The sequence below is a fragment of the Schistocerca gregaria genome, chromosome 11 (genome assembly GCF_023897955.1).
Source record: "Schistocerca gregaria isolate iqSchGreg1 chromosome 11, iqSchGreg1.2, whole genome shotgun sequence".
NCBI classification, from domain to species: Eukaryota; Metazoa; Arthropoda; class Insecta; order Orthoptera; family Acrididae; genus Schistocerca; species Schistocerca gregaria.
In genome coordinates, this window is record NC_064930.1 from 108,297,834 (window position 1) to 108,369,922 (window position 72,089).

The 72,089-nt window shown below is 41.5% G+C and overlaps 1 long non-coding RNA gene across 3 annotated transcripts; it reads right to left on the reverse strand.

Moving 5' to 3' along the window:
• Nucleotides 1-2,512: 2,512 nt before the first annotated feature.
• LOC126295372 (uncharacterized) lies at nt 2,513-57,629 on the reverse strand. Of its 3 annotated transcripts, XR_007552474.1 has the most exons (6): nt 57,116-57,629; nt 56,903-56,969; nt 54,010-54,078; nt 34,236-34,538; nt 33,029-33,087; nt 2,513-13,322 (listed from the first exon to the last, which is right to left on the reverse strand). It is a non-coding gene; the product is annotated as an uncharacterized LOC126295372 (long non-coding RNA). The 3 variants fall into 3 exon arrangements; XR_007552475.1 differs by lacking the exon at nt 33,029-33,087 and having other exon boundaries at nt 56,247-56,969; nt 57,116-57,569; XR_007552473.1 differs by lacking the exon at nt 2,513-13,322 and having other exon boundaries at nt 30,610-33,087; nt 56,247-56,969; nt 57,116-57,541.
• Nucleotides 57,630-72,089: the final 14,460 nt, after the last annotated feature.

The window sequence follows — 72,089 nt, forward strand, 5'->3', positions numbered from 1 at the left end:
ATACCCGAGATTACGAGGATGTGAAGTATAAAACTCATAGTGTGATGGACTCTTGTCTAAATCCACAGGACATAATTAGTATTCACTTTTCAATCACTGCCATTGTAGTCAACGTTAAGACAATTAACGAAGAAGCACGCACGAAGGTGGTTACCCTTCACGACATATACTTAGTTTTTTTTAAATAGACAAATACTTTTTGGACTCACTGTATATGATGTTGCGGTTCACTGTGATGTCAGTAGTGTTCGCATTGCCAAGGTGTATAAAAATATTTGCCTCCAGGCGGAGTCAAACATGTGACTCTTTCAATATGAATCTGATCTCTTACTGCTGAGCCTAACACTGCTTCCAAACCACACTGTCACAAGGACAATTGATGGTGCAGATGGTGATAGATCCGTATCAAAATTCCTTTTATTTCCTAAATGCTTGGCCAGCTGGAGTTTCCAATTGGGGCACTTTCTAGTCTCACCATGCCCTACATGTACCATAAATTCTGACAAATTCTGTGATGACGAGTGGGCGTCCTCTCCTTGTCAGTTAAAGTAATTAAATTCTCTACAACTTCTGTTGAAACCTTTGTGCAATTGTCTGGAAATCAGAAACAAATTGAACCAAGCATGAATTATTTTATGAAATTACTTCTTTGCTTCTCTGGATCTTCTGGTAAACTCCTACACGCACACATCTGGGACATGTTTTAATAGATTAAGCAGATCAATAACAACAAAATAAATGGAAATTGTACATTACTTTAACCTCGTACAGTTTTGCGATGGCTTCATCTTAGAGAATTTGCTAAATTTCAGACAAAATTTTATGTAAGCCATAACTCCGAAACTAAACATTTGTGGACCTATGTTAATATGAAACTTTCTCTTTAGCTTTACTTATAGAATATCATATAAATATACTTGAATATCTTCTTGAATCCCCCAATATTGTTTACAGCAAATTTCGTGTAGCTTTTTGCCAGATAATACCACATTTACATCTTTTGTGGATCTGGCAGTCAAAACTGCCTGTAACACAGATTTATTTCACCAACAACTTGTGCTTCTCTACTCTTTAGATTACACATCCTTCAAACATCAATTGTAAACAACTGTGCAGATTTTCAAGTAAATGTAACAGGCACAGCTTTGTATTGTAAATGCACCTGCACCCTGTTATAGCTGTTCCCGCTGGGGTACTTCCCCCTCATGTACTGTGCAACTACACTGATTTCTCATTACTCAAATAACAACAAAAGTGATAAAATATCAGTGATATAAATCACTGCCGTAATGGTTCGTCAGCTCTAAAGACTGTGTCTGAACAGCAGTCAGTCACAAAACTGGCCTTGGAGAGTAAGGTGACCTCATCTGCCAGCAATTGTAGTGCCAACGGTAAAATTTGGGGCTGCTGTTGAGTTATGGTGTGATCATGTTTTTCGTGGAGGGGGCTTGCATCCCTTGTTTTGCATGGTACTATCACAGCACAGGCTTACACTGATGCACCTTCTCGCTTCCCACAGTTGTAGAGCAATTCGGGGACGGCAATCACACCTTTCAACATGATCGAGCAGCTGTTTGTAATGCACAGCCTGTGGCAGAGTGGTTACACACAATAACATCTCTGTAGTGGACTGGCCTGCAGAGTCCTGACCGAGTCCTGTGGAACACCTTCGAGATATTTTGGAATGCTGACTACATGCCAGGCCTCACCCACTGACATCGATACCTCTCCGCATTGCAACACTCCGTGATAAATAGGCTGCCATTCCCCAAGAAACCTTACAGCATCTGACGGGACATATGCCTGCGAGAGTGGAATCTGTGATCAAGGCAAAGGGTGGACTAACACCGTATTGAATTCCAGCATTACCGATGCAGGGCACCACCAACTTCTATGTCATTTTCAACCAGGTCTCCGGATACTTTTGATCAAATAATGTGTGTATTTTTTACAAATAAAAGTAATTTTTCTCTAGCATATGTTGCCTGTACAACAGGCACACTTCCGTATTGTAAATTCATTTGCGCTCTGTTTTAACTGCTCAAGCTGGTGTACTTCTCTCATAAGTGCTATCCAACCTCTTGTTATTAATCAACTAAATACATAAAAAAATGATAAAATATCGCTACCACAACGGCTTGTCAGCCCCCAGGACTGTGTGTGAACAGCAGGCAGTAACAAAACTAACTGTGGAGAGCAAAGTGATCACATCTGCCCTCACTATCAGGCAAACGTGTCCAAACCTAACTGAGGCCCCCATTGCCTGCATAAAGCCTCACACCCACCAGGTGATGGACGTGCAGAGCTGGGTGGATGCAACACATAACGTACCTAAAGACTTGATTGAAGTAAGCCGTTTGCTGCCAGAGCACCACCAGGAAGCAGGTGAGCACAAGACAAGATATATGTAATTACCAGTTGTGTGTGTGTGTGTGTGTGTGTGTGTGTGTGTGTGAGAGAGAGAGAGAGAGAGAGAGAGAGAGAGAGAGAGAGAGAGAAACAGCATTGGGGACCAAGGGTGTGGAGGTAAGGCAGCTGCAAACTGACTTCAGTTGTGTGTTCACTAGTTTAAAAATCAGTTGTGTTAATATTCTGGCACGAATATAGGGTTGCCGCAGGGGTATGCAAAATAATGTTAATAGTGGTAGTACTGGGATGGTTACGTTTGACAGTCAACAATGCAGTTAAGGCATGTTTCGAGCTTGTTCAGAACGGACTACCATCATTGCAGGGCTGTTAACGTGTAGTGCACACTTCATATTCGCATTCAGAGCCTGAGGTCGACATGCAAAGAAAGACCTAAAAGAGTTACAAAGAGGGCAGATAGTCAGGGCCCAATTATCTGGAGCATCAGTAACCAAGACAGCCAATTTTTTAAACATTTCAAGAGCAACTGTTTCGACAGCCTACACAAAACACGGAAAGAAATCCTTGTGTAAATGGAATAGTGGGTGCAAATCGATACTAAATGACGGAGATCTTGGTACGCTAAGACGAATTGTGCCAAAACAACACAAAGCTACAGCAGCTAAACTGACTGCAAAGGTCAACAGCCATCTTCTGAGACCCAGTATCTACCAACACCATCCATCGCCAACTCCACAAAGCCAATATTGGTCGACAAACTGCTATACCGAAACCATTAGTAACGAAAACTGACGCATAGAACTGTAAAACATGGTGTCAGGAGCATAAATCCTGAACGGCTTATCAATGGAAACACGTCTTATAGTCCGAAGAGTCAAAGTTTTCATTATTCCCAACTTCATGCCAGGCTTACGTCTGGAGAGTGCCAAAAAGAAGACCTACAATCCTGGTTTCTTGATTCCTACTGTGAAGCTGCCACCAGGCGACGGACATGTAGAGCTGGGTGTATGTAACACATAACAAGTCCAAAGAAATTATTAAAGTGAGTCATTTACTCACTGAGCACCACCAGGAAGGAGATGAGCACTAGACAAGATGCTCATATGTGTTTACTAGTTTTGTGTGTGTGTGTGTGTGTGTGTGTGTGTGTATGTGTGTGAAACAGCATTGGTGACCATGGGTGTGGAGGTAAGGCAGCGCCAAACTGACTTCTGTTGTGTGTCCCTAGTTTAAAATCCAGTTCTGTTAATTCCAAACAGCATCAGGGTCCACTGCGCATACTGTGACAGTTAGGTGGGAGGTGAGAAAACTTGGTTTACATGGTCAAGCAGCTGCTCGTAAGCCACACATCACACCTGTAAATGCCAAAGTCTTCCTCGGTTGGTGTAAGGAGCATAAACATGGGATGATTGAACAGTGGAAAAACATTGTGTGGAGTGACAAATCACGGTACACAATGTGGCGATCCGATGGCAGGGTGTGGGTATGGCGAATGCCCTTCGCCTGCCAGCAATTGTAGTGCCAACAGTAAAATTTGGGGCTGCTCTCGAGTTATGGTGTGATCATGTTTTTCGTGGAGGGGGCTTGCATCCCTTGTTTTGCATGGTACTATCACAGCACAGGCTTACACTGATGCACCTTCTCGCTTCCCACAGTTGTAGAGCAATTCGGGGACGGCAATCACACCTTTCAACATGATCGAGCAGCTGTTTGTAATGCACAGCCTGTGGCAGAGCGGTTACACACAATAACATCTCTGTAACTGACTGGCTTGCAGAGTCCCTACCGAGTCCTGTGAAACACCTTCGGGATATTTTGGAACGCTGACTACACGCCAGGCCTCACCGACTGACATCGATACCTCTCCGCATTGCAACACTCCGTGATAAATAGGCTGCCATTCCCCAAGAAACCTTACAGCATCTGACGGGACATATGCCTGCGAGAGTGGAATCTGTGATCAAGGCAAAGGGTGGACTAACACCGTATTGAATTCCAGCATTACCGATGCAGGGCACCACCAACTTCTATGTCATTTTCATTTTGATCAAATAATGTGTGTATTTTTTATAAATAAAAGTAATTTTTCTCTAGCATATGTTGCCTGTACAACAGGCACACTTCCGTATTGTAAATTCATTTGCGCTCTGTTTTAACTGCTCAAGCTGGTGTACTTCTCTCATAAGTGCAATCCAACCTCTTGTTATTAATCAACTAAATACATAAAAAAAATGATAAAATATCGCTACCACAATGGCTTGTCAGCCCCCAGGACTGTGTGTGAACAGCAGGCAGTAACAAAACTAACTGTGGAGAGCAAAGTGATCACATCTGCCCTCACTATCAGGCAAACGTGTCCAAACCTAAGTGAGGACCCCATCGCCTGCATAAAGCCTCACACCCACCAGGTGATGGACGTGCAGAGCTGGGTGGATGCAACACATAACGTACCTAAAGACTTAATCGAAGTCAGCCGTTTGCTGTCAGAGCACCACCAGGAAGCAGGTGAGCACAAGACAAGATCTATGTAATTACCAGTTGTGTGTGTGTGTGTTTTTCAAGACTATAATGCTTGCCACTGAGTTTCCTTAGATGTGTGTGTGCAGTAAAATATACCATCAGTGGCAACCACTAGCTGATGTCTCACAATGCTTTCACTGAATTCTCTTAACAAGTTTATCAAACCTCTAAATGCAACTGTGTATCACCAATCATAAAATCGTTGAAGGGCTAAGTTATTCACACCAGTTTGTTACCTGTGCCTGCCGATAATGCAATGGCATCCGAGGACATGGAACCGATGATGCTCGCAGCCAGTGAAATGACCATGGCAGCCGCTGACAGGGTGCTCTCGTGTGCGTGTGCGTGTGCATGTGCGTGTGCGTGTGTGCATTGGTGACCACGGGTGTGGAGGTAAGGCAGCTGCAAACCGACTTCAGTTGTGTGTTCACTAGTTTAAAAATCAGTTGTGTTAATATTCTGGCACGAATATAGGGTTGCCGCAGGGGTATGCAAAATAATGTTAATAGTGGTAGTACTGGGATGGTTACGTTTGACAGTCAACAATGCAGTTAAGGCATGTTTCGAGCTTGTTCAGAACGGACTACCATCATTGCAGGGCTGTTAACGTGTAGTGCACACTTCATATTTGCATTCCGAGGCTGAGGTTGACATGCAAAGAAAGACCTATAAGAGTTATAAAGAGGGCAGATTGTGTGGACCCAATTAGCTGGAGCATCAGTAACCAAGACAGCCAATTTCTTAAATGTTTCAAGAGCAACTATTTCGTCAGCCCACACAAAACACGGAAAGAAATCATTGTGTAAATTTAATAGTGGGTGCAAATCGAATCTAAATGACATTTGAGAACTTTGAGGAGACGGCGTCAATGACAAAGAAGAAATGTGGGAGACCAAAAACTGTGCACACACCTGGAAACATCGAACATGTCACAGTTACCACTGAGGGAAGCCCTCGTCACTCAGCTTGCCGACACAGCGCTACACATGGGATTTTAAACAATTTGCACTTTCAACCCTACAAAATCCAAATGGTTCAGACCCTTAAAGAATCTATGTGAGCCAAAGCCAATTCCGCTTAGAATTTTTGGACACTATTAAACTAGACGAGGATATTGTAACCTGATTGTGGATAGTGACGAAGCTCAATTCCATTTCTCAGGTTATGTGAAAAGGAGAACTTTCGATTTTGGAGTGACATTAATCCTAGAGAACTGCACCAATAACCACTGCACACTGCAAAAGTTACTGTGTGGTGTGCCACATCTTCATACGCACACACGTCGGATTATTTTTTTTTACTCCACGACTTGCACACTACGAGGTTAACAACGAGACGGTTTCCGGCAGGACATAGCAACCTCCCAAATTGCTCGAGTATGCAGAAATATTGTCAATCTTTTGTTTCCAAATCGTGCAATCTCCCAAATGGGGGTATCGCACAGCCCTCTCATTCGCCGGACCTCACAGCACGTGGCTTTTTTTTGTGGGGTTACTTGAAAAGCAAAGTTTATCGAGATAATCCTCCGTGGATAATTGAAGCCCTGACAGGGCAGATCCGAAAGGAAGTCGCTCAAATGCCATTGGCAATGCTGCGCCATGTGACGAGTCACTTCACGGTGCAGGTGAACAAACGTGTGTGACGAAACGGACGCTATCTTACCGGAATTATCTTTAAAAAATAACCAATGTTTTACTATTGCAGAAAATACTTGACTTATTTTAATATTACGAAATAAGAAAGTAACGAAGTGTTTTTACTTAACTGCCTTTTAAAAATTGCTCCTTATTATGCCTCACCCTGTGTAACAGGCACAGCTTCATACTTTAAATGCATTTGCACTCGTTTTAGCTGCTCAAGCCAGTGTACTTCTCTCGCGAGACCTGTTTAATTTCTCATTATCAATCAATTGAATACAAACGAAAGTGATAAAATGCCAGTGACACAAATCACTACCACAATGGTTTTGTCAGCCTTCAGGGCCGTGTGTGAACAGCGGGCAGTCACAAAGCTGGCCACAACGAGTAAGGTGACCGCATCTGCCCTGACTGTTACGCACTCGTGTGCAAACCTCACTGTGGCCCCCCACACCTCCGTAAGGGGTCACATCCACCAGGTGGTGAACACGCAGAGCTAGGCCGACGGTATGCGTAATTAGTGTGGAGACGTGATCGAAGTCAGTAGGGTGCTCGCTGAGCCACCACCAGGAAGCAGGTGAGCACACGACAAGACACCCGTCTGTATTTATCAGTTAGCAACTAGTATTAGTACCTATGTGAAAATCGTAATAAACTTGTTGCTGCCACACAAAAGTATCATTCAACTTTCTTCAATAAATACGGGATATCTTCGAGAATGTATAATTGCTTCATCCATTTCTGAAGTGTTGCCCTGCTCAGTAAAGGCATTGTTTGCTTTTACAAATAAGCAAATGCTTTTGGAATAGAGATCTTAAGGTCAACGCATTGGCGAGGTCCTCTGAATTCTTCCACTTACTCCTTTTGTTTTCATCCGACAAGCATCGCATTTGCACCAGTGTAAAACATCTATACAAGGTATCCCTTACATTTCCTTGTAATTTGGTTCTCTCTTTCACAACAGATTACGTTTTTGCTTGCTTTAACCAAACGACACGTTGAAGAGCTTTTGTGACACTTTGTAAGCTCATTTTTGCAAACTTCTTGCTTTGTAGTACAGTGCACAATGTAATATATTGCTACTGTAGTGTTATCTCGAGGCTGTGAGAAAGGAGGACAGGCGTTCCTAGGTGCAGAAGCACTGACGGTGCTGAGGACAGACGAAACTACAAGGGATATTGTTACATTAAGTAAACAGTAAGGGGAGAGCCTTGCAAAAATGCAGACGCCCCCCAGACACGGTCCGAGAGCATTAGTTGCTCTTCTAGGAATTAACATGTAACTTCATTCGTCGTCTAGACACTGTAGTAGGTTGTCACCGTAGAACTTTGTAACCGACAGGCACATACTAGTGTATAAAGCCAGCTCGATACCAGCCCTGCAAATAGCAACATCAGTAGACCCACAGAGGATACAAAGAGAGCGAACATGTCAAAAACTGTTGACCTAGCAGTCCCTACTCCGAGAAGCCCGAGGGGTGCGGCTAAATAACGTATAACAATAATGTTGTAAGCCTTATTTGGCAGAGCAGTTACGTTTAGCTTTCAGCTGAACAATGTTGATACCAAATACGGACTTAGTGTAACTGCATTAACATCCCTGCCTTAGGAGCAGTAGAGGGGACCTAACTAAACCACGATTGGCAGGGGCCTGCAAGAGACCTACGGGATTGGCTGGGTGGCTTTAAGTGGCAAAAACAGTGCCCCACGCGACTCTTTAAAACCCCCAGGCAGAGTTGTCAGTCAGACGATTTGGGTGCCGAATCTGTGTCAGTCAACTCCAGTCTCGGTCCAGCTCGGTGTTAAGTCTGCTCTCTCTCTCTCTCTCTCTCTCTCTCTCTCTCTCTCTCTCTCTCTCTCTCTCTCTCTCTGAGTGCCTCGGTGAACAGTGTCACATTCATTATGTCTTGTTTTGCAACTAAGTTGTTGCCTGCAGATGCTGCTAGTGTTTGCTACTAACTGTGGTTAGCATCCATTCCTGGGACTTCTGCACTGCCTTCTGTTGTATCAGCGCTATTCATGCTTTTTCTAACTCGAACTAGCCTCCAGTGTATTAGTCCTGTCTGGAATAAACAAGTATTTCAAAACCCTGTTTGTCCACGAGTCTCCACAACGAGTTCCCTACCGAATCTCACCACCTGCATTCTAGTAAATGTCTGTACCAGTGTTGGCTCAGATGGAAGAAACAATCAAATGCCTTCACTGTGAATTGTCCTCCTGCCTTCTGCTCTGTACCACTCGGGAGTGCAGACTGACCAGTAACCCCTTTTGCCCTCTCCCACCTATGTCAGGACACGACGACAATAACTTCTGAGATTTCTAAGGAATAAATCTACTTTTTTTATTTCAACAATTATTTACTGAGCACAACAGAACTAAACTTATTTCTAATCATTAATCAAGTAAATAACAAAAGTGACAATTTCGATCAAATTTAAAAAGAAAAATTCGAGAAGTCGACAGGATTCGAACCCACAACATTAAGCATCTCGGGCAAGATCTCATGCACTGGGCTACCCAGTTCGGTGACTAACACAGTTACCACTGAAGGTCCAGAGCACTACAAAAATGTGCAGGTGTAACAGTTCAGTCACAAGTTGCACTACATTCTTTCACTGAAACAGTTAACGCATCTTGAGAATATGAAAAAAACAGCTATTACTACAAGAAATAAAGTCACAAAACCCAGGAGTAAAAGCTAATAAACCTGTGGAACGTTATTTATACCCTATACGAGATAGCAAGTCAGTGTCTTCGTGAATGAATTTATTTTAAGGTAATTTTTGAGTTGTAACTTTTTAGTGTTATTTATGTACTGACTTCTTATCTTTTTCGCTTTCATCCAGAACGAAGGTGTCCCAACAGGAAGACATTCGAAGCAATTGATCGGCGTCTTAGGGAGCACGGAACATTCCAGCCTATGACTCGCGACTGGGGAAGACCTAGAACGACGAGGACACCTGCAATGGACGAGGCAATTCTTCGTGCAGTTGACGATAACCCTAATGTCAGCGTCAGAGAAGTTGCTGCTGTACAAGGTAACGTTGACCACGTCACTGTATGGAGAGTGCTACGGGAGAACCAGTTGTTTCCGTACTGTGTACAGCGTGTGCAGGCACTATCAGCAGCTGATTGGCCTCCATGGGTACACTTCTGCGATCGGTTCATCCGACAATGTGTCAATCCTCATTTCAGTGCAAATGTTCTCTTTACGGGTGAGGCTTCATTCCGACGTGATCAAATTGAAAATTTTCACAATCGACATGTGTGGGCTGACGAGAATCCGCACCCAATTGAGCAATCACGTCATCCACACACATTTTCTGTGAACGTTTGGGCAAGTATTGTCCGTGAAGTCTCGACTGGGCCCCATGTTCTTCCACCTACGCTCAGTGGAGCACGTTATCATGATTTCATATGGGATACTCTACCTGTGCTGCTAGAACATGTGCCTTTACAAGTACGACACATGCGCTTCATCCACGATGGAGCTCCTGCAAATTTCAGTCTAAGTGTTCATACACTTCTCGACAACAGATTTGGTGCCCGACAGATTGGTAGAGGCGGACCAATTCCGTGGCCTCCACGTTATCCTGACCTCAACCCTGTTGACTTTCATTTATGGGGGCATTTGAAAGCTCTCGTCTACGCAAGCCCGGTACCAAATGTAGAGACTCTTTGTGCTTGTATTGAGGATGGCTGTCATACAGTACGCCATTCTCCAGGGCTGCAACAGCGCATCAGGGATTCCGTGCGATACAAGTATCCTCGCAACGGAGGACATTTTGAACATTTCCTGTAACAAAGTGTTTGAAGTCACGCTAGTACGTTCTGTTGCTGTGTGTTTCCATTCCACGATTAATGTGATTTGAAGAGAAGTAATAAAATGAGCTCTAACATGGAAAGTAAGCGCTTCTGGACACATGTCCAAATAACATATTTTCTTTCTTTGTGTGTGAGGAATGTTTCCTGAAAGTTTGGTCGTACCTTTTTGTAGCACCCTGTATGTTTACGGCTTATTCATAGTTTTGACTGGTGCAGTTCTTCACACATTAGAACACTCGCTGCCGACAACTCTGTACGCCCTCAGCAGAGAGTGGTGTATTCCCCAGTTGTCACATCTTATTCTTTCAAACTTTTACACTGGGAACAAGTTGTTACAACCGTCATACATTATTTCAACCTTCAAGCAATCCATACTTATGTGCAGTCATTAGTTCTGTTACACTGAGAGTGTTAACACGTCGTTATTTCAGTCTCGGCATCGAGACTCTGAACAGAGGATACACTGGGAGTGTAGAACGCAGATGGCACTCTTACTGTGGGCACAAATATGTGCTGCTCAGCACAGAAAGAGAAATGGAAACAGAAGTGTGTGTAGTATGTACCCAGACCACAGTACACCTCGTAACTAAAAGTAGCTTTTAGTCGTTCGGTCAGCTGGCACTGACAATAAGAGCTACAAACGGTGTCAACACGGCATAAGGAGAAGTTTAAGACGGGGAATAAGGAGCAACACCACAAACACTGTACGTAGTGTGCCGTACTATGACTCACTAAGGGTAATAATTTATTCACAATTTTTCATTTCTCATACTGTCATTCTGTATATGTCGACATGTCTAAAACAGCAGATGTAATCAAACGTAACACTGTTGCAATATCAGCCCCATATTCTCATCTCTCAGTACACATTCTCTGGCCAAAACAGCACGTCAGAACTGACAGGGGACCTAGCACCCGGCAGTCCCCACTTTCACAAACATCCCACGAGGTGCCGACACGAGCGGGTGGCATTGCATTAGTACTCGTGACCACGACGGAGGATATTCGAAGTCAACATCTCACACATATGAAGTATGTATGGGTGCGAAGTATCAGTCAGTATAATCCAGAGCTGACATTCCCTTCACCCTCCACAGTGCACGTCTGCTACAGTATAAAACTGAGTGCAACTTTTAAGGAACATCAAATGAAATATACCAGGCTCTGACGAGGACAATACGGTTCGCATTCAAACTGTGTATACGAGACATTCGGTAATGAGGTGCCGTAAGCACTCGTACACCCCAAACCCAGCTTACAAGAGGACAAACCGGCCACGTATCGACACGGCAGCATCGCCGGTTTCACACAATTTTAAGCTTTCCCTTCACATTTCCTTCTCCCTTTTGAACTGTGGCCCAGAGTACATATTATAATTTGGTGTCTTCCTTCCTCCAAGACTCCCAGGAATGAGGTGCGCTGTGTAAAACACTGCATTGGATCCTGGAGGCACAGGCATCAAATCTCAGTACAACCCATACACCAGCTGCAGTGTATACGCCCTGTGCAACTGTGCAACTACAATGCTCCTCCCGAGGACAGCTGACAAAACTTCTGTTTCAGATTACTGTTTAAGCAGCTTGGCTTATTAGTAACCACCACGTAACATGCATTACTCAATAAGCTATATATACAGCTGACACTAAAATAGAAAAACTTAAGTTTCTCGAAATAAAACCCTCTAGTTGCCAACGGAGGCAAGTACAGTTTTATACTTTGTTTCACGATCACGTCCTCCGCACCACCGTCTGACATCCACAAAAATGACAATTGCCAAATCTAACCGAGTTGTACGTCCAAAATTATCAACCTATTACTTACTACAGTTTTATTTCGAGAAACGGAGAATCGACACGAAACTTCGATCGATCTCTTCGGTGCACGTTGCAAAACGAGTAATCGGCAATAAGTCCCACTCGATAACAATTGACAGTCTCGCAACTTTTTCAAATGGTATCCTCTTTGTTAATACTTAACAGAATGCTCCCGCTACTCGACTACAAGCTTCTTTACACGAGACAGAGTAAACAGAAACTGAAATGCATATTGTACCAATATCAGCTACTATAAAATAAAATCTTTATTATTGCTATCAGAACAGGTTATGAAAAAAGATTGAGATGGAAGAAGATTTGCAATTGCAGAGTTTCTGTTAATAGGTACATACCATACAGTGCAAAATATATGCAAATAGAAACATCTCGTAGCAATGTGCAAATGCTTAAGAAATATACAGAAGTCGTGCGTGTAATTCCTTTTAATTACAGACACGTAGGTGTTCTGAAAAAAATAGCTGAGGCTGATACAATATGATTTTCTGCAGGTATGTACAAGTGGTAAAACATAACAGTAACAGCTCGCCAACTTCGTACCTTCCGGTGCCTCTGCCGGAGTCCGCTACACACACACCTGTGCAACTTCCGGCACGTGTGACAGACGAACAGCTCGCCGCAGATCTCCCGACCGCGCCGACTCGCCGGTGTGCAGGCACGCTCGCACACACAGGTGCACCTGTCCCAATAACTTACTGTGAATGCGGCAGGTGGGCAGCCGCTCCTCCGTGTGTACGCGGACGCGTTTTCGCAGGTAGTCGTGCAGCCGGACTGCCGCGTCACGGCGGTAGGGCCGATCCGCACGTCGCAGCTGTAGCTCTTCCTCCCGTGCGACCTTTCGTGCTCTTTCGAGTCGTAAGAGCGGGTGAAACATTTCCCACAATGGCCACAAGTGTGCAGTCAGGCTCGGTGCGCGTAGCAGTGTGCCGCCTCGAATAACCGGCTCGGCTGGAACCTCCGCCATGAGCGTCGCGGAACTGTCCGGAGGCTTCGGCACGGACCTTCCGGTAGCCGAATGCCGCATGCCGTCACGAGAGGACGAGACGCCGTGCAGGGATCTCCGTACCCTGACCTCCTTACCGACTTCACACACTGCAGCTTCAGTGGTGCTTAACGAGTCGTACAGAGAAAATTGTGGACATCTGAAATACAAACAAAGAGGAAATTTCAATAGACGCTACATCAAATTTGCTAGATACCTCTTATTCTACGCAAATAATTGTTGACCCAGTGCAGAATCAGATGTCATAAAATAAATTTCGCACACCGGCACTACAGAGCACAATTTACAAAAACCCTGATCTATACACCTGTAGCTAAGCTCGGATCCACACATTTGCATCTATCTCTACAAACTAATGAAGTGCATCGCAGTACTGTGTATAATTTGTTAATCATTTTTTCCTATCCCTTTTGTGCACGAAACATGGCAAGAATGACTCCTTAAATTCCTGTTTTGCACTGGAATTTTCTCTCATCTTCACAGTCCGTACAGAAGCACGTGTAGGGGTTTGTAGTGGATACCGAGGTTCCCGAGTGGAAATCGTTCGAGAAGTTTTGTTAGTAAACTTTCTCGGTATACTATAGTTTGTACGGATCTTCCATTGTCTCCCTGTTCAGATGTTTCCGCAGCTCTGTTATGCTCTCTCACGGATCAAACAAACTTGACCAATTGTGCCGGTATTCTTTTTACATGTAGTATCACCTCTCAGTCGTATTTGGTACAGGTTCCACACACTTTAGCAGCATTTCAATACAGGTCACGAGTGTTTCGCAGTCGGTCTCCTTCGTAGACCGACGTCACCCTCCCCGTATCCGACCGATAAAGTGAAGCCCGACACCGAGTCCAGCTTTCACACTCTACAGAGCACTCTCTTATAGGGGTCGAGCAACACACAATTTCTTTACAGGATCGGTATCTGTTGCTCGTATGCCACGTGTCAGAGGGTTCTGGGTGTCGGGAAGCACAGCTGCACAACTGACGGGCACAGGTACTTGCTAGTTCCCTGTTAATCCCTTTCCACACAGTGGTTTCAGACCGCAGAGGCCCAATGTCCAGTAGATACTATCAGATTAGAATGACAGATAATGTTCTCTGAGAAGTTGGAAGCCGTCGATTTGGTGTGACTACTTCTAAACGCACAGGCTATAAGCGTATTTTATACAACTGAGTGGAAGAAAAGTGTTTGGAGAAAATTGTGGATACAACTTCTGTGTGTTCAATGGCAGCTTGCTGTAAATGTGAAAAATTTGAGTTAATCCGGACGAGTACGAAAAACAGTACTGTAATATTCCAATACAGTATTTTTGGTGTGCTGCTTTACAAAGGCACACACAATGTGTAGGCGTAATGTCACAAAGTGACATGAAGCAAAACAAATACGAGCGGACTGCATACACGATACTCGAGCAATCCATTCTGGTGTGCTGTTCGATTATTTGGAATTACCACCGAGTCGAGTCAGACTGGGGGAAGACATCGAAGCAATTTAGAGGTACGCTACTGGATTTGCTACCGGTAGATTTGATCGACACACGAGTATTACAAAAATGGTTTGTGAAACAAAATGAGAATACCCGGTGGGAAGATTTTTTTTTTCCTTCACAAAACACTAATGAGAAAGTTTACCGAACCGCTGTTTGTAAGGAACTAAAGATCACTCCTACAGGACAACAGTAATCAGGGCTTGAAAGAAAGCATATACTCTTTCTTCCCTCACTACATTTGTGGACAGAACAGCAAAGGGCACGACTAGCGGTGACACACGGTACCCTCTGCCATGCACCATACGATGGCTTGCAGATTACGTATGCAGGTGTAGGACACTCACAAGCACACCCTATCCACTGCATGCACTCACTGTGTGCTAAGCCGAGCAGCTGGCTGTAGCCTTGAGGCCGTATATGAGTATTTTGCTTTCCTGCATCTGTGAGGTAAGATTGTCTCTCTTGCTGTCCCTCTACTGAAAATGGTTTTATGTACAATGGCTAACACTTTTGCATTTCAATTGGATTTTTGGGTTTGTGTTTGCTCTTGTCCATATATTATGTCTTCTTGTTCATATATTATGATCTTAAGCAAGACATCCAGGGGAAAAAACTCTTCTATGTGTGGGCTATTTCACAGTTTGCAGGCCTCCAAAAAGGATACTAATCAGTTAGAAAAGGTAGCACATTTGTCTTTTGAACTCGGGGCTTAGAAGCAACAAATTTTTATCAAGATTTTTGTGCTTTAATTTCAATTAACACCCTACTCCATCTTCATCATGCCATATCCCATTAGCGTCTGCACCCCCTTCCTTTTCAGCTCCCTCCCAGGAACCTTCTCTGACTAACTGTAGTATAATTTATAAAGTGCCCCATAATAAAATCGTGATAAGATTTCAAAGTGGTAAAAAGTTTAGCAACTTACTTTAAATATCCACAAATGTAAAACTGGGTACTTCACAAAACACTAAAATAGAGTATCCTATAAGTCCAATATTAATGACTCAACTGTAATGAGAAAACTTATACAAATACTTGGGTGTAAATCTGTAGGGATTCAAAGACGGTCAGTTGTAGATAAAGCAGGTGGTAGCCATCACTTTCTTTGCAGAATAAAGGGAAAAAACCATCAAAACAAACGACATTGGCTGCAAAAGACTTGTGCAGTGTAAACCAGACTACTGCTGAAGTATGCGAGATCTAAACCACGTAAGACTAATTGGGGACAATTGAAAGAAAAACAGCACTTGGTCACTATTTTTAACAAATTAACCTGGTTTCGCCACTGCTAGGAGTGTCTTCTTCAGAATTTAAAACAAAGAATGGGCTATATTTTATAACACGGTCACAGAATAATGACTAAAAACGTACGATAGGGTATAAGTACGGAATCATCGTAAAAGACTGACAGTACTTATATGTCATTCATAAAATAATAAATATTCCAGAAGGACATTAGTCACAAAGATATTTAAGATAAAGAAAACTGTGATGGCGAGCTACTAAGGGCTGTGTGCAGCAGGTTGCAAAACGGACTGAGGTGCCTGCGTAAACAAATGCGACCAGGTGCACACGGCACTGCAACGAGCGCGCCACCTGGTAGCCGTAAATACAATTAGGCTACTTCACATTGAAATATAGGCAGAAATGGTATAAATAAATAGTAATTGATACATAAAGGAAAGCAATGTTTGATAGTAGCATACGACGTAACATTTTGTCTACATCAAAGCTTATGACAGTAAGGTAAAACATGAAAACATCATTATGAAAATGTAGATAGGACTGAATGACAACTTGTAGAAAGCAATATTGACGTGAAATGCAGCCAAGAAACATCTGATAATTGAAAATATATGACTACCTTAGAAGGAAAAGAACAAGGAGACCCGAAGTCAGATATCGAGTAATGTCTTTATACTGCTGAAAAATTTTTGTTCCCTAGCTGTAGCTGTTCATTAAGGACGAGGCTACCTTTTCGAGCAAAATGCTTGCAAATCTCCAATTCTTCTAGAATATCTAGTCTACGCCCTTTCTTTTCGATGTGCAAAATGTTGCTATCGCAGATGGCTTTAGGTGGATGACCTGTAATTAGAAGATGGTTGGCAAGAGATGAATTTTGGGGGCTAGTGTCATTTTTCCTTAGCAAGTGTTCTTCACAGTTTTCTTTATCTTAAATATCTTTGCGGCCAATGCCCTTTTGGCATATTTATTATTTTATAAATGACATATAAGTACTGTCAGTCTTTTACGATGATTCCGTACTTACACCCTATCGTACGTTCCTAGTCATTATTCTGTGACCATGTTATAGAATATAGCCCATTCTTTGTTTTAAATTCTGAGGAAGACACACCTAGCAGTGTCAAAACCTGGTTAATTTGTTAAAAATAGTGACCGAGGGCTGTTTTTCTTTCAATTTTAACTATTCATGGTCTCTGAATGTGCAGCCATGTACAAAAAACTAATTGGGGATACCAAACGTGTACAACAAAGGGCACCACAAATGGCCGCACGACTTTCTGACCCGCGAAGATGCTGGAAGACAGACAGTAACGACCACACTAAAAATGTGCTTACTAAGTTTTAAGAACCTACTTTAAATAAGGAATATACAACCCATACATATTGTTTTCATATGGATTGTGAACCAAGATGGGACTAAGGACACAGAACCAACGCCCTAAACATGCTTGTAAGATCACACGTAGTTGTAGTTGCGATTTGCCATTGGCTGTGGTGGTTGTCTCAAACACAAATATTAGAGCAATAAAACTTACTCAGTTTTGCAATGAACATGTAGTATTAGTTGAAATACTATTACCAAACAGTAGTTTGTTTTTGGTTAAAAAGTATTATCACTATAGACATGACATTCGATTGTACCAACTGCAACTGGAAGCTATATTATGGGCCCTAGAAGGAAAGCAGGAGAGAGTGATTGGGCAAGACTCAATATCAAGAGATGGCAAAAAAAATTATAATAGGATCCTATCAACCATCAGATTCTCCTCCTGATATTACCTCAAAACTTTAGAGAAAACCTCAGTTTGCTAGGACGTAAGTTCCCTAATGATACTGCAATCATTGAAAGAGACTTTAACAATCCAACAGTCAGTTGGGATCATTACAGTTTTGTTAGTGGTAAGGGTGAAAACATCCTGTGACACACTGTTAAATGCCTTCTCTGCCAACTACATAGAACAGATATAGTTCAGAACCTCACTCATGATGGAAAATATTGGATCTAATGGCAACAAATAAATCTGACACCTCTGAGGATGTTCACACTGAAACTGGTATCAGTTGTGACAACAATGATCACCAAAGTACAAAGGACCACAAGCAGAAAGATATGTATGTTCAGTAAACTATATAAAAAGATTAATGTCATGTCTTCATGAGGAATCTGAAACATTCAGCACAGGGCAGGACCATGTAGAGGAACTCTGGCTCCTCCTACAGAATCAAAAATTATTGCATACAGGGTGTATACGTGGACAAGGAAAAAAAATTCCCGGATCTCTCGGTTAAAACTACACTTCTCCTGGGTGTAAACACACTTTTTCCGTGTTAAGTTATAGTATACTTTCCCCTTGGAACTGTAAAATTGATCAATCATTTGAATGGTTATGGTTTTATACAGCGGCTTAGAAATTCCTGTCACTTTAGAAAACGAAACTCATGTGGGGGCAGGGGGGGGGGGGAGGGGGGGGGGGGTAGGAACACCACAATTCGGAAAGTTCTTTGATGTGCAGCGACAAATAAGCTGCATATTTTCATACTACAAAAGTACAAATTCTAATTTCACCAAACACCTCATGTTACTTTCCGAAGAATTGAAATGGACATTGCGATGTGCTTTTGTAAGCAGTCATAGCTCATGTCACGTGATCTCGCAAGCCGATGACAATGGATATTAAAAAGATAGGACACGTGATGTAGTCAGCCAATAGCAGCATCACTGTTAATTAGGGCAAAAACAGGAACAGGAAAAGTTAATGGTTTAAATTAATATACATAGTGTTGCTGCAGGAAAAGCAAAGTTTTCATATAAAATATTTGTCGCGAAGATTAATAAGCTACAAGAGAAGCTAAGCTTTCACATATAGTGTTTATGTTTTTTGTGCGTTTGCACATGCGCATGTCCAGATTCCCAACGAAGTAGGCCTCGATCTGATATTAAGCTTTTCAGTGTGGTTTTTGGGATGTAAATTTTCTTGGAGTACCAGCACTGTATTGTCTCATGTTTGGTTCTTTATTATGGCATAATGCGATACGTGCTAGAAGATGAAAACGTGCACTTGAAATGGAGTGAACAGTTGAAACTAGCCAATATTGTGGAATTAAACACTTCCGTTTCAAACAAACTAGATGCCTCAGCAGAAAAGATAAATAAAAGCCAAATTTCTTTAGCAAAGCGACAAAAATAACTTCATTGCTCTGCAAGGTGATTAATGCTTGACTTTCAGAAAAGTAGAAATTATCTAAAACTCTGAAACAATAACACATTTTACCCTTCCATAATTATGTGAATGTATTTTAATTCACATGATAGCTCCCAGCCACAGAAATCACTTTTTTTTTCATTTGACGTGAGAGCAGTAAACGTAGAGGAAACAGCAAAATCACTTAACGTAAACACAGATCACATCCCCTTATGTCTGCAGGAAAGTTTATTTTTAGATGCAACGAGGATTCACCTGGCAGGGACATCACGTACACTATGCAAGCATTCAGAAATCAACTTATGATTCATTCAGAAATCAATTTAGAATGTGATAAAAAATGTTCAAAAAGCAATAGTGATGAGCTTCAAAATCATTTACTAATCGATAGACCAACGTGCGCCAGATGCTAGGCGCTTTGTGAATCAAGGTTCCCCCCCCCCCCCTCAACAATATGAATTTGCCCCCCCCCCCCCCCTCGCCGCCGAAATTGCCACCCGGTTCAGGTACTCTGGTTTGCTGCGTACATAACCGACAGCGACATTTCTGTAGCCAGAAGCGGGAAAAGGTACTGCTCAGACGCATCTCAACTACACATGCGCATGATTCCGCTCGTAACTGCTTAGAGGAATCAAATGTAAACAGTTGTGACGTCACGCTCATCGGAAGTATTTTCTTGTAACGAAGCATTGCATAGCCTGCCTAAAGCCATTCACTCATTTTGCTGTTGGCAGACGTTTGTGTGAGCACTGTGATATGAAGCATTTCCTTTGAAATTTAAGTTTTATGCTCTCGTTCATATTTTGTTGCTGCAGTATTGTTCTGCAGTAGCAGGATACAGTAATATCCTTTGTTAGAGTATCGGTTCTTACCAGTAAAAATAACAAAAAATTAACTGAAAAATAAAACAATCAAAAATTCCCAGAATTCTAAAAAAATTCCTGGGTTTTTCTCAGTTTTCTCCCAGATGAAAAAATTCCCAGGTCTTTCCCACATCTCCCGGTTGTCCCGGGTCGTATACATCCTGTGCATAAATGGTGTACAACAAAGTGTAGGGCTGAATGAAACATGTTTGGTTGTCAAGAGAGGAAGGCATGATGTCTTCAATGACTACAATAGCAGAATATTGCCAAATGATCTTCCACAAAACACAAGAAATTCTGGTTGTATGTAAAGGCTGTTGACGGTACCAAAGTTAGTGCCCAATCCCTAGCGAATGAGACGGGAAGTGAAACTGATGGTAGCAAAGCAAAATCTGAAATGCTAACTCCCATTTTCAAATGTTCCTTTAGAAAGGAAAATCCAGGATAATTGGCCCAATTTAATCCTCATACCACTGAAAGAATGATTGAAACAAGTATTAGTGTCAGTGGTGTCGAGCAACAGCTGAAGTCATTAAACTCTAACAAAGGTCCAGGGTCCGATGCAATCCGTATCGCCAGATTCTATATCGAATTTGTGGCTGAATTAGCTGCTGTTCTAACTAAAATCTATCGTACATCCCTCTAACAAGAAACTGTGCCAGTTGTTGGAAAAAGAGCACAATGTTACACCCATCTACAAGAAAGGTAGTAGAAGTGATCCACTAAACTGCCGACCAATATCCTTGACATCAATTTGCTGGGTAATCTTAGAACATATTCTGAGCTCAAACATAATAAGGTATCTCAAACACACTGACCACCTTCATGCCAACCAGCACAGATTCCAAAAACATCTATCAAGTGAAATCCGGGTCACACTTTTCTCACATGCCATACTGAAAGCTATGGAGGATGGTAGTCATGTTGATGCAATATTTCTCGATTTCCGAAAATCATTTGACTCAGTACTATACCTACACTTACTGTCAATAGTGCGATGGCGAGGGCATCGAGCGAAATTTGTGACTCGACAGAGTAGAGAGATTCATTTCATTATCTCTGATGGATAGACGTCAATATATGTAGAATTAATAACTTTGTTTGTTCCCCAGAAAGTTTGTCGTTATTTATTGTGCAAGTTGTATATTAATGACCTTGCAGACAATATTTATAATAACTTCACACTTTTTGTAGACGATCCAGGTATCTATAATGAATTACGGTCTGAAAGAAGCGGCATAAATATTCAGTTAGATCTTGACAAGATTTCAAAGTTGTAGAAAGACTGGCAACTTTCTTTAAATGTAAAATTCTGCACTTGACAAAATGAAAAAAAGCGTATCTAATGACTATAATATTAATGCTTACAGTTGGAATTGGCCAACTATTATAAATACCTGAGTGTAACACTTTGTAGGGATATGAAGTAGAATGATCACATATGCTCAGTCATAGATGAAGCAGGTAGCAGACTTCGGTTTATTGGTAGAATACTGGGGAAGTGTATTCGGTCTACAAAGGAGGTTGCTTACAAATCACTCATTCAATACAGTCTAGAATACTGCTCAAGTGTGTGGGACATGTTCCAAATAGCACTAGCAGGGGATATTGAGTGTATTAAGAAAAGATATCATAAGTGGTCACAGGTTTGTTTGTTCTCTGGGAGAATGTCACAGAGATACTAAAGAAACTCAACTGGCAGACTCTTCAAGACAAGACAAACTAACACAAGGAAGACTACTTACAAAGTTTTAAGAACCAGCTTCAAATGATTACTCTAGGAATATACGATAGAGTTTGCCAGAAAAATGTATACACTCTGTCAGGCTCTACTGAGATACCAATATTGTCTTCAATTTGAGTTACGAGTGTGTTTTAGTATGGTCTTTGGCTCAACAGATGTTAGTACTTTCATCTCGGTATTGAGGAAACGAGATGGCTGGACCACGCTTGACATTCGAGCAGCGAAAATGCATTGTTACTGTATTTACTCGAATCTAAGCTGCACTTTTTTCCCGTTTTTTGTAATCCAAAGAACCGTCTGTGGCTTAGAATCGAGTGCAAAGTAAGTGGAAGTTCTGAAAAATGTTGGTAGGTGCTGCCACAACTAACTTCTGTCGTCGAATATATGTAGCGCTACACATGCTTTGCAGGCTCAAAGATAAATACTGGAGCCAAAACCTCTGCGTCAGTAAAAAAAAGAGGAGAAGAAGAAGAAGAAGAAGAAGAAGAAGAAGGAAGAAAGAAAGAAAGAAAGAAAGAAAGAAGAAGAAGAAGAGGTGGAAGGCGAGTTTTTTTCTCCGCCCCGAGTTTCGACCACTGCATTTTCATACATTATCCAACAAAGTAAATACAAATTCCGTATTTTTCATCTTCGAATGTCGCAGCATTTCAATGTACTACGAAAATCCGACTGGCAAGACTGTTTGGGATGTTTGTCAGAACTCTAGGTTCTGAATTTTTTCCTACCTGTGAGAAGAGATGGTCGCTAATAGCAACTTTTATGTATTGTGAATCACATGCAGTATTCTCTTCACCATAAGAATAATACGAATATAAACATTTTGCCATGTATTCTTTCGTGTTTGCTGTCCGTGTTTGCTGCTATCTCATTTAAATCCAGTCTACCTAATAAACTACGAAACTAGAGGAAGACAACAAACGCGAAACAATATACATATCATGTCATGTTTATATTCGTATTACCCATATGCCTAGTAGTGGTACAGTCAGAAATGAAGCACGGTAACTGACTAGATTTTTAAATCTAAGGTGACTAATTTGTGTGCAGAATGTAATGTACTAAAGAGGTGTCTGCAAACATTTTCAAACGGAGAAAAATTTTCGCCAAACTCTCGTTCAGAACATCTTTTATCATACTCAGTCTATTATTTGGTTCTTGTTGATCATTATCAAAGAAAGCAGCAGTGTAAGTAACGACAAATAGCAGTCTCTTGCCATAGTTTCGCTAATGAGACGATTCCTCTTTTTTCAATTGTAAGTGCGGTAGCGTGCACAAAAGCAAGCCATGCCGCGAGCAGCAACAAGCAGTAAGCACTCATTATCTGAATGCGACAAACAATGCATGACACAGTACAGTAATGGATTTTCAGATTAGAGTGACGAAAGCACCTATAACAAAGAGAACGGCACTTATCAGATAAAAAAAAAAGCAATCAATTCAAACCAGATGAAGCAAGTGAAAAAGGGAGGGTACCCGAATAAATACGGACGGAGCGCTTCACGTAAAGCAATGGCTACCTGGTAAAGCTGAACTGCTAAGCTTACGACTCTAACCAAACTACTATAGCTGTATTGTCATTCGTTTGACCTAAATTGTGTCTCATATTTGAATGGATCAACTTTATTTTGATTTGGAGGTGCGGCCTAAAACCTTTCTCTCCCCTTGAATTTCGAGTCTCATATTTGAAGCGCGGCTTAGATTTGAGGAATTTTTTTTTTTTCTCAATTTTGAGCCTCATTTTTCATGTGCGGCTTAGATTCGAGTAAATACAGTAAGTGGTTTTTCAAGTTTGATAATGCCGTTGTGCAACGTCGGTGGAGGCGAGACTTCGAAACAGAACCACCAAACCTCCTAACAAATGTATCATTGAAAAGTTTGAATTGCATGGAACGATTTGTGACATTCACAAAGGTAGATCAGGAAGACAGCATACAGCTACACTACAAGTGTATGAAGACTTCTGAAAGCTGCAAAGTAGGAAGTTTACATTCTACGATTACTGCACACGATTAATGACGACGAGCCCGATTGCCGAATGCAGTTTTCTGAACGGTATCAGCAAATGGTAACTGATAATAAACAATTTGTGATGAAGGAAGTGTGAAGTGATGAGGCACAATTTAAACTTTACGGAACCGTGGATCGGCATAACAGTGTGCACTGGGCACTGACAAATCCACATGTTTATGTGGGTAAAGCGGTCGATCAACCACGTGTGGTGTGGACTGTCATCTAGGGGCTTAGTAGGCTCCTTTTTCTTTGACGCTATTGTCACTGGAGAAGTGTACCTGGAAATGTTATGCACACCAATTTTGCCAGGTATACGTGCACTTTATGAAGCTGATGAAGAGGTCTCCTACCGACATGACGGGGCACCACCACACTACCACCTAGCCGTACGAGCTTTCCTGGATGACAATTTTCTGGGGGCGCGGGATTGGACGGAAGAGGGCATGTCGAGTTCCCTCCACGGTCACCAGATCTAGCACCTACAGACTTTTCCTTGTGGGGAACTGTGAAGATAACATCTGTCAACGTAAACCACACACGCTGGAGGAACTTTGGCAGGAGATTACAGTAATGTGTGCAGCGATCTGCACTGTAACACTGACTGACGTTGTTGCGGCGACCGCTTGTCTTTCTGTTGTGGATATAGCTGACAGTGGCGAACATTTTGAACATTTAAAGTAACTGTGTCCTAAACTGAAAGTTGTACAACATGTGTGATCAATTATTAAATATAAAATAAACACATAACTAATACTTTTCATTCCTTAAAGTGTGTATGAATTTTTCTGGTGGACACTGTACAATCACCTATGTATCTCCCATACGAACTGTGAGATGAGATCATACTAATTACAGCGTGGACTGATGTGTTCAAAGCAACCATTCTTCCAACTTTCCACATGTGAATCAAAGGGAAGAAATGCTACATGAGAGTCTGAAGTACCCTCTGCCTTTCACTTCACCATGCTTTGCTCAGTATATTAAGATACAAACAACAGTCAATGTCCATTTACATGTAATGATTTCAGCTTATGATTCCATCCACATAATGTACTTTGGGATAAAATACCTTTGTGACTTTTCTGTCGCAATGGGGGTTAAAGAACTTGAGAAGTAAAACTGAACTGTAAATCAAACAATTTCAGAGCTTCCATTAGCACATTTACAAAATATTTTATCCCACTTTGCTTTCATAATCTTTTTGAAAATTGATGGAGCAATTCTTGGTGCAATCTATAGGGTTCATTTTAGCACAGCTCGTAAGAAGTTGCCTTCAGCCTAGACTCATAAACACAGAGCAGTGTTTTTGACACTTTGCCTCCTCGTTTCTCACCCAAAAGGAGCATAGTTTGTCACTCAGTGGTAGCTGTAAGCTGACAGTGGAGTGAGACGCCAATGAAACACTGACAACTAACGTTCATTTACTACAGTTACTGAGACTAGAAAAACTGCCAATGTCGGCAGCAAACAGCCTATACATTTAATTATCAACTGAAGCCTGGAAGCAGTAACACACAGATCTGAAAGAAAGTAATGAGATTTTCATGAGATACTCACCGATTCTTTTTATTTTTCCATCCGATATTTTGACCATACACTTTTCAGCTATCTTCCAAGTGAACTAATGGATACCATGAAGTTGTCATCAAAAATTGGGCACACACAGTTTGAATTTAATGTGATATTTCACTCTTTACCACAGACAGCAGCACTTTCATGTTCAATTACGGTTGAACAATGCTCCACACAGCTGAGCAGATTACGCCTACAGTCCACAGAGAAGTATGCAGCGCTGAACGTACGGCCGCCTTTTGCTGCACAATTAATCAGCTGTGACAAGGCACAATCAACACTGTTCACTACACTGTACGATAGTGTATAAATTCCACTGCCGAGTATCATTCTGGGACTGTGACGAAGCACGCACTCTTAATTCATTTAGCAAAGGATTTTTGTTAAGAGACAGGGCTGTTTCATTCTGGATGAAGCAAGGAATTTGGTCCTTTCCTCTATTAACTCGCAATAACATTGCTACAGTACAGATCCTATCTATGCGTCAATATCCCAGCACAGTAAGAGTGACTGATGGCAGATTCAGTTTGTACAAAGTTATTTGCCATTGAATGACATATCGCTTGTGTTTAAAATAATACCTGTGACTGCTGTAGCTTCAGTGTCAGTTCAGAATATGGTCGAAATAATAGTTGGAGAAATGGAGTTTCTCTAGTCACACGCTTGAAATACTATGAATCTGAGGGGGAGACTATTTGCTTATTCACAAGGGCACCAGGTATTACAAGTTAGAAAACTGGTGACTACACAGTCAAAATGGTGTGAACTGTTAAAGCTAGGAGTGTGCACCATCCTAGGCTGAGCTGAGTCATTCATCATTCAGACACAACCTTATAAAAACACCTGTGTCAGGTTGTACTTTATCCAATAGTGTGTGTGTGTGTGTGTGTGTGTGTGTGTGTGTGTGTGTGTGTGTGTGTGTGTGTGTGTGTGTGTGTGCGCATGCGCGCGCAATGTACACATCAAGGTAATGATGGACTTAAAAGTAGTTCGGAAGTGAGATTAAAATTCAGGGTAAGAGGATATCAATTATGATAATTGCTGATGGCATTGCTCTGTTCAGTTTTGTGCACAATAATTACACAAACTGTTAGATGAAATAAACAGTAATAACCACACAACACGCAATCAGTAAACCACAGAAAGGCTAAGTTGTGAGAAGCAGCAGAAATGTGATTAGTAACAGTTATCAAAATTGGGAACAACATCGTAAATAAAGCAAAAGTATTTTGGTGCAGTTGAGTCTCAATCATTCAGAGTTCAAGAGACCTAACAAAAAAGTCCAAGTACCTGAAAGTTTGATTTAAAATGGCACTCATTAAAAAAAAAAAAAAAAAAACCTTTTTCTTACAAATGGAAACACATAGTAATAACTGAAACTCAAAAGAAAGTTGTCTTATCATTTCAAATGACAAACACAATTATAAGAATATATACAAAAACATCAATCGCATTCATTTTCCACGAAGAATGAACTGTGTCAACACTAGCATTTCATCCACAAAAAATTTACATCTCTTTTTAAAATTGTTTGTGTGCCATAATAAACTAGCAACTAAGCCTCAGTGTCCAGACTAACAGTGAATGGCATCGCTGTTCTAAGCATTGTAATCTTCAAGAAAATGGTAAAATTGGTAGAAGCCGACCTTGAGGAATGCCAGTTTAGATTCTGTAGAAATGCTGGAGCATGTGAGGCAATACTGACCCTACTACTTATCATAGAAGATAGATTAAGTAAAGAAACACCTATGTTTCCAGCGTTTGGAGACTTAGAGAAAGCTGTTGACAATGTTGACTAGAATACTCAGTTTCAAATTCTGAAGGTGGCAGGGAGCAAACAACTATTTACAACTTGTACGGAAACCAGATGGCAATTATAAGAGTCAAGGGGCATGGAAGGGAAGCATTGGTTGGTAAGGGGGTGAAACAGGGATGTAGCCTATCCCTGATGTTATTCAGTCTGTACATTGAACAAGCAGTAAAGGAAACAAAAGAGAAATTTAGACTAGGAATTAAAATCCAGCGAGAAGAAATAAAAACTTTTTCAGGTTTGCCAATGACATTGTAATTTTGTCAGAGACAGCAAAGGACCTTGAAAAGCAGTTGAACGGAATGGACAGTGCCTTGAAAGGAGGATATAAGATGAACATCAACAAAAGCAAAACAAGGATATTGGAATGTAGTCTAATTAAATCTGGTGAAGCTGAGAGAATCGGATTAGGAAATGGTACACTTAAAATAGTAGGTGAGTTTTGGTATTTGGAGAGCAAACTAACCGATGATGGTTGAAGTAGAGAGCATATAAAATGTAGACAGGCAATGGCAAAGAAAACGTTTCTGAGTAAGAGAAATTTGTTAACATCGAGTATAGATTTAAGTGTCAGGAAGTCATTTCTGAAAGTATTTGTATGGAGTGTAGCCATGTATGGAAGTGAAATGTGGACGATAAATAGGTTGGACAAGAAGAGAATAGAAGCTTTCGAAATGTGGTGCTACAGAAGAATGCTGAAGATTAGATGGGGAGATCACATAACTAATGAGGAAGTATTGAATAGGATTGGGGAGAAGTTTGTGGCAGAACTTGACTAGAAGAAGGGACCGGTTGATAGAACATGTTCTGAGGCATCAAGGGATCACCAATTTAGTATTGGAGAGCAAAAATCATAAGAGGGAGGCCAAGAGATGAATACACTAAGCAGATTCAGAAGGATGTAGGTTGCAGTAGGTACTCTGAGATGAAGAAGCTTGCACAGGATATGGCAGCATAGAGAGCAGCATCAAACCAGTCTCAGGACTGAAGACCACAACAACAACAACAACAATAACCACCTTCAAGATGTATGTTTTGTCCTCCACACTGACTAAGACAATTCAGTATGTATGCTTCGAGAGCCAGGAACTTCTCACAGCATCCATCAACTTCCTCCCTGCTTATGGCCTGTTTTAGCAATATTATCTTTCAGCTTCAGAGCTGTTGACAGCCTGGATGATGGAGTCTCACTTTTCATTACTTTTCCACTTCTTATAACATGGCCTCAATGATGCATTTCTTTTCTGAAAACTGTCAGACAACTGTTTCTTTGAAGTCATTTTAACAACTGATTTATATATTCCACTGTTTAGAAGACACAGCAATGTTACAAAGAGGTGATCGACAAAACTATTTTTTCAATAACTGACAATTTTAATTACCGAGTGCAGATAGGTGCCAATTTCAAATTACAGTGTGCTGTCGAACATTTTGTTATGACAACCACTTCAATTTCTTGGATGTACCAAAATGTGGAATTTGTTTGATTTATTGAGGTGTTTTCAAGGGACTCTTACAAAAAGTCTGATTTGTAGATAAAACAACTAATCAACTGGCGAAGAGTTCTCGGGCTTCCAGCCAGGTGGCAGTGTCTTCAAACTCCGACGTTTTGACAAGTGACATACTCGTCATCTTCTGGCGAAGTGCCGAGACATTGCGGATGCCGGTCCCTTTATACCTGCGGCGTGCCCCCCACCACCTGGCTGCAGGAGGCAGGATCCAGAGGAGCCGGCGGGCGCGGTGGAGGGGGAAGCGAGTGCGCCGTTCGTGTCTCCGTCAGAGCATTCCGGTCACGGCTCATGAGCTGGACGGTTCTCGGTGTGCTCCTGGCGTATTGCGGCTAATGCTGGATTCCAGGCCGTGCTCAGTTGATAACCTTCGTCCCTGTTCACAAGATTCTCGTGGACCTGTATTTCTATCGATTCTTTAACGACACTGTCCCGATAGCTTCCGGCTCGGCACAGCACCCTGGTGTCCTGGAAATCAAAGGTGTGGTTTTCTTTGATACTATATTCCGTTATAGCAGATTTCTCTATCTGTCCGAGTCGGACACGCCTGGTGTGTTCCTCGCACCTTTTCGAGATGCAGCCCTGCGTTTGTCCAATGTACTGTACACCACATTTGCAGTCAATGCTGCATATACCAGGTGTGTTGAGTTTGAGTGGGTCTTTAGCTGAGCCCAGCAGCTCTTTCGTATTCGGCAGGGGTCGGAAGACGGTATTTATGTTTGATTTTCTCAGTAGCCTCCCAATTTTGGCTGATATGGGCCCTAAGTATGGAAGAAAGGTGAGTCTCTTATTAACTTCCTCTTCCTCTTCTTCCTCTTCCTCCTCTTCCTGAAATTTGTCAGCCTGTCTCCTCTTGAAGGCCCTACCAATCTGTGTTTCACTGTACTCGTTTTTCCGAAATACCTCTCTTAGGTGGTGTAATTCATCTGAGAGGCTTTCTTTGTCACAAATGACGTGCGCCCTATGTACCGAGGTGGTCAGTACTGACTGGCGATGCACCGAATGGTGGCAGCTGGTTGCACAGAGGTACAGGTCTGTGTGCGTCTTCATTCTATGTATATAGCGTGCCATCCACTTTCTTCCTGATCAGGATGTCCAGGAATGGAATACAGCCATTCTCTTCTACTTCCATCGTGAAGGTGATATTCTCACGTATGCCGTTTAGGTTCACATCGAGTCTGAAACAGTGGAGCTCTTTGAATATGCACTTACGACCACCTACTGCAAGTGCAATGGAGAGCATTATGAACAAGTGGACGGAGTAGCCTCGGGATCTCCCCTTGCTCCAGGTATCGCGAATCTTTATACGGAACACTTTGAGGAGGTGGCACTACAAACTGCTCACCGTAAACCCAGGCACTTCTTCCGGTATGTGGGCGACACTTTCGTGATTTGGCAGAATGGCAGGCAGGCACTGGAGGAGTTTATGGACAACCTAAACAGCATAAATGAGAATATCATGACAGTGTAACAGAGACATTTATATCATATATACTTAAATATCTCATGAAAATATCTTCTCTGAGTTTTAGGCCGTTTTCAGTAGTAGAACAGAAATTGTCCATTTTCAGTAATTGTTTCATTATTGACTTCACACAAAGAACTAACTGATAGTACAATAGTAACTATATAATGGCTGCTAAGCTGTAAGACTCATGCATTATTGTTGTCGGAGTGGAGAGACACAAAGAACTGGCAGTATGAAGTCCTCCAATTTCTGCCATTTGATTTACAAACAATAATACAGCACAGACATTTTAATTTGGTCGATTTCAAACAGGACTGCACAGGATGTGAGGCAAGTGTTTCTAGGAAGAGGAGTGCTACAGAGGAAGCATGTTTTGTAACTAATGTCCACCCTCTATTCTCAGGATGAGTTGTAGGTAGCACTCATAATGTATTCAGAATTCCTTCATTATTCCATTAAAAAAAAAAATATTTAAGGGTTGTTGGAATGAGGTAGTACCATTTATTTCAATGACTCATTAGTTCATGCTTTAACAAAACATGTACAAAAGCTAAATATTTTAGCTTGCACCATTTTAAAAATAAAACAACTGTTCAAAGAAAGTCCTCTTTCATTCTAAAGTTTAGTTAGACACTGATATTGTTGTTGTTGTTGTTGTTGTTGATGATGATGATGATGATGATGATGATGATGTGGGCAGGGTCTCCAAAATGATGGGAACCACTGCTTTAGAAGTTCAAGGAACAGTCAACACTGAATGGTACATGGCAATTTGTTTCCCTCAGTTATCAACAAAATCAGGAAAACTTATACTGTCACCTCCCTCATTTTTAGTGTCAGCAGTCACACAGCACATCAAACAATTGACTATTTGATGGAGAAAAACATCGAATTAATGCCTCATTGCCCATGTTCACCTAATTTATGGCATAGTGACATTTGTTCCTTATTTAAAAAGGTGTGTGGACAGCTACGTTCCTCAACTCTAGCAGTTGGCATATCCTTCCAAAACAGGTACCAGCAACAACACAGAAGAAATGTTTCCAGAATCGGTTCCAACATGAGCGATTGTTTAGAGAAGTCATAAACCATTGCCCCAAAACAGTTATTTCCTTGCGCTGAAGACCTTGCTGTCGTGCGCCCAAAACCCCTCTACTACAGTTATTTCCTTGCTTCTGTGAACATTCAAAAGGTAATTATCATAGTTTGTAACCTAGCATTTGTAGTATTTAAAACAGCGTACTGTATGCTGGTGGTGACCCTACACTATGCATCATTTCAGACATCTGATGATCATATAGATCACAACTGGCTATAAAATGAAAGCACATTTATGAAATCAATGATAGTTTTAAATTTAACAAATTTTAAATAATGGACTGCTGTGGCCTTTACTATGATTGTGCCATATTTCACCCTGTGAGTACTGCTGTTCTAACAATGTTTTTTCACCTTGCATGTAGGGTGACTAGCAACATCACCCCTAGCTTATCAGCACAAATTCATCCACTGGCAATTATTGTTCCTTATGTCTACTTCTTTCCCCCATCTCTCCCAAGATCCTCAAACTTCAAACCACACTACACGGACAAATTTCAGGCTGATAAGAGCACCACTCAACTCCAAAATATCTCTTACAATACAACTTCACATTCAGTCACCTCTGTAGTATTTCCCATGATGGATGGGGCAACAAATGGGCACAAAGCACTATGTAGTAGTCTTTCTTGTTCATGTTGAGTACCATGAATTAAGATTCAAGTTTATAGTGTAAACTTCGGTTAAATTCCTTGTAAAACATCCAATGCCTCACACTGCCTCCGCAAAAATTATATCTGGTGGTTACACCAAAACTTTTATGCCTTTGATCAGTTTGATTGTATACATAGATTTCTAGTACAAATTGAACTTCAGTACCAGTTAATTTCACATTTTAGTCTATTGTAGAAAACCTGATACAAACTTGACATGCTACGGTCTGTGTATCACATACCACTACAGCCACCTCTTCTCTTCACCCACGCTACCTTTACTTCTTGCCAACAGATCAAAGTGACATCCATAGCCTACAGAATGGTATCGATGCCTGCTCCACTAAACTAATTTCCACTAAAATCGCTTTACACCAGACTGGTTCTCAAACCCTTATTACCTGCTTTTTACAAATGATTGCCCTAACCATTAGATTACACTATCTCATTTCTAGGTCTTAATCAAGTGTGGACTGTCACTGGTTGATTTATACCTCTACATAAGTACTCTGCATACTACAACAAGCACTGCTGATGGTACTTAGCACAGTACCACACGTCTCATTTGAATCACATACAGAACACAAGAATATTGACTGCTTTAACACCTCTAGTCACATGGAAGTTAGTCTGATGTCTTTCTCAAAATCCTTACGTGAGTAAAGTGTAGTGTCTTGGAGAATATGCCTCACCTGAAGCTGGTTCTAGAAAGTATGTAAGGATAACTTCTATATCTTTAAGTATCTGGTTTTTCAACATTACAGTGACACAACGGACCATTCACACCACCCACGTTAGACATATCTGGTATAGATCTCTCGCACTCTAGGAATATTCTGGGATGGATAGCAAAAATGTTATTTCAACCCATCTCCTTTGTCAACTGGTTGCATTTTCTCAGGATAATAACAAAGAACTGAAGTCTGCCTCCTGCTTCAGACTGAGCCTATACGATTGTTCCATGTCACCCCTATCATTTGTAACACCCGGGTATTTGTACAAGTATCCTCTTCCTGACTTTCTTGGTTGCTGGATAATCAATTTTTATTTACACTTCTATACATAAATTGAGACCAATATGTCCTAAGCAGCAGTAAGCACAGAAGGTCAAAAGAGTTTCATGCACCGGAAAGAAATGCACAGCCTTAAGCTGGTGCATATCAGGCAACTTTCAAATGACAACACACCTTGTCTGCAAAATGAAGCGAATCCAAGTCACTGACACCACCACATTAATGTCACAATCCTGCAACAAATAAGAATATCTCAGTACCTCTAACAACTAAAAATTAAACACTGTGTAATTCAAGGAAAACACAAATTAGGTGTTTAACATATCTCAACTACTAAAGTGCCACGTACAGTGTGAAAAATTTAAAAAGGGGCCAAGATTTATTTTTTCTGAATGTAAACTAAACCGTGTGCCTTAGGTGACAATTCATGTTTAGTTTTTCCTGGCAAAGAATTCTGATCAAATTATTGTGCCAAAATAGAGGTGAAAGTCAATTTCACAGGGCCATCCCAGCTGTTTATGTGGTGTGACACTGGTATGTCACTAAATTTTCCCTTCTAGAAGTGTTTCCCTCTGGCTCTGCATGCAACAGACTTCCACAAATGCATACCATTTGCTGATTTAGCACATCACCAGAAAAGTTACATTGCTTTTCTCAGACAATAACTAAAATCATACAGAAAGGTGGCCTCAAAAATTGATTCCCATGAGGATAGTAAACATACTTCAAACAATCACAGATGAACAGTTAGCAGGTGTCAGTATCAATCATCACAATATTTACACAATTACAACAGAAAACATCCTACTGTCCAGAAGACATTGGCAGGCGCAGAAGATATAGACGCAGTGAGAGTTATGAAAGGAATAACTGTGAACCAGAAAGACAACACACTAAATGTCCAACTTTACAGTCAACATTCAAATGTACAATTGGTGATAAAAATCTTCTGTTTGGATTACTGCAAGTGAGAGTATATACAACTTGGAAGATTAAAATTTTGGGAAATGTTCAATACACATTAAAGTTGCAAAAATGTCTCACGGTTGCATACAAATCGGCAAGTGTACATTAAAACAGTTATACGGGGCGAGTCAAAAGTTCTTGGACACCTTCGTAAGTTGGAAGATTAAAGAAAAAATTGAAATGTGATGATGAGAACATAGGTATGATACGGGGCCGCAATTTTTGGAGTGATGTCATTCGTGGCCACCACCTTGAAATCTGCCATTTTGGATTAAAGTCATTTTTTTTTTAATGGGAAGGGGGTATATGAAGCATCAAACAACACTTGCTTGAGCTCTGGAATTTAGTGGTGTAATTTGTTTATGTCTATCTTGTACAGTTTAGAGGTTATTAATGTTCAAAGTTGGCAAATTACCTTCATACCGACTGCTACAACACATGTTCTACGTGTTGTCCATCTCGTGCAATGCACAACTGTAGTCGCCGCAATTTGGTCACAGGCGTGTTGTATGCGTTCCTCCAGGTGTCTCAAATCAGGGATGTTCTCAGCATACACTATCTAATTAAGATGTCCCCATAGATAAAAATCGAGGGGCGTTAAGGCAGGGGATCTGGGCAGCCACTCCACAGGACCACGGCGACCGATCCACTTCATTGGCAGTCATTCCTCCGACAACTCACAGACACCAATGCCACAGTGCGGAGGGGCTCCATCGTGCTGAAAATAAGATGGCAAAATGCTGTCAGCATTCAGTGTGGAAGGGAACACAAGGTCCTGCAGCAGCATCAGATACTATGGCGCAGTTAAGGTATTGTAAATGAAAAATGGCCCACTGATGCGGGTGTCCCATATGCCAAACTGCACCGTCGCCTTCACTGGACAATCTTCTCGAATTGGGGCAATTTTCTAATTTCGTAATAATCTAAAGAGATGAAAATGTGTAAGTAGCCGGGAAGCTCTATATGTGGACAGTATTTTGTGAGATACCATTTTGGTCTATGGCACACTTCCACCAATCAGAATGTGAAGCTGTTGGTTAAGTATATTTCTTTTTAAGGCTTGTGTAAAGGACAAGTGTATAATGCATTTTATACTCAAATATTGCTCTTGTATGTAGCAATAACTACCCATGGATTGCCAATAATATATGGTTTTCTGGAAGTTATAACTCATATGTAGAAATATGTAGTTGAAATTTTGAAAATTTTTAGGTTTACTGGAATTTCTACTTTAAATATACATGTTCACTGAAAACAAGTTCTGGTATTCACATACCCCCAGAAGCAAAAAAGTGTTCTTTCCATTTTATTTTATAGCCAATTTAAATCTGCAGGAACAAACAAAATACAAGAACACAGCAAAATGTTCTCTTCATATTTGAGTATGGTGTGTTTGTACATTCCTTCAGTGAAATAATATTGCTGGGTGTATATGCAGACAAGGAAAAAAATTCTCAGATTCCCCAGTTAAATATACACTTTCTACCGCATGAAAACACACTTTCTGTGTTATTAAGTGACAGTATATTTTCCTTCAGAAATGTAAAACTTATCAATCGTTTGAATGGTTATGCTTTTATACACGGGCGTATTATTTACCGGCACTTTAGAAAACTAAACTCAGGGAAGAAAACTCCTTTTGGAAAGATTTTTGATGTGCTGCAACATGAATGCTGCATATTTTCATATTACGAAAGTATTATTTCGAATTCCATCAAACACTGTATGTTACTTTCCGAACCATTGTAATCGATATTATGATGTGCTTTTGTAAGCCAGTCATAGCTCATGTCACATGATCCCGCCAGTCGATGACAGCGGATATTCAGACCACAGGACAAGTGATGTAGTCAACTAATAGCAACATCACTGTTAAGTAGCACGGATACACAAATGGGAAAGTTTAATCTTTTCAATTAATATACATAGTGTTGCTACAAGTAAAGCAAAGCTTTCACATATAATACTCGCCTCTATGGTTAATAAGCTGCAAGAGAAGCTAAGCTTTCACATTTAATGTTGATATTTTTTTCGCGTGTTACACTTTAAAATACATCATACAAATGAGCCAGTAAAATTTTTATCCGAGTTCAGTGACTTTTCCTCAAAGTTTTCTACAAATAAATTAGCTACCACAAAGGGGAGAGAGAGAGAGAGCTTTCCGTAGCACTACATCAATTTGCTCATAATAACGACATGAATGCCTGACCTCCTGGGCTCGAAATACTTCTAAATTGCTCGTCATCAAACGCTCTGTGATTTAAGAAATTTATCGTACATTCTCGCACATAGTTCAACTTGCGTAAAAGGTAATTTACTTTGAAAGTAACGCTTTTCAAACCACCATTCACAATATTTTCCCATAACCTGTTAGAAATAGGTTCATTTCAGTAGTCGTCAGAGAGTGCCAGATAACAGGTGCCACCGCGCTTTGGCAGCTGCCCTGATTCAGGAAGCCCATATGTTCATATGTGTAAAACATTAGAAGATCTTACATTATGTCATAAAAGAAGAGACATCAGAGGACACTTCAGGAGCATTGGAATTTCATGAACCACACTAAAAATGGCACAGTTAAAGTGAATACTTAAAGAGCACATTCGTATGTCCAGATTCCCAATGAAGTAGGCCTCGGCCTGATATCAAGCTTTTCAGTGTGGGTTTCAGGATGTAAATTTTCTTGGAGTACCAGTACTGTATTAACTCATTTTTGATATTTTATTATGGCATAATGCCATATGTGCAAGAAGGTGAAAACATGCACTTGAAATGCAGCAAGCAGTTGCAATTAACCAACAGTGTGGAACTAAACACTTTTTCAAACACATTGACTGCCTAAGCATAAAATATTAACAAAAACCAAATTGCTTTAGCAAACCAACAAAAATAACTTTATTGTTCTACAAGGCGATTAATGCATAGCTGTCATAAAAGTGGAAACAAAATAAAATCTGAAACTAATAACATACATTAGCCTTCCGTAACTATGTGAATGTATTTTAATTCACTTGATAGCTCCCAGCCACAGAAATCCATTTTGTTTTCATTTGTCATTAGAGGAGTAAACAAAGAGGGAGAGGGAACAAAAAGCAAAATCACTATATGTAAACAAGGGTCACAAGTGGAGGCAATACTAAGAGATAGTGGCGCACCCCCCCCCCCCTCCCCCCTCACTCAAGCGTTTGAGATACAACGTCAAAAATTTTAAAAATCGAATTTTCAAAAAAAAGTCTGATACTTAAAATATATATGTTCAAGGAAATTTAAGACATGTTATTTGGTTTTTAGTGTGCCAGAATGCAGTGCCACCCCTCTTCATACAGCATTCTTCTACCACACATCTCAGTATTTCGCTCCATGGAATTGAAACATGTATATTTTGCACCTGATACCATCAAACTATATTCAGGACAGTGGAAATTAAAATGTCCTGTGGTCACCCGATTTGACATCCTGCGCTCTTTAAACAAAACCTCACAATTAATACTGGACGGATTATTTGTAATCAGGAGAACAAGAATTCTTCACAAAATTTGCACTCTTTATTGCCTGTTGGTTAATAACTTGCTGTTTTGGGTGACATAAAATTAAATATTGATACATAAAACCAGTGAAGACAAGAGACAAGCAATACAGTACACATTTCTTCAATCTTTAGCTCCTAGCATTGTTTTCTCTCTGATCTTGCTACAGTTTTACATGGTGTGCTTTCCTTTCTGCGAAAGAATTTATTACCTCAAAGTTCATCAAATGTTTTGCTACATGAAAAATCAAAATATTGTTGTCTAATACTGCATAAGCTGTTAATACAAACAGTACCCAAGACTGATGTGGTTTCTCGATCTGATTACGTCTATTTTGTCACGGTCTGCTAGATAAAACAAAAGAGGCCTTTCTAACACTGCAGAAATTGTAAGATACACCAAATAAATGAAACTGTTTTGGAATAAATGGTAATTTTTATAACACAGCAGAATATAATTCATGAAGTCCAACTTTAAATGCCTATTTGGCCTACTACAAGCAAAAAGCTTTATGTTAGAAAATAGTTTCACACTTCATTCATATGCTCCAGTTTCTCGAGCACGATGTCGAAAAGTAGTAGTACGATATTTTTATATAAATTTGGAATCGCCATATTCTTCACTAATTTGTGTGATGTCCCTGTTTCTTCTCCTTCCTCATTCTAACAAACAATCCGGTCATGACTAATTCTGGAACTATTCCTGCCTTTGTAAAAACTTATTCGACAGTTAACTTCACTAACTCTGCCAGAATCACCAGTTTAGTTATCCCTGATTATTCTCCGGTTAGGTGTTGTTATGTTCGTGCAAACCATTTTCCGCGCTACTTCAGAACAGAACTTGAGCGGCTGCTAGACGGAAACTGTACAACTGGCCGTTACTAGTGTAGCGATCTAGCCAAATATTGACCAAAATTCATTTTCCTGGATACACTGAAAAGATAATATGTAGTCTGCTGACGTCATTGGTCGCTAGGCTTAAACTAACTTACACTAAGGACAACACGTACACCCATTCCCGAGGGAGGATTCGAACCTCTGACAGGGGAAGACAGGCGGGGAGGGTAGGGGGGGTGGGGGGATGGGGCGAACCATCACAGAGGATCTCAAGTTGATTCCGTATTTCTAGATTTCCGGAAAGCTTTTGACACCGTTCCTCACAAGCGACTTCTAATCAAGCTGCGGAGCTATGGGGTATCGTCTCAGTTGTGCGACTGGATTCGTGATTTCCTGTCAGGAAGGTCGCAGTTCGTAGTAATAGACGGCAAATCATCGAGTAAAAATGAAGTGATATCAGGTGTTCCCCAGGGAAGCGTCCTGGGACCTCTACTGTTCCTGATCTATATAAATGACCTGGGTGACAATCTGAGCAGTTCTCTTAGACTGTTCGCAAATGATGCTGTAATTTACCATCTAGTAAGGTCATCCGAAGACCAGTATCAGCTGCAAAGCGATTTAGAAAAGATTGCTGTATGGTGTGTCAGGTGGCAGTTGACGCTAAATAACGAAAAGTGTGAGATGATCCACACGAGTTCCAAAAGAAATCCGTTGGGATTCGATTACTCGATAAATAGTACAATTCTCAAGGCTGTCAATTCAACTAAGTACCTGGGTGTTAAAATTACGAACAACTTCAGTTGGAAGGACCACATAGATAATATTGTCGGGAAGGCGGGTCAAAGGTTGCGTTTCATTGGCAGGGCACTTAGAAGATGCAACACGTCCACTAAAGAGACAGCTTACACTACACTCGTTCGTCCTCTGTTAGAATATTGCTGCGCGGTGTGGGATCCTTACCAGGTGGGATTGACGGAGGACATCGAAAGGGTGCAAAAAAGGGCAGCTCGTTTTGTATTATCGCGTAATAGGGGAGAGAGTGTGGCAGATATGATACACAAGTTGGGATGGAAGTCATTACAGCATAGACTTTTTTCGTCGCGGCGAGACCTTTTTACGAAATTTCAGTCACCAACTTTCTCTTCCGAATGCGAAAATGTTTTGTTGAGCCCAACCTACATAGGTAGGAATGATCATCAAAATAAAATAAGAGAAATCAGAGCTCGAACAGAAAGGTTTAGGTGTTCGTTTTTCCCGCTCGCTGTTCGGGAGTGGAATAGTAGAAAGATAGTATGATTGTGGTTCGATGAACCCTCTGCCAAGCACTTAAATGTGAATTGCAGAGTAGTCATGTAGATGTAGATGTAGATGTTACCTCAGGCCGCAAGGCTTATGATTCATTCAGAAATCAAATTACAGAGTATGTTCAAAAACCAACAAGGATGCGCATCAAACTCATATGAGTAATCAATAGACCAACGTGTTCTGGATGCCAGGTGCTTTGTGAAACATGGTTTTTTCTCATCAAGAATATGAATTTGCCCCCCACCCCCATCCCTCAGATCCGGCCCTGATGTGCATGCGTGAGTCTGGCAGCTTAGGCGCAGCAGTAAAATTTTTCTCGGTTGCATGTAGCTGCTTGCTGCGGCTGCTTACACAGCCAACAGCCACATTTCTGCAGTCAGAAATGGGAAAAGGTACTACTCAAATGCCACTCAGCAGTGTGTGCGCATGAGCCCACTCGTAACTGCTAAAATGAATCTAATGTAAACAGTTGTGATGCCACACTCATCGGAGGCAATTTGTTATTATGAAACATTGCATAAAATTTATCTGAAAGCCAAAACAACAAAAAATTGCAGGAATTCTAAAAAATTCCCAGGTTTTTCCTGGATGAGAGAATATCCGAGTTTTTCCCGGATCTCCCGGGTCGTATACACCCTGTATTAGTAGTAATCTTTTTTCTGCAATTGGATACACTGCAACACTTCTGGGGCAAATTTAATCTTCAGGCAGCTGGCTGCACATTAAGGAATAATTTTCATTCAAACTTCGATTAGACATTTTCTGAAGTTAAAATTACTCTGCTCAGCAACTTTAATGTAACCACCTGCCAAAAACCCGAATAACCATCTTCTGCACTAGAGATGGGTCATTCGCCAACTAATGGGTCCGAAGGAACGGTTCACCAAGATGAACGGAACAAGTGATGAACGAATTCTAAGGAACCGACTTTCACAGTCATGAATTTCTACTTGTAGCTTCTAAGAAAGGGAAATTGTCAGTCTTATTCGCGCAACGGCACATCAGCTGGTCTCATTCCAGCCTCGGTCCCTTCCTGTCTGTCTGTCTCACTTGGCCCGACTCTTCCTTCTTCACGTGGCCACTCGTCGCAGTTCCATTGCCGACTGCTCACAGTTAGTTCAGTACCGAGTTGCGTGTTTCGTTCACTTCGCACGCCCCTTCTACATCTGCTTCAAACCTTTTTTGAGGTCTGAACTTCTGGTTCTTTTCGTATTCTATTCAGCATCGACAACCAGTAATTAAAATGTATTTTATAATTATGCAAATTACATTAAAATTACGTGGTATGTAATATATCCATCTTTTCGGGTATCAAAATGGCGTATCAGCTTACTTAACTATTTCGATAAACAGCAGAAGAAATATTTGTAAAAGGGCAAGATTTTTTGTTATTACACACGCAAAGGACGTCGGCACGGCATACACGAGTGGCCATTTTCCATCTTTTTTTGATCCGAGGTAAAAGAGCGTGTTCATTGTTATGGAAGGTAGATGGAGCCCGCACTTTGTAATCGACTATACAGTGTCCCATTTTGTAAAGAGAATATGATAACTTCTACTATGTTATTTTAGTGGTACAGGGTGGCGCAAGAAGAATCGACCCCGAGTATTAGACTGCTCACTATCTCCCACCAATCATCATCTATTGTTTCGAAGTTGTTCGCATTAGTTTATTTGTTATTTCTTCACTGCCTAATTATTACAAGTTTATCTATTCTGCTGGTAGCCGTCAACAAATCGTGCATAACTGGCAAGTATTCTGTACTCGGGGCCTGTTTTCCGTGCACCACCTTATATTATTTCACTGCTATCAGCTACGTATTGCTACAGTTGGCTAAACGAGACTTTTGCAGAATCACGACAATTACAAGTGTGTGAGAATTCTCTTATGAATAAAAACTCTGGACTCCAGGGGTTGGAGGTCAGGGAGGAGAGGGGAGGGGAGGGGAGGGGAGGGGAGGGGAGGGGAGGGGAGGGGAGGGGAGGGGAGGGGTGGGGTGGGGTGGGGTGGGGAGGGGAGGGGGGGAGGCAAGTGCACCCTCTTGGCGCCTTCCATCTTCAGTCACCTATGCAACTAATTTTCAGTTTTTCATAAGAACCATATACCGAGCCCAATGAATGGTTCCCAGAAAAGAGCTACCGCCAGTGAACTAGTTTCCAAGGATGAATGACTTTGCCCATCAGTATTCTGCACCACGGTCTACTGCAAGACAAGCAGCAAGAGAGTACGAGATCTGGAAGGTACTGACGAACACCAAGCCGTGACGACTGCAATGATGCAGCCAGCCGTGCTAGATTTTTCGGTCGAGAATCTGTGACACAGACAACCCGATCGAGACGGTCCCACGTGTCCTCGACTGGGTTTAAAGCTATGAGTTTGGTGGACAGATTAATTCCACATGTGTACACTGTGAGCCGTGTGTGACATTGCATCGTTCTGCTGGCAGATGCCATCACACTGAAGATAAACAAACTGCATGTAGTGATCGACCTGGTCCCCAAGAGTGGATACACTCTCGTGTTGATCCACAGTGCTTTCCAGAATGCTAAAATCATCCAGGGAATGCAAAAAAAAAAAAAAAAAAAAAAAAAAAAAAAAAAAAAAAAAAAAAAAAAAAATAGCTCCAGATCATAATGTTCCTTCTTCTGGCCAGTCCGTTCCTATGGTTACTGCCGGGTGTTTGGTTCAAAATGTTTCACGCAGTATATACCGAAGGCCATCTAGCCGACAGAGTGTAAAACGGGATATGGAGTGTAAAACAGGGTTCATCTGAAAGAGCACCTGTTGCTACTCAGTGGACGTCCAGTTATATTACTGGCATACAAGTTCCAGCTTTTGTCACCGACGAACAGCTGTCGGCACCGGTGTGTGGACCAGTTGCCTGCTGCAGAGGCCGGTACACGGCAACGTACACTAAATGTTCAAAGAGGCGACAGCTGTCGGTAGCCCCTTCATTCATTTGGGCAGACAGTTGGTTCGATTTTGGTTTTGTTTTGCTTTAGGGTGCAAAAACCAAATGGGGTCAAACATGCCATAGTCAAAACTATAAAATAAGAAGACAGAGAGGAGTTAAAAAAATGACTGTCTGTCACTCCCAATTGACGTAAGAGAAAACAGCTAAAAACAGGGGCTTGGAAAAAGGACTAAAAAAGTCACCATACGGAAATGGAGGTCCGAAGCTAAAATTTAAATGGCCTTCGTCATACTGCTTTGGCGGATAAAAAGTAAAATGCGGTCGACAGCCCGTGCGTCATTTGCTAAAATGGCCAGTAACTCAAATGGCAAACCGAAATGGGAACAAACGTTTAAAAAATGGGCATTCCGTTAGGCAGTGCCGGACAGTTAAAGCTCGGGCACAACGTGTAAAAAGTGGTGGGGTAGCACCCCTTATCAAATGATGGTGGCTAAAAAGACGGTGCCCAAAATGCAGCCCAGTTTAAATTACCTCCTCCCGCCGTGAGTGCCAAGAGGAGGTCGTCAGAGCCACTGGGACAGACTTACTGAGCCAGAGTTTATTCCGGTGAAGGGAAGACCACTGGTGATGCCAAACAAACACAACCTCCCGACAGACGGCAATACGGATCGTCGTAGGGAACGTAGAAACTAACAGGCTGAGGTATGACACAGCAGTGTCAGAAGCCTCATTTCCTGGCAGACTGTCACGACCGGGAACCCACACAAACATCACAGTGGTTCCACCAAGAGTGAGCAAGTGAAAGTTTTCCTGTATCCGCTGCACTAAGGGACGAACAGTGCATAGCGCACAGACTTTGGAGGTACCGAGAGTATCTGAGCAGAGGACACGACTGAAAAGTTTGCGTCGCCACTTTCTTTTTTTTTTTAGGGCACACAACTACAGTGGTCATTAGCGCCCAGACTAAGTTAAGAATGCACTGCGAGGCACAATGTTAAAACAGCAACTAAAAAGGACAACACTATAAAAGGCACATTAACAGGCAAGGGATTAAAAGAAAACAGCATAATCAAATGTCCTCAGACAGGTTTGTCAAGTGGATAAAACGAAGAACACGAGCAGCTGCTCGTGGGTCATCTGCTAAAATTGCATCCAGAGTACACGGCCAAGATCAATGCGCAGTGACCATCAGCACTTGCCCACACGGGCAGAACGGCGCCAGTGCAGCCGTCAGCAGATGGCGGTGGCCGAACCGGCAGTGTCCGATACGTAACCGGGCCAAAACGACCTCCTCCCGCCGAGAAGGGCGTGAAGAGGTTGTCCGAGCCGTGGGGAGAGGTTTTGAGGCCCGAATCTCATTTTCAGTAAGTGTAGACCAATTGGCATGTCACAACGATAAAATGCGCTGAGAAATAAATGACCCTGCTAAAATCAGACAAAGGCACACGATAAGAAACTGTCCGAGGCCGGAGTCGAGGTGGCTTTCGGCTCTCACCCACTCTAAAGGTCGCAGGGAGTGAAAAATCGAGGTGCCAAAGGAGGCGATAACAGCGAACTCCGGGGGGGCGTCGCCAGATGTACACTGTGCCCTGATACAGGGTGAAGGGCTCGGCTGTAAATACTGAACAGTGTGCCGGAAATCGATATCTAAAGAGACGACTGCCAATGATGAAGGCTGGCAGACAGTTGCTCTAAAGAATGAGATTTGCACTCTGCAGCAGAGTGTGCGCTGATATGAAACTTCCTGGCAGATTAAAACTGTGTGCCCGATCGAGACTCGAACTCAGGACCTTCGCGGCCAAGTGCTCTACCATCCAAGCTACCGAAGCACGACTCACGCCCGGCCCTCACAGCTTTACTTCTGCCAGTATCTCGTCTGCTACCTTCGAAACTTTACTGAAGCTCTCCTGCAAACCTTGCAGAACTAGCACTCCTGCAAGAAAGGATATTGCAGAGACATGGCTTAGCCACAGCTTGGGGGATGTTACCAGAATGAGATTTTCACTCTGCAGCGGAGTGTGTGTAGAGCACTTGCACACGAAAGGCAAAGGTCCCGAGTTCGACTCTCGATCGGGCACACAGTTTTAATCTGCCAGGAAGTTTCAGTTGCACTTCTATGCACACATGGTCACCCTCGCAGCTGTCACTCACCCCTATACCCGTCATCTGTAACTCACAGTGCACAACAGCTGCCTTGGCACCAGTTTTATATGCTGCCATTTTGCCACGCACGGTGGCACACGAACAGTCTACAAAATTAACTGTTTCAGAAATACTTCCACCCTTGGCCCAAAAGCCAATGATTGTGCCCTCCTGAAAGTTAGATAAATCGCCCCGTTTCTGCATTACAACCACTACTGTGGCATTTTACGTGTCGCTCGACACGCTTCATATACCATCCACTGCTACTGCTGCTGCTGCTTTCTGTGGTTATTGCATGCTGATGCTGGATATATGCCGGTGGTCATATTAATGTGACTTGACAGTGGTACTCAGATAAATGAGAGTTGGTGAGTTCCAGTGTTTTCGATTAGTACAAAAACGTACTGCACTCGTCAGACACGATGTAATAAAAATATGACTGATTTATCGTAACAACATACAGCAATTATCCCTCATGGGTTCATAATGTCTGACATACTATGATCATACAAACCCACAGGGCGCTTCAGGTACCACATTTTTCAAACTCTGTAAGACACGAAATTTAAAAGGAGGTGTGACAATATTACAAAAAGGACAATCTGCTACTCGTCATATAGAGGAGATGTCAAGTCACAGACGAGCACAACAAAAATACTGCTAAACGTGTGAACTTTCAGCCAAAATGCCACCTCCTAAAGACGACGGGAACGCACACGCGGTCGCGCACGGGTGGCATACACGCGCACGTTATCTCCGGCTCTGGCTACTGTGACAGAACTGCGGAGAACTGTGCCTAATGGGAGAAACGATCTAGCATGGGTGGAGGGTAAGTAGGAGACTGGGACAGGGAGGGGGAGGGATACTAGGATATGATGGGTGGAGGTGGTTGTGCTGCTTGTGAAAAATTGTAAGGACATGGTGAGGACAGGGTAGAGCTACTAGGTACAGCCAAGAGGTTTGGGGTGGGTTAGGGGGCGGGGGGGGGGGGGGGGGGTGTCAGAGGAGGAAAAAAGTTGGCGGAGGAAAAAAGTGGGCGGAGGAAAAAAAGTGGGCGGAGGAAAAAAAGTGGGCGGAGGAAAAATGTACAGGAGGAAAAAAGATAGTGTGTGCATTGGTGGAACAGAAAGCTCTGTAGTGCTGGAGTGGGAACAGGGTAATGGATAGGAAGATGAAGGACAGAGACTATCAAACATTGAGGCCGGGGGAGGTGGGGGGGGGGGGGGGGGAGAGGGAGTTTGGAGCGGTACAGGAATGTAGGATACATTGTAGTCACAATGATTGATTGAGGGGCTTTTGGGACTAAACACTGAGGTCATCAGTCCAGCAATTCAAAAGTTACCTGTGTAGGGGTCAAACTATAAAGCAATGAAGTTAAAAGCACACACAGCAAAAGGCATAAAATGGCAGGTGAAATCTAAAAACTGGAAAAACAGAGGGATAAAACAGCAGTCTTTGCACATGGGGATGGCCACAGGTCCCACACCCAGAAAACATGAAGGGGCCCCAACCACAACAACCCTGCCCCTGCTCCAGGAAGTAAGCAAAACCTTACAACTGAAAATATGAACAACTTTCATGAACCATGAATTGTCAGCTAATATTAAAGACAAAGAATTTGGAAGGCTAGGCGGCCAGAGTGGCCATGAAGTTCTGGGTGCCACAGTCTGGAACTGAGCGACCGCTATAGTCGCAGGTTCGAATCCTGCCTCGGGCATGGATGTTTGTGATGTGCTTAGGTTGGTTAGTTTTAATTAGTTCTAAGTTCTAGGTGACTGATGACCTCAGAAGTTAAGTCGTATAGCACTCAGAGCCATTTGAATCATACTTGGTACAAAGGGCCAAAACAGAGGGACATTCCATCAATATATTGGACCCTGTCAGTCTGGTTTCTCAACCACATTGTGGGGTGGCTCGTCATGCAGGAGAAAGCAATGGGTGAGCCTAGTATGACTGATACGTAGATGGCATAAGACAGTGAACTACTTCTGAGAGGAGCAGAAGGTAGACTGCTAAACTTCAGGAGCCTCTAGCCAAATGGTCAGCCAGTTCATTCCCTGCAGCACCCACAACTCGAGACTCAAAGACAACTGAGCAGGCGGCACAACCACATGCAGAGAGGTGGTCAGGGATAGCAGAGACCGAAGGGTGACAAGATAGGATCGGTCTACAGCCTGCTCAATGAGTCTGTACATACTAAAACGCTGTTGATGGAGGCCTGAGTAACAAAGTGGAGGGCCCTGTTAATGGCTAGCAACTCTGCTGTGAACGCACTACACGATTCCTGCAATAAATAGTGTTCTGTGACAGGAGACGTAAAAGTGTATCCCATCTTGTCTACCATTTTAGAAACATCAATGTAGACGATGATAGCACCTCGGAACTCCTCAACAATGGAATGTACAACACGCAAGATACAACTGGAGCGACAGAGACCTTAGGACTCTGGAATAGGTCAGTCCAAATCTGCAGTCGATGCAGTGCATCTGAGGAGGGGTGCAGGAAGAAACACAAGGGGCACTTTTCAGGGAGAGGAGATGGAGATTCCGACACAGGGAACAGAGAGACATCCCAACTGGCAATCCTATCTGAGGCAAGGTATCGGGAAGGAGACATCCCTCATTTGCAAAGAGGACAGGGTACACAGGATGGCCATTGAATCTTAAGAAACCAGGAACTGGTTCCATCGTATTTGTTAAGGGGCAGTCCCTGTTGCTGCGAGGAGGCTGTCGACAGGACTTGTGCAAAAAGCACCTGTAGCTTGACACATTCCACGATTGTGAACAGGATCGAGTAGTTTCAGAGTGGAAGGAGCCGCTGAGCCAAAAAACTGACAAACCTGATCTAGTCTGGACAAAACCAGCACACAGTACAGATTGAGCAGAACACCACAGTCTGCACCCTGTGAGTTAACAAGCACTGCACTCTCATTTAAATATATGGCCGAAAGAGTCGGCCTTCAGGGATTGTGAAACGAACCATGTCGTCCAGGACTGGATGCATCAAACAGCGCAGATTCACCACGAGATGGGGAAACTCACAGGTGTCTATTGTACATTGATGCCTTAGCGCTGTAGTGTGCAAGTGAGACAACTACCTACATCATAGGGAAACACAGTAGAAGGCTTTTGTGGCCAAGGAGACATAGCAGTGTTAAATATGACGAACCTAAGAACGGCCATAAAGGGACACATTTATGAAAACTATTTAGTTCTAAAGTAGTGCAGGGAATGAAGCCACGATAATTTTAATCTGCCATCCTCCATAAATTTTCATAGTGATCCCAATAAAACTTAAATATTGATCATATCTACAAAGTTTAGGATTTACTGTTAAAGTGAAATTAACAAGTTTTGTAACAAAGACCTGAAAATCCTCATGTCTGTACACTTTGGTTGATCTTAACGACTGATATTTAATATAGAAGATCATCATTAAAATGAAAAACATTGTAAATATCACCACTCTAACTATTTGTTTAAAATATATACTACACTTAAATTATCAGTATTTTGAGTTAAGCATCAGATCATCATTTCCTCCACAAAACACATTGAACAATGACACCATGGCTTCTTATTTAATCAGTAGGTAATAGAATACTTGTTGCAAAGTTTAGAGCATAGTAGTTACTTTTGTTTATTTATCAGAAAGCACATTGATGCAAGGCTACTAGACATGGCATTCAAAGCTAAGAAGGAAATTGTATTGGTTTTTTGTAAAAGAATTTAACGTTTATTATGTAATCAATATTATTGTTACTTTATTTAGAATGTGAAAGTGGTCAAGCTTTGATTATTTAAATATGTTATAATGTATAATAAGCTGTAGCCAATCAGACTGACAGCTTCAGGAAAGGGAAGTGCCCTAGTCAGTTGAGCGAGGATATTTGGCGCGCGAGAAATGTGGCCGGGGACGGGCATAGGGAGTGTTGGCTCTGATGCGAAAGCAGACAGTTCAGCTTGAGAAGCCGAAGGGTACAATTCAGAATGAGACACAAAAGCGTACAGTGTCTTTAGACAGCTAGGAAATGAAACGACTTATAAAATTTTGCGTTGTGTGGTACTGGGGGACTTAGTCTCTGAGCGGTGAGCAGCCACGCACATGGAGTGAAGTCTTAACTTTTCGTGTGAATATCAAGGTAGCACAGTGTGTTTCGCGATGTGGTTGTGAGTGGTCGAACTGCGTCAAATGGATATCTGTTCGAGTGTAACAGTAGCTCTAAATACGACCACTTTCACTTTCACTATTAGTTTGCTTTCTGAATAAACATTATTCTAAACAAATAATAACTGTGTGGCCTACATCATTTATTGGTCATTAATTTAGTTCAGATATTATTATTACTGTTATTGTATGTTATGTTAACTTTGTATTTCGCGAACTTGCTGGTCACAAGTGCAATTTACGACGTGTAGTGCGACACGTGTGGTTCAACCCCTACACGAGTAGGGAAGACGTTTCGACAAAGAGGAACTGCATGTGAGCCAGGAAATCTTTGGGATCTTTGCTCGCAATTGGGGGCTCTTCCGGGATAAGAACTTGGGAAGTGTTAATTGAGGGTTAAGAATCTTGCAAAGTGTTGGAACAGGATTGGATTTTGGAAAGTGGTAGCTGTGGAATATGAACTCGGGAAAGTTTAGAATTGGATTTGAATCCTTCAAAGTGTTTCCAAAGGCATTATCTGAACATTGATAGGCAGGACATTTCACAAAAGTTAAATGTGAGCTTGGTTAAGGACTGAATATAAAGTTTCCTTAATAGTTGTGAAATTACAAATGTAATTCTCACAGCTAGCGACATTCTGTGACCTAGGTCCCAAGTCTGTGGCGGTTTAGGCAGTTTGCATGGGGGCTCTGACCTAGGATTTTTGCAACAGTTGTGTGCACCCATTTTAATCAGAGGTTAGTCGTGATAAAAAAAGTAACACGAAAGAAGAGACAACATCAGAAGCACGTGGTTACAGCCAGCAGCGGCACCTTCAACGGCGATTCATCGCACAACAGCAGTTGTAATACCACAGCGGAGGCTATGAGATCTTTAGCATCGATTTAAACTGCAACATTGGCAGCAATGCCGTAGCAGAAGGATCCGGCACGACAAAGCTAAGTACCTGCACTGAAAGTGAGATTATGTACGGTTCTGTAGTTCAATCGCCAATAATAGACGTCACTAACATTAAGCAGTTGGCCAGTTTGTGTGAGTCCAAAAAAATACTAACAAGGTGCTTAGCCCGAAGCCGGAGCAGGAGATTGTGATCAGCGGAGAATTTAGTTGGGCAAATAGTCTGAAATCAAGCAAGGGAGATGAATTTGGGGGAGACGTGACGTCACAATTAATGTAAATGATAAGAGGATTGGGTTCCAAAATTGGGGTGACATAAATTTGAAAATTGATGCGTTTCAATCAGAAATAGCTTCGGTTGTGAACGATGAAGTAGGTAAAACGGCTAGTGAGATCAAGGAATTGATAGATGGAAAATTAAAAACCATTCGGGACGAAATGAGCAAAATTTCTGATGAAGCTGTGATATTTGACTCTAAGGTAGATCAAATGGAGAAAAATTTCAGTGATAAGGTGGAGAAGATGCAGGCAGATCTGGGAGGCACCCTAGGAAATTGTACGAGTAGGCAAGCTGCTCGAATGGCGGAGATGACAAGAGGCTATCAGCAACTTATCCATTCGAATAGGTAAAGGGAAAAAAAAAGTAGATAAAATAAAGGAACATGTAGAATCTGGCATTAAAATTGAAAATAGTGAAGTTAAAAAGCAAGCAATGAAATAAAAAGTGAACTGAATTCTTTAGCTGCTCATCAAACCTCTACAGTGATCAGTGTTCTGTGGATGAACTCTGGATCAGTCAAATGTTTTGCAGACGACAGGAAATACCCAGTAAATTTGCTAGCAGCGTGCAGGGATGGTTTTATACCCTAAACGTTGAACGAGGCATTAAGCTTCCGCACGCATGTAATCTTCAAGTGGCAAATATGGGGCAGCCACATCCTCTTTCTATCAAAAAGAAGGCCCAAGAAACAGGACTGTGCTACATCAAGGTGCTGATCACCTAAATGAAGTTCTGGAGTGTGTATTGCAGGTCTGTGCCAAAAGAGCATAGCCTGTGTTTTGGAGGGAGAAAAGTGGAAACTGAGGGAAAGGGCCCACGCAGAGGCCCGGTGTTGGCAAGAACAATCTAGATGCGCGCAGGCTGCAAATCAGCCACTGAAGTAAAGAATGCCGTATTGGGAATGTACTCAGTAACTGTGTGTTGCAGCTGTACGTTCGCCGTAGTCTGTCGGTGACCGCTCGTGCTGACAGACCGCTCGTCTGTTGTCCTGCCCATGATGGAAGTAACCATTGCGTTGCCCCTCTCTCCACCCCCCACCCCCCTCATCTTTTGTTGGATCCAGCTGGCTCACTTGCATCTCGTGTTCAAGCAGAATGGCCGACAAACATATCCATCTTGTCTGAGTTTGGACCTACACCAAGACCACAAGAAGATTCATACAGATCAGTTGCCTCTCTAACATATGCTCGAGTCATATCTTCAGAAATGGGAAGAATTTTAAAAAGGTATGCTCACAAAAGAGTACTTGTCTGCCAGCCAAGATTAGTGGACACCTCGGCTCAGCGAAACGGGACCTGGGATTGAGGAAGCGTGGTGTTTATAAAACCCCTTACCATTGTGGGCAGTTGTATGTTGGCCAGACTGTTTGCAGTGTTCAACACAGCTATTCAGAGCACCATCATGTTTCTGCCAGCTTTCAACAGTGGGGCACTGTACGTTCTCAGTATCAATCAGTTTCGGTGCGATTAGCATATGGCCTTGTCACCTGAAGATGGCAGCCAGGTAGACCCCAAAAATATTGGTTTCGGACAAGTGCTCAATCTGGCTGCAGACCTCAGAAGACAACCACCAACTAATACACCAATAAAGTGTAGGTAGTTACTAATTCAAACTATAGATTGCAACAAAAATAATTATCTGATAAGATAATGTAAATGGATAGATAAAAGATCTACGCACAAAGTGGCAGCAGGGGAACATACACACAAAAGGGTTTAACTTTTACAAGCTTTCGGAGCCAGTGACTGCTTCTCTTGCCAGAAGAGTTGAAAGGGAAGGAAGAGGAGTGAAGGGAAAGGACCGGAGAGGTTGGGAAAAGGGGATACAGTTCAGGGAAGACACCAGTACCCCAGGTCAGGGGAAGCTTATTGGATGGGATGAAACCAAAAATCTTTCCCTCTCATCCAATCTGCTGTTCCTGATCTATTTAAATGACCTGGGTGACAATCTGAGCAGTTCTCTTATGTTGTTCGCGGACAATGCTGTAATTTATTGTCTAGTAAGGTCATCCGAAGACCAGTATCAGTTGCAAAGCGATTTAGAAAAGATTGCTGTATGGTGTGGCAGGTGGCAGTTGACACTAAATAACGAAAAGTGTGAGGTGATCCATACGAGTTCCAAACGAAATCCGTTGGAGTTTGATTACTCGATAAATAGTACAATTCTCAAGGCTGTCAATTCAACTAAGTACCTGGGTGTTAAAATAACGAACAACTTCAGTTGGAAAGACCAAATGGATAATATTGTCGGGAAGGCGAGCCAAAGGTTGCGTTTCATTGGCAGGACACTTGGAAGATGCAACAAGTCCACTAAAGAGACAGCTTACACTACACTCTTTCGCCCTCTGTTAGAATATTGCGGCGAGTGTGGAATCCTTACCGGGTGGGATTGACAGAGGACATTGACAGAGGGTGCAAAAAAGGCTGCTCGTTTTGTATTATCACGTAATAGGTGGGAGAGGGTGGCAGATATGATACACCAGTTGGGATGGGAGTCATTAAAGCAAACAACCTACATAGGTAGGAATGATCATCAAAATAAAATAAGAGAAATCAGAGCTCGAACAGAAAGGTTTAGGTGTTCGTTTTTCCCGCGCGCTGTTCAGGAGTGGAATGGTAGAGAGATAGTATGATTGTGGTTCGATGAACCCTCTGCCAAGCACTTAAATGTGGATTGCGGAGTAATCATGTAGATGTAAGTCTCCCCTGACCCAGGGTTCTTGAATGACTTTTCTGAATTGTACCCCCTTTCCCTAAACTTCTCCAGTCCTTTTCCTTCACTCCTCCTTCCCTTTCAATTCTACTGCCAGGAGAAGCAGCCACTGGCTCCAAAAGCTTGTAAAAATTAAACCCTTTTGTGTGTATGTTCCCCTGCTGCCACTTTGTGAGTAGATTTTTTTATATATCCATATTGTGTCTTCCATCATAATTTGTTGATATAAATGAACACTGCATGTACAATTATAATAGGTACATTCAACATGACATCGCATTATCTTTGACCACAATAAATGACATCCTCCCCAATTTGACAGGTAATGAGACCCTTTCTTGTTTTTTGTGGCATCTTTACTGTTACGGTTCTTCTTCAGTCGAGGGCCAGCCTGCTCTTCCGAGCTGGGATGCCAAAGCACAGAGAAAATGCCAAGCCTGCAGGTATTGCAACATGTAAACTGACACTGTGATCTGACACATAAGATACTTGGTATCCATCCCTGTCATTTAAATGCACAAACAATAACAAACTGATGAAAAATTAGCTATTTTAAACTACTCAACTAATAAAATACTTTCAACTGTTTCACTCAACATTCGTCAGTTAGGCAGACATAGGATAAAGCATCGTTTTAATAGTGATTTATTACACCACACTATGTTGTCCCCCACCACCAAAAATTTAGAAGTATTTTGTAACTTAGTGGTGTAAAATAGTCCACTGACATTACAGTGAACATTTTTATGTTATGTGACTGAACATTTGTTGCCACCTATACCATCATAAGCACACTGTATCACATTGTCTAGAGCAGAATTTTAAAAAAAGGAGTAAACAAGTAAATAAAATAAAAATTGCAAAAGATAGGAAACATAGGCCCATTTAAAATTTCTTCTTTGATTATTATGTGATTACACTTTATTTTTCTGATGGATAAAAACTTGCAAACAATAAAATCTAACTTGCAAACAATAAAATCTATGAGTATGGTTAGCTTGCTTCATGGGAGCGTCTTTAACTGAACTGGAACCTATGGGTGGAGCTGTGGTGACATACTTATCTATAGCTTAGAGCCTAGGTTGGGCTGGAAGATTATCATTTGGTTGTGAGTAGAAGCTAAAAACTGAAATGCCAAACAAAATTTGTTAACCTAAAGTCTAGACTGCAGCTAGCACTGGTCAGGGCAGTGTCTCCCTACAAAACTATAATTCCATATCCCAGAAAACCGTACAACACTCTGGTGAGTATTTGGATTAATGTATTATGTTCATACATCATATGTAAATAATGAAAACTGCAAGAGCCCATCATGTAACTTATCACACCAATCTACAATAAACAAATTAATATCATTCTTATATACTATACTGCACACACACATTCCAGATCTGCAAGGAAAATAGCTTACCTTTTGACAATTTGTATCAACCGATACATTCTCCAGACCAAATAGCTCTATCACCTTATCTCCAAATTCCTGTAACAAAATGACTTTCCTTATGTTGGCTACTATCTGATCATACATTTGACCATATTTTAATGTTGTATTTTCACAAAATACAAACAGTTCTGTTGCAAATGTTCCCTGCCTAAGGCAAATGGACAATAGCGCAACACACGTCTTATCTGTCTTTCACTATAAACCATTCTGACAGAAGGTGACCACAAAAAGGCTAACTCAATTGGTAAAAGTTTCAGGAGTCGAGATTATGTGGGCCTCGCAAACCGAGGTATAAAGTATCCCATGGTGCTAAGCAGGATGTGACAACTATCAGCTCACAGATAAAAGATGGTGTGAGTAGGTTCCTGTAAACAGCACGTCTTTTATCTATGGCTGGTAACAAACCATCTGGCTCAGCAATAAGAAGTACTTCATACCTTGGTTCACAGAGCCCACATCATACAGTTCTCAGCTAAGATAGTCCATCTTGGGGTCACCTTTCATCAGAATTGTTGTAGAGAAAGACACGTCACACAAACATTGTGGTACAAACCAACTGTACACTAGGCGAGTGATGGTAAGTCTGAGGCGGTAATAAAGTTTACGGTCTTTTTGCCTTGCGCAAGGAGTATTTGCAACAGGAGTGGTCAGTTTGCAGAAATGTTATTTGAAATGTGTTAATGTAAGTACAGGGTCCTCTAAGTTTATGTAAAAAATGATCTTGGTTTGTGTAAGGTGGCTGTGTACTGTATTCCTTGCAGTTGTAGCAGCATGCTATATATTGGTCAGACTGACAGGACAGCGGAGACCCAGTGTACTTAGCTTCAGCGTCACACACACACTATCATCTGAGCAAATCTGGTATTGCAGAACTTAGTCTTGGCATTGGTCATCATATGAAAATAACAATACTGAGAGCATGGTATATGCTCTGCCAGCTATCAATTAACCTTATAAAAAGAGATTAGGGTTTTTGTTTAAATTCTATGTGGAATCGTGCTCTCTCCTTTGTCGAAAAACAGGTGGACAGTGTTAATACTGTATTGTCTGTTGGCTATTAATTTTCACTTACCCCAAGGTATCAACATTTCATTGTATTTATGATAATATTATTTCCGGATATTAATAATACATATTTGTTTCATGTTATGCCTACAATAATTGTGACAACCCTGTATTGTCTGTTTCACTTACCTAGACCATGGCAGTCTGATAAAATCTGCATTATTACAACTCTCAGTTAAGTTCTGGCAATACAAATATCACCTAATGCCAGCAATTATGAAATGATGGTAGTCAAAGTGTGAAGATCTTCAGGTATTATTGTGAAAACAAAAAAAATAAAATTTACTAACTGTAATCAAACACTGTAATAAAGAGTAAAGGAAAAATATTTCTTTAATCCTTTACACTGCACATTCATTTAATATGATCTTTTGTTCTCCACACAGATTTCAAAGCTTACCAAGTATATAATTCCTCTTTAACCTGGACATTTTTAAGTCATGTGTCACTACATTCTACATTACAGCATTTTGCATGAAATGAAAAAAAAAGGAACATTTTCATTACTAAAATTTTAGTACCATTCTAGCAAAATTGTATTGCATTGTGCGATACTACTGATATAAAAAAAAAGTTTCTTATGGATACATTTACCATCGTCCTTGTTCCATAGATCATGAATACGAGATTTCATAATGATGTGGAAGTGTCATTTTAACATATGCAATGATTTAACAATAGCTTATTTCAGTCTATCTGGAAAAATGACCTTTTTCAGTGAGCTACTACATATGTGGCTGAGAATCCTACTTATTTGTTGAGAACAAGCTTTTAGTACTCTGTTAGAAATGCCATCAGTTCCATGTGAGCTTTTACTTTTGAGTTAATTTATTATTTTCAGATTTCAGAAGGGGAGTTTGGTTGAATTTCAGTTTTATCAAATTGCATAGGTACTGCCTCTTTCATAAACTGCCTTGCATTTTGTAAGGAATAGCTGGACCCTATTTTCTCCATAACACTTAAAAAATGATTATTAAAAATGTTTTCTACTTCTAACTTCTTGTCAAGAAACTTTTCATTGCGTTTGATAGAAAAACAGTCTTCCTGTGCTCTCGGTTGCCCTTTTAACAATATTTTCTGTTTACAAGATATTTTTTATCCCTTTTATCAACAAATACATAAGGTTCTAAATGACTTACCCAACCAGAAGTCCACCTGCTTCTCAAATTCTATGCTCTGACGCATAGTGGAAAAGTCGTAAGACTCCATTTACTTCATACAGCTGTAGTGCAAGGTAGAAATGGGATGTTTCAAATTATGTATTTTTGAAATAGTATGTTTGAAAATATTGTTTTAAAGTTTTATGTCTTGCAAAAACTTTAACATTCAGCAATTTCTGGTATGACTCGGCGGAAAAAAGTGAACAGCATTTGTTAACATTTTATGAAATAAACAAGAATATTTCTCAACACGAGAGAAAGTTTGAAACGATCTATACTTAATTTCACCATCACACGTCTTTTAGCCATATTACATGAAGTTTCTGAATGAATTTTAGTAATATAAAAACTGAGTTGTGGGTTTTAATGTTATGTGTATAATGTTCACTTTGTCACTGACTATAAATAAAGAGTTCGCTATTTAATTTCTCGAATTGCAAAGGAGTATTCTGAAATTACGATAAATGAAAATCGTGACGGCCAAGATGACTCCCACCACCAATCTCAGCAAATCAATATCCATATGTCGAACGGGCGGGCATTCAAAAATTTTCGTGGCTCTTGCGACCTCAATAACTAAGCCATACATTTATATTAAACAGCTTCGGGCTACTATTAACTGTGTAACAACATACATTGTTCTGTTTGACGAAATCCAGATGACCCGTAGCTCAGTTATCGGTCATACATGCGTGGAACTTCCTGGAAAACAGGCGTAAGTTTATAAATGACTTACAAATATCATCTAGTCATATCCACGTAGATACACAACAGTAAATAACTTATATAACATGCTATAAATATATAACATACTGACTATAACATCTACAAAACAATTATTGATTTACCTAACGGCTAAAAACCGCTTCCTAAGAGAACGCTGGGGTAACTTCGGGGTCTCACTGCTGAACCACATTTTGTCATTCACTATTTAAATGTGTTTCTCAAACGTCAAGAGCCAACTACAGTTACCCGCAATGAAGAATACTATGAAACAGTAACCCCGAACTTTATGCTTGCAACGCTAGAAGAGCCCAACTCCTTCCGTGACCCGGAGTCTAGCTATATCCCCTCTATTCCATCTGAGCTCCAAGCTACCGATCAATAAGTGCATGAGTAGCTAGAACTGGGCGTAACGGTATCCAGTGAGATATCGGCATATAAACGCTGTATTGATTTGCAGGGATGTAGATATGATCCAGTGCCACCTAGGAACCAAGTTCCGTAAAAAGCAACAAGGCTGCTGCACCTGCGTGTGTGACGTCAGCGTAAGAGTCATACCACCACAGAACAAGAAAAAAGACAAACGCAACTCCCGTGTTAAAAGTGGGAAACAGACCGATAGCAGCGCCCAAGTGGTATGGAGATAAACTAAAATATGGAAACTTTGCGGGGTTGCATCCCCCCTAGTTTACTTACGTTGTAGGTTTTTCTTTTAATTCTATTACCTTATTTTTCTGGGCGTGCTATGCAATTATTTTGGCTGGCATCATAATAACATAATTGAAACACAGCTATAGCACACTGTACTACAGCAGAGTGAAACCTGTTCAGTAATATTTTCAGTCTACCTTTGACGTTTGCATCTGACAGACAACTTGTCTGTCAGAGACAAGAAACAATATGAGCAGCGACTGTCAGGCGCAAACGTAAAAATAATATATATATATATATATATATATATATATATATATATATATATATATATATTGTTATCTATCAACATGTAAAGGCTCCAGCATGTTTTATGGCTCATAAGAACTAGATACAACACTTGAAACTGAGATAAGTCGAAACAATCCTGTAGTGTAAATAATTGAAGCAAAAGAAAAATAACATTGTAGCAGCAAAATGGACTACAAATATTCCTGAATAATGTCATAATAAATAAAAGAAATTATTCAGATAGTGAAGGGTGATGAAAATTTAATAGTCATGGGTGACTGGAATTCGGCAGTAGGAAAAGGGAGAGAAGGAAACGTAGTAGGCGAACATGGATTGGGGCTAAGAAATAAAAGAGGAACCCGCCTGGTAGAATTGTGCACAGAGCACAACTTAATCATAGCTAATACTTGGTTTAAGAATCATGAAAGAAGGTTGTATATGTTGAAGAGGCCTGGAGACACTGGAAGGTTTCAGATAGATTATATAATGGTAAGACAGAGATTTAGGAACCAGGTTTTAAATTGTAAGACATTTCCAGTGGCAGATCTGGACTCTGACCACAATCTATTGGTTACGACTTGTAGATTAAAACTGAAGAAACTGCAAAAAGGTGGGAATTTAAGGAGATGGGACCTGATAAACTGACTAAACCAGAGGTTGTACAGAGTTTCATGGAGAGCATAAGGGAACAATTGACAGGAATGGGGGAAAGAAATACAGTAGAAGAAGAATGGGTAGCTTTGAGGGATGAAGTAGTGAAGGCAGCAGATAATCAAGTAGGTAAGAAGGCGAGGGCTAGTAGAAATCCTTGGGTAACAGAAAAAATATTGAATTTAATTGATGAAAGGAGAAAATATGAAAATGCAGTAAATGAAGCAGGCAAAAAGGAATACAGACGTCTCAAAAATGAGATCAACAGGAAGTGCAAAATGGCTAAGCAGGGATGGCTAGAGGACAAATGTAAGGATGTAGAGGCTTATCTCACTAGGGGTAAGATAGATACTGCCTACAGGAAAATTAAAGAGACCTTTGGAGAAAAGAGAACCACTTGTATGACCATCAAGAGCTCAGATGGAAATCCAGTTCTAAGCAAAGAAGGGAAGGCAGAAAGGTGGAAGGAGTATATAGAACGTTTATACAAGGGCGATGTACTTGAGGACAATATTATGGAAATGGAAGAGGATGTAGATGAAGACAAAATAGGAGATACGATACTGCGTGAAGAGTTTGACAGAGCACTGAAAGACCTGAGTCGAAACAAGGCCCCCGGAGTAGACAACATTCCATTAAAACTACTGACGGCCTTGGGAGAGCCAGTCCTGACAAAACTCTACCATTTGGTGAACAAGATGTATGAAACAGGCGAAATACCCGCAGACTTCAAGAAGAATATAATAATTCCAATCCCAAAGAAAGCAGGTGTTGACAGATGTGAAAATTACCGAACAATAAGTTTAATAAGCCACAGCTGCAAAATACTAACACGAATTATTTACAGACAAATGGAAAAACTAGTAGAAGCTGACCTCGGGGAAGATCAGTTTGGATTCCGTAGAAATGTTGGAACACGTGAGGCAATACTGACCCTACGACTTATCTTAGAAGAAAGATTAAGGAGAGGCAAACCTACGTTTCTAGCATTCGTAGACTTAGAGAAAGCTTTTGACAATGTTGACTGGAATACTCTCTTCCAAATTCTAAAGGTGGCAGGGGTAAAATAAAGGGAGCGAAAGGCTATTTACGATTTGTACAGAAACCAGATGGCAGTTATAAGAGTCGAGGGACATGAAAGGGAAGCAATTGTTGGGAAGGGAGTAAGACAAGGTTGTAGCCTCTCCCCGATGTTATTCAATCTCTATATAGAGCAAGCAGTAAAGGAAACAAAAGAAAAATTCGGGGTAGATATTAAAATCCATGGAGAAGAAATAAAAACTTTGAGGTTCGCCGATGACATCGTAATTCTGTCAGAGACAGCAAAGGACTTGGAAGAGCACTTGAATGGAATGGATAGTGTCTTGAAAGGAGGATATAAGATGAACATCAACAAAAGCAAAACGAGGATAATGGAATGTAGTCGAATTAAGTCGGGTGATGCTGAGGAAATTAGATTAGGAAATGAGACACTTAAAGTAGTAAAGGACTTTTGCTATTTGGGGAGCAAAATAACTGCTGATGGTCGAAGTAGAGAGGATATAAAATGTAGACTGGCAATGGCAAGGAAAGCGTTTCTGAAGAAGAGGAATTTGTTACCATCGAGTATAGATTTAAGTGTCAGGAAGTCATTTCTGAAAGTATTTGTATGGAGTGTAGCCATGTATGGAAGTGAAACATGGGCGATAAATAGTTTGGACAAGAAGAGAATAGAAGCTTTCGAAATGTGGTGCTACAGAAGAATGCTGAAGATTAGATGGGTAGATCACATAACTAATGAGGAAGTATTGAATAGGATTGGGGAGAAGAAAAGTTTATGGCACAACGTGACCAGAAGAAGGGATCGCTTGGTAGGACATGTTCTGAGGCATCAAGAGATCAGCGATTTAGTATTTGAGGGCAGTGTGGAGGGTAAAAATCGTAGAGGGAGACCAAGAGATGAATACACTAAGCAGATTCAGAAGGATGTAGGTTGCACTAGGTCCTGGGAGATGAAGAAGCTTGCACAGGATAGAGTAGCATGGAGAGCTGCATCAAACCAGTCATACAAGCTGCTGGGTCAATGGAGAAAAAAAGCCTATTATTAAGAGAATAAGCAGCAGTTAAAGAGGTTCAATTAAGAAATATTTATCACAGTATTAATTAATGAAGAATTCTAACAATTTTTACAACTATGTTTCAGGACTAACTGCCCAGCAAACTTGCACGACTGACCATTAATTTCTGAAAAAGGTGCCTATATCTTACTACTGTAAATGCTTCAACACACATAATAAAACATCAATACCAAGTACCAAAAGCAGGAAAGGTGGATAAAAACAGTGAAATGAAAACAAAACTTACATTTTATTTCTCAAGCACACAAGAAAAATTTTCTTTTAACTGTTATAAAGCTTTAAACCGTTTACTGAATTTGTCTTTAACAATATCAAGTCTTTTATTACTGATGGTGTGTTTCCAATCTTTCACGTACTTGTAAATCAATAGAGGTACACATTGTCTTAAAATATACTGTTCAGAAATATGGGCCTTGCAAAATGTTATTTCCTCTGGAAACTTAAACAGTGAATAGAATGTATTCTCCAATTGTTCCTGGTGTCCACATTTATCTAAGAATGCACACAACTGACTATGAACATTTGCTACAAAGGACATTAAGCTGTCACTAGCATACAACAATTTTGGGTTTAAAGCATCATATTCTTTGAATCTTGTAAATAAATGATGCTCTGTGGGTGTTGGTGAGAACAGTGTTGTTTTACAGTCACTACAGTTGGTTTCAGTTGAAACACCCATCTTTTGTGGAATGTAACCAGCGACATATGCTAGTGCTTGTCTGTCATTTCTTACATCAACCCCACCACTACCAGCAGCAGCTTCATTATCAGCAAGGGTACAATATAAAGCACTTTGATGTATAATGGAATGGTGTGTTGTGGAGTCAAGAAAGTTGTCATGACTAGCTCCCAAAAATTGCTTTAAATTGTTTAATGGCATGCATCTATCATCCTCACAATTACCTAGTGACTTTGTAAGTAACAACTGTTTTCAATGCTGCTGTGAACTGAAAGCAAGTTGGGTTGGTGTTTGCAACACCATGCTGCCTCACACAACAAAATACATTCTCCACTTGGTCTTGATTGAAAGCCCTTATGCTTAAAAAATTAAAGCCATTTTTTTTAATCTGTTCCAAATGAACATCAGTGATCTTATTGTAGTTTGCCTCCCACTTATGAAACTGAACATATTTGTCTTATCTCTCCCTGTGCCTAGCTCCAACACTTTCCAATCTTCCATTTCCTTTGACAGGCTGTACCACATTTCAATATGTGGGGACTCTGCAGAGAGGGCACACTTATAAGACTTGCCATCTTGTGGATAACAATAGGAACTGTTCAGTGAATCAAATAAACAATCCATCTTTTCAACAAATTCTGCAGTGTATATTGCCTCAGCAGGTAAGATATTAACTGCCACATAAGTTTCAATAACTGCAGCAACTGTATGACTAAGCTGAGCTGCAGCTACCTTGACTTTCATTTTAGTAAAATAATCCTTTAATTCAAAATGATTTCTATGTAGTTATGGCAATGTCTTAAACATCTTCTGCTGATCCAGAAGAAAAGCCCTGTAAATATATTCAAAACTGGCCTCTTTTTTAAAACCCAAACTGTATTTTATTTCCTAGCAGAGCATTTCTAGTATTTTTAATAGATGTGGGACATCATAAATGGCTGCAATAGGTTCATCTCTGACTACAAAATGAAATGGACTGGACTCAGTAGATTTCTCACAGCATAGTTCCTTCAGTGCACTCTGGTTGGTTGCGCCCTGGTCACAAACGGTACAAACTACCTTTAGCCCCATTTCTTGCAATTGCCTTATGAAATAGGTAATAAGACTTTTTAAACTGATACTTGAAACTGAGTTGCGAGTGAAATAATAAGCAACAACCTGCTTCCAGCTTTTATGTATGCCTCTAACCATGAAAACTGATGCATGATTTGGATGAACATTTGACCTCCCTAAATACACTAAATCTTGAAACCCTGAAATTTCTTGTTTGCTTGCATTATAATACAACCCTCTTTCTAAAGACCTTTCATCAAACAACAAAGCACAATATTTGTCACTGTTGTTCATTACTTCAACTTCTGCTTTCATTACATTCATGACCGAAGTATTCAATCCTGGTTCAAAAGGTATAGAAGACACCAGACATTTCAGATACCTCGCAGAAGGAAGACAAAAATGAACTGACAAATATTTGTATAGGCAGGGACTTAATTTGTATAAGGATAAAGCAAATACTTTATCCTCGGACGTCCATCGCTTCTCATTTGCTGATCGATGAGCATTTCGTAATTGGCTGTTTATGAAATCTTTGGCAACAGAGTTTAAATTAGATTCTATGACAGAGAAAGTGTTGCTGTCTTATAAATATTTAAGTGCTTTCAGTTCTGATTTTTCATGATGTACCTTTGCTTTCAGTTTTGATAGCCTTGTTAGAGTATTCCTATGAATCTTGTACATTTTTGATTTTGTTGGAGTTAAGTCTGCTTTTGAAACCCCTGTACCTAAAACCCCATGTTTCTCATTACAAAATGTTTCAGATAAGAATGTGTACTCACTATCTGCAGATTCTTTTTGAGGAGAGATAAAAAATTTAAGAGGTGCATCACTCAATGAATTACTCTGCTTGGCCAACTAGTGCTAGGTAATTCTCTAACACCAGTTTCACCTCTAGTATTGGCACCTGTATAATAAAGATTTTCCATGGTACCACTAGTGCTTGGTAAGTCTAATTCACTGTTAACATCAGTTTCACCTGATCCACTTGTGCCAGATGAACAGCTGGCAAACTTCCAGGAGTATTTCAATGTTAATCTGTTTGTTGAATATTCTGAAAAAAAAAAGAAAGAAAAACATAAACTTCTTCAATAAATAAAACTACTACAGACATATCAATGTTATTTAAATAAACAAACGGAAACCACACTGCTTAATTCACGATAAAAGAGAATACATTTCATTTATAAGCTACAAGATTATTTAATGAAAAATTAGATGTATTACCTTACAATTAATTGTGGACATTTTTCAGCAGGAAATTTCTTCAATTCCACGGTAAGGTTTATGAATTTAAAGTAAAAAATCTGTTTATAATGAAGATAAGTAGTATGTAAATATAAAACAAACACAAAGATGACTGTAACCGAGGACCACAGGATCCAGTGCAGAGCCCTTTCTTTCCGTTATTGTTATTTTGCACCTCATACAATGTGGGCTGGCTGCAGAAAATTTTACTCCGTTGTTCCGCCACAAGCAATGCAATAAAAGAGAAAATGAAGACAGAAAAGTAACAGACTGGTGGTTAAAAAACAGTAGATACAATAATGAAAAACACGAAGCCATTCACACTCGACGAAAAAACAAGAAAAACTGTCTGCACTGGGCACAAACACTGACGATTTAGACGGTACACGAGAACGAAGGAGTGTGGGCGGCGAAAAACACTAAATCACAAACACGATGGCACACACGCGAAAAACTGATGGCGATGATCTCTGGCGTGTGAATGTCCACTTGACATTTGCAAGTCTGGGGACCAGCCAAGAGGGGAAGAAGTTGGTGGGGGAGGGAGAGGGGAGAGCAGAGATGCCAATGGGAGGGGAGATGGGGGAAGGAATGAAGGTATGGGGGTAGGGGAAGCCGAGGGGAGGAAGGGAGGAGGGAGGGAAGGCAGAGAGGGTGCTCTGAGTAAAAACACAGGAGGGGAGAATCAAAGTTGAAAGGAGGGGTAGATGGAGGGGAGGAGGGCATCATCAGGGAGGGGGGGGTTGACAAAAGCCACCTTGGGAGAGGGCAAGGAGGGTGGAGAGATGGAGAACAGGTGGGACGTGGAGATACAGGCGCGGCAGTGGGCGGGGTGGGAGGAGATGGGAGAAACAAGCGGGTGAGGAGGATCGAGGTTACGGGAGGTGTAGAGGATCTGTATCCATTCGAGGAAAAGGAAGAGGTGGGGGAACGTACTAAGGTCGTACAACATCTGCGTGGGGGAGGGGAGACGGATGTGATAGGCAATGCGAAGAGCATGGCTTTCGAGGATCTGAAGGGATTTGTAAAAGGTAGGGGGAACGGAGAACCAGGCAGGGTGGGTGTAGCAGAGGATAGGGTGGATGAGGGATATATAATTGTGGAGTATGGCGTGGGGGGGGGGGGGGGGGTCCAGACCCTATGTACGGCCGGAAAGGAGCTCGAGGAGTCGGAGTCGGGAGTGTGCCTTGGCTCGGATCGTCCGGAGGTGGGGGGTCCAGGAGAGGCGACGGTCGAGGGCGACGCCGAGGTACTTAAGGGTGGGGGTGAGGCCAATAGGACGGCCATAGACAGTGACATAGAAGTCGAGGAGGCGGAAGGAAGGGGTGGTTTTGCCTACAATGATCGCCTGGGTTTTGGAAGGATTTACCTTGAGCAACCACTAGTTACACCAAGTGGTGAACCGGTCAAGATGGGACTGGAGAAGGTGTTGGGAGCGCTGCAGGGTGGGGGCGAGGGCAAGGAAGGTGGTGTCATTGGCGTACGGGAGAAGGTGGACGAGGGGTGAAGGCGGCAGCATGTCCGCCGTATACAAAAGGTACAGAAGAGGGGAGAGGACGGAACCTTGGGGCACACTGGCGGAGGGGAGAAAGGTGTAGGAGTCCGTGTTGTGGATGGTGACATAGGAAGGACGTTGGGAAAGAAAGTACCCGATCAGACGGATGTAGTTAAGAGGAAGGGCGAAGGTTTGGAGCTTGAAGTGGAAACCGGAATGCCATTCACGGTCATAGGTGCGTTCGAGGTCGAGGGAAAGGAAGATAGCAGAGCGACGGGAATTTAGCTGTTCCGAGAGGAGATAAGTGAGGTGAAGGAGAAGGTCATCAGTAGAAAAAGATGGTCGAAAGCCACAGTCAGTAACGGGAAGGAGGCGGTGCTGGCAGAGATGCTGGCGGATGCGTCGGGTAAGGATGGATTCCAGGACCTTGCTGAAGACCGAGGTAAGGCCGATGGGATGGTAGGAGGAGATGACGGATGGCGGTTTACCGGGTTTAAGGAACATCAGGATACTGGAGGTTTTCCACAGGTCGGGGTAGTAGTCGGTGGACAGGACTACATTATAGAGCCCCGTCAGAGTGGAAAGAAAGGAGGCAGGAGCTTCACGAAGGTGGCGGTAGGTAACACGATCATGACCGGGAGCGGTGTTGCATTTCATGTGGAGTGTAGCAATGAGATCCCGAGTAGTGACGGTAGCATCGAGTTCGTTGTGTGCAATGTTGTCCAAGTACTGGAAGCCAGGAGCGACGGGAGCGACAGAGGTGTCAGTTCGATCGCGGGCATCCGGGAAGAGGGAGTAATCGAACTGGGGATCGTATGGGATGGTAAAGACATCGGAGTAGGAGGCAAAGTGATTGGTCTTACTATGGTCGTCAGGGAAGTGTCACTTATCATGAAGGAGAGGGTAGTAGGGCTGGGGTTTAGATCCGGTAAGGCGGTGGAAGGCTGACCAGTACTTGGACGAGTCAATAGGAAGTGTAGCATTTAAACGGGTGCATGTCTGTCATCAGTCCCAGCATTTCTTAGCCGCGAGCAAGTTTCTGACATGTCGTTGTAGTTGCCAGTGGCATCATAGTGTGTCCGGGTCACGCGTGTGGAGGAAGGGACGGTAGAGACGGCGGGATTCACGGAGAAGGACGATGGCCTGTGGGGGTAAAGCAGGACGGTGGGGGTGGACGGCGACGGAAGGGACGTTGGTCTCCACGGCCTCAGACGAGGTGTGCCAGAGAAAGGAGGTGGCACGGGTAATAACTTCAGGGTGGTGGTAGGCGAGGGGGTGGCTATCAAACTCGGTTCAGTGCAGAGCAAGACGATTGAATATTTCAAAACAACCACCATTGGAGTTTAGACAGCTCTCGTTGGTCAATTCCAGCTTCGTTTGATGCCCTAGCACCTCTAGTGGTCTGGAATGGAACTACGTGGCTTGTTGCCTCTTCGCCCTTATAGTTTCACGCCCGTGGTGCTTACGTCATGAGCCTTGTTCCTAGGAGGCACTGGTTGAGCCAAATACCCAAAGGCCAAATGTATTCTGGTTCCAGTTATTTGTTTATAACCGTTAAGTTATTTTTCACTACCGAATGGCGAATACCCCAATGGAGTTAAAGTTAAATAACGACGTAGGTGGAATCTATCTGTTTATTTATCAATATATATGTGAGTAATGCGAAATGGCAGGAATGTAGTATGAATCGTAACATAACCTTAGCTAATTAACTGCGGGTACACTTTAGTTGATGTTTGAATGATTATTAGTGTTTCATATTATATTTACGTAGATTATCGTTCACTATTAGAAATATTATCCTCGCAGCTGCAACAGAAACTTCGCCATGGCACTGTTTAAGTAAAATGTTAACAAGATGCGTTTTTAAGTATGAAGTAACATGTAAGTTGAAGACAGTAGGTTAAATTCGGAGCAAAAAGTTCTTGTGCCGTTCACTTAATAGAACAAGTGTTCAGCCTTGTAATACAACACAAAAATATACTAATGTGATAGATTCGCCTACTACTGTACAAGATAGTCGTATTGGGGAAAATGTGAGTACGCTAATCTAAGTTTTATTTGAGATTTGGAAAACGCTCGATTTCGCAAACTACAGCATGTATATAACGTATGAAAATGTGCAGATCAAAAAGGTTGACAGTATTAAATTTCTGGGATCACAACTCTATAATAAATTCAGTTGGGAATGTCATACTACAGAATTGCGGACGCCCCCAAACCAGTCTGTATTACCAGTGAGAATTATTTCAGATGTAGGATTAGATTAGATTCAGTTTTCATTCTGTAGACCCAAAAAATGAGATGATTGACGTGGGTGTGGAACTTGTCGCATAAATGTAAAAAAGCTTACATGCTTTCATTCCACTATGTCATAAGGGATCATATTTTGGGGTAGGCTCGCGTATTTCACAATTTTGCCACACTCCTTTGCTTTTCCCCTTTGTCTTCACTTACCAGAAGCAGAACGTTGTGTGTCACCAAAAGCTGGACATAACAATTCATGGTGAGTACACTTACCCTGTTCAGCTCTCTCTCTGCTATTCAGATAAAAGTTTAAAGAGATTCACTGTTCTTTTCATTCTCAGAATGTGAAAATCACAAACTGTAATATAGGACATGCAATCTGACTAGTTGGCTTGGCATTCAATCACAAAAAATAAAGTTTTTTAACATGTTACTGCAATTTTCTGGTTTAGGGTGGTTGCCTGAAAGAAAATGTGTTCTCCCACTGAAAATTAGCAATTAATTATTTACTTCCTTTTTAGTAAGTTTGAGAAGCTAGTGGGGAACTTGAGGCGAGTGCCAATCAGGAAGTTGTGTTAGCACAAAAATAATTGCTATTACACATCAGCAATTATTCCATAATGTACACTGCCACTGCTTTGGAACAAGACGTGTTGCAAACATTCATATCCTTTTTTCCCCCTAAGGTAAGTCTTTCCGCTCCCGGGATTGGAATGACTCCTTACCCTCTCCCTTAAAACCCACATCCTTTCATCTTTCCTTTTCCTTCCCTCTTTCCTGACGAAGCAGCCGCCAGTTGCGAAAGCTTGAAATTCTGTGTGTGTGTTTGTGTGTTTTATTCATTGTGCCTATCTACCAGCACTTTCCCGCTTGGTAAGTCTTGGAATCTTTGTTTTTAATATATTTTTCCCATGTGGAAGTTTCTTTCTATTTTATTAACCAGATTAATATATCTTCTTTCGTGCGGCATCCAGGTCTTCAAAAATCTCCTTCATTTCTGTGTGAAAATTCTGCTCTGATATCTTGCAATAAGTTTCATTGTCCAGGAATTTCTAATGTATACACAACCGTCTTGATATTAAATGCAATTTATTTTAGTTGCTTCTATCCATCCTCCGAATTTCATAACAACATCCACAATGTCTACACATTAATAAGTTTTTTCGTCTTAATCAGATCACGTCTGCATTAAAGTTCCGCTCTCGGGAGACAATTGAAATGGATAGAAAAACAAAAAAGAGTTACAATTTAAGTATTTTCTCTGCTGTTGAGCGCTCATAGCGCTGCGACGGCACAATTCATGTCTGAGGGAACGACTACAGCGTGGCGAAATTCAAAGTCCCGCTACACAATGTCTACAATTTATTCCACTTGACAGTCACATCAAATCATAAACAAGTATTTTGTTTGCATTTAATTATGGTAATAGAGCTGCCTTCAGATAAGAATTATTTTTAAAGTGGTGCCTGAAACTCACATGCTGTAGCCTTTATCAATAGTGGATTTTGGGTCAGTCTGGAGGCAGTCTTCAGTTGCATTTTCTCATTTCTTTTGTGGATTAGTTTCGGTGGTTACACAGCCATTAGCACACAGTATTAAGTTTACACAAGTTAGCCAACAGTATTGAATGTTCAAAGGTCAACACTGGAAGAAACATTGGAAGCAGAGCTGGAAGTAGCCCCTCAAACTTACAAATGTTAAACAAATAATAATTATTTGATTCCTTATATATGCCTTTTGGGGAAAGGAAAGTTGCTAGATAAAATTTAAAGTGCCACATTTCAGAAACTTCTGTTTTTACAAATTCCTTGCTTCACTTAGAGTGTGGTCACGGTCTTCCCCCCGTATGACATCTGCAACCTGCCAGCTTGTTCTTTCTTCTGCTAATTGCAGTGGGCTGAATGGGAATATAGTTACCGCAATTTTTTCTTGACTGTCCTGTAACAAATATGAGAATTCATATAATATTGAATTACTTTCTCTCCATAATGTATATTTAAAAGTATGTTTTACTTATCTTCAACAAAATTTGCCAAATAAGATGTGCATGCAGATGGCTCGCGCAGTGGTTAGGGCAACTGATTAATAAGTAGGAGATCCCAGGTTCAGGTTGTGGTCTGGCATATGTTTTCCATTGTCACTGCTGCTGCTGCTGATGATGATGTCGTATGACGAGGGCTTCCCGTCAGGTAGACCGTTTGCTTGGTGCAAGTCTATCGATTTGACGCCACTCTGGCAACTTGCGTGTCGATGGGGATGAAATGATGATTAGGACAACACAACACCCAGTCCCTGAGTGGAGAAAACCTCCGCCCCAGCCAGGAATCGAACCCGGGCCCTTTGGATTGAGATTCTCTCGCGCTGACCACTCAGCTACTGGGGGCGGAGTTTCAGACTTCCTCAATTTTTTGCACATGGCTTTGAGCCCTTTCCTCATTTCCTCACGGGATTTATTTGAAAAAAAGACGAGCTTGAATTTCTTCTATTAAATCATTATTTCCTTTGTCTCGAACTGTCTCCATGTCATCTCTTCATGGCTTTCACAGAGCAACCCTATGTCCATTTGCTCCAAATGTATAGAAGAAATTGAAGCCATTGCATTTTGAGAGCTATACAGAGGCTCTAGCCATCCTTCAGGAGGTTGCTCATTTGTAGCAATAAAATCATACAGTCTACGTATACTGTCATTATCCGTCGCCTCCCTGTAGTTTCCTGATGGTAAAACAGTACTGCCCAGTATATATGTTTGCAGATCTTCCCTCTATTGCCTTGGCAATAAGTCCAAACAAGAGCAACCATATTTACAATGTAATAATGGCTGTCTCTTTCTTCAGTGGGAACCAGCAGAACATCCTCATCCACTTGTCCGATTTTTGCTGGAATTCCTGTGAAGGAGCCTTTATAGGCCTGGAGAAAGGCTTAGGACTTGCTCCACTAGCAGCATCGAGAAGTCTCCTCTGAAAATACAAATTCACCTTTGTGAGAAAGAAGTCTACCATCTGAACTACATTGAAGGCACACACCCTCTCAAAAATTCTGTCCTTCAAAATTCTCACGAAGGCCTCACTTATATTATTGGTGTTGCGCCCTTCTACAGGGTGAAAAGTATTTAAACCGACAAACTCTAGGAGGTTGTAGGGGACATCAAAACGAATATTTTTCCCTAATGTCATTTTTTCCTATGAGGATTATTTAAACCGGTGGAGTCCGCTCTTCAGTTGTGAGAGGCCGTATTACAATCTTCAGTTGTTAGAGGGCGTATTACACTCTTCAGTTGTAGGCAGCTGCTGTCCACCAGTGTAGTAGTGCGTTGTCTCTGTTTACTAATGGAGCGATACAACTGGAGTGAGTACACTGATATGGTTGGTGCGTACTACAAAGCACCACAACGGATGGATGAGCTGCACAGCATGTTTATCAGCAACAATATTGTAATCGCCGTATCCTACATCAAACGACCTTTGCTGCTGTGTATCAATGTCTGCATGAGACCGGGTCATTTAGCAGATTACCTGGACAGGGACGCCATCCCACAGTAAGAACACTGCAATTTGAGGAAACTATCTTGCAGCATGTGGAGCTGGATCCTTCAGTTAGCACTTGTGCTACTGCACATAACATGGGGACGAATCATAACATGGGGACAAATCAGAGCACTTGTGCAACTGCACATAACATGGGGACGAATCAGATAAATGTAAGAACAGTCCTTTGAGAGCAATTGTTACATCCATTTCACTTACAGCTTGTCCACAACCTGGAACCAGTTGATTATCCACTCAGAGACAGTTTTCGCAGTAGTACCTGGAACAGTGTGAAGTGCATTGTACATTTCCATCCTTCGTGTTGTTTACCGATGAAGCAACATTTGGGCATGATGGAGTCTTCAACATGCACAATTCGCATGTTTGGAGTAAGGATAACCCACATATCACAGTTACTAGCACTCATCAAGTGCAGTTCTTTGTTAATGTGTGGTTCGGTGTTGTTGGACACTATTTAATTGGGCCATATCTGCTTCCTAGGCCATAAAATAGCAGGCAGTATTACAATTTCCTTACCAGAATTGCTGGAAGACATCCTGCTCCCTACAAGACAACGCACGTGGTTCCAACATGACGGGGCGCCGCCGCATTCAGTCGTCGCTTGCGACGGTTCCCAGAAACATGGATTGGCAGAAGTGGTCCTGTACCATGGCCTGCTCGATCCCCAGATATGTCCCCTCTGGACTTTTTGGTGTAGGGAGAGATGCGCAACCTTGTTTACGCAAATCCTGTTGCATCGAAAGAGGATCTGGTTACCCGGGTAGTAGCAGCAGCAGGAACAATTCAGCATACTCCTGGGGTTTTTGCCCGTGTCAGACAGAACACGATCCGACGGTGTAACCTTTGTTTATGTGTCAGTGGAGGCATTTTTGAAAATCTACAGTAATTGAAATTGGGTTGTGTTAATGTGTTATCTCTTGGTCATAAAAAAAATGGAAAAGTGTTTGTTGGTTTAATTAATTTGCCACCAGAGAAATCTTCCTCTACTGGTTTAAATACTCCTCATAGGAAAAAATGACATTAGGGAAAATATTTGTTTTGATGTCCCCTACAACCTCCCAGAGTTTGTCGGTTTAAATACTTTTCAACCTGTATAAGCACACCTCGTTGATGTGAAATGAT